Genomic DNA, 68204 nt, shown 5'->3' with positions numbered 1-68204 from the left:
TCCTTCCCTGAGGTTCTGGGGTTCAGAGAAGTAAGCCATCCCCTCTGCCCCCCGCCTCCCCAGACCACAGAACCAGTGCTTGGAGAACTGAAATTCCAAGGCTACTAAAAGTTTTGCTGAGAACGTCCCTCAAAAGCCACAAAACACCTGGCCATCCCTGGGGAACCCCAGTACATTCTGGCTCCCAGGCAGTGAGGCAGGGGACTGAGTGGCTCGGGACCCAGGCTGGGCCTCCTGCCAGCCCTCAGGCCCGGTGCTGCCTCCTCTGTACAGCAGAGGGCGCTGTTCCTCCAACCTCAGCAGACTGTGGCACCGGCCCACCTCCCAAGTCCCCCAAGACCCCTCCACACTTGGTGAACCCCGGTAGAATGATTGCACAGTGTTCCTGGCCTTGAAGCTTGCCTTCCCCACAGCCTCTGGAATGGGAAAGGTGCCAGCTCTGAGTCACCCTGGAGATGGATCCACCAGGGGTCAGGATCTTGACTTCCCTGTCTAGGACTCTGGCTCTACTCTTACTTAAAGCTTTCTGAGCTTCTCATCATTGATCTCATGGGTCTTCAAACCACCCTGTCCCTAGTGAGCAGAGACAGAGCAAAGAATCAGAGATTTGGTGGCCTGCTCAGTGTCACCCAGCACTGATAGGTACCCATCTCCAAGGCTGGGACCTTACCTCAAGGTTCTGGTATATAAGCCTTCCCGGGGCTCCTTAACCAGCCCCAGTGTCATCCTGCCTAAATGGCAGCTGAGTCCTTAGGTCTAGCTGCACTTTGGGGTTCTGGTGATTTGTTGTTGGTGGTGGTGGTGGTGTGTGCGCACATATACACACACACGTGTATATACACAGTATTGGGGTGTGATCTCAGGGTCTAAGAGCTGTTCCTTAGCTTTTTAAAAAAAATAAGTTTTTTATTGTGTACAGAGGGGTTAGTTACATGGGCAAGGTAATGAGTACATTTCTTATCAAGCATTGTTGCCTCCTCCTTTGTTTTTCTCTCCCATCCCTTCCCTCCCATCTCCACAGCTACACCCCCCACCCCACCCCCTCATCCTTAGCTTTTTTTGCTCAAGGTTGGCTGGCTGGTATTCTACCATTTGAGCCACACACCTCCACTTTGACTTTTTGCTGGTTAATTGGAGATCAAAGTCTCAGGGACTTTCCTGTTTGAGCTGGTTTCAAATCTTCATCCTCAGATCTCAGTCTCCTGAGTAGCTAGGATTACAGGTGTGAGCCTTGGTGCCCAGCTGGGCTGAGCCCTGTTTCTTGAGATATTTTAGCCTCTCCACTTTAGTCTCAGCCTAGGAACCTTAGGAACAGCTGAGCCTTTGCCCTGTAACCTGGTAGAATGGGCAGCAGGACCTGACCCCCCTCACCAGATCCACTCCCATGGGCCTCATTCCCCCACAGATGGAATAATTTTCCTAATAATGAGGCAGATAATCATGTTTCCTGCTCATCCCCAACCTTGATCATTGCTTGACTCCACCAGCCCTCAGATGAGGGAATTTAAGGCCGGGTGTCCAATAAAGATGAAGAACAGGGGCTGGGAAGGTAGCTCAGTTGTAGAGCACTTGCTTTGCATGCATGAGGCCCTGGGTTTGACTCCTCAGCACCACATAAGCAGAAAAAGCTGGAAGTGGTGCTGTGGCTCAAGTGGTAGAGCACTTGCCTTGAGCTGAAGAGCTCAGGGACAGCGCCCAGGCCCAGAGTTCAGGCCCCATGACCGATAAAAAAAAAAAAAAAAAAGATGAAGAACAAATGGAGTCTCACAGGGAGGCTGGTTTTTTGTCCTAGACAACTCAAAATAAATTCATTACCCAGGTAGGTGCTGGTGGCTCACGCCTGTCATCCTAGCTACTCAGGAGGCTGAGATCTGAGGATCACAGTTCAAAGCCAGCCCGGGGAAGGAAAGTCCATGAGACTCTTATTTCCAGTCAAACGAGCCAAAAAGGCAAAAGCAGAGGCATGGTTCAATGGTGGAACATCCATCTGGAACAGAAAAAGTCAAGCAAGCGCAGGAAGCCCTGAATTTAAGTCTCAGTACTGGTATGAAAAGCAAAATACATAAATGTATCTTCCCAAACTGTAGAGTGTGGGCTAGTGTCCACGTGGCAAGGCTGGGTGGGGGGAAGGGAGGAAGGAGAGGCCAGCGTGGAGAATAACAATTGTCTTAGGGAAGTCTGTAGAGGGGGCAAACCTCTGGATGCCTGGGCTGGAAAAGAATGAGTGGCTCAGTGTGGCCCAGTTCCCCCCTCGGCCCTGCCCCATGCGGGGGAGGGGAGCGGCCATCAGCCACACACAGCTGGACCTCCAGCAAAATCCCATTCTATATACCTAAGAGCCACAGCTCCGAGAGGCGCCCCCAGAAGGACAAAACCTCATTGTGAGACACCCGGAGGCCTGGCTGCCCCCTCCCCCAAGCCCAGAACTGTCGTGGCATTGACCCTCCTCAGCGGGCCACCACCGGCCTGCTGACCGGACCACATCTGGAGCTCAGGCACTGGCCGCCCCTCCCCCACTGCTGACCACGGAGGAGAAAGGAAGAGGAGAAGAGGGAGCAGCAGCCCCCCCCCCATAAGCCAGCCCCACTCCCCTCTGCAGAGTAGAGAGCTCTAAGCTGGCTAGTTTGGCATCTTGATCCATCCCCAGGGCGCCCCACTTATCTGGGGTCTCAATTTTATCATCTTCCTAGCAGTGGTGGGGTAGCATGAGTGAGTCTTTGCCCCTGAAACGTGCTGTGTGTAAAGGTCCTGGGAAGCTATAGGTTAATTTGCTGGGTCTGGTCTCTGTTGCCAGACTTTTCCCATTCTAGGATTCTTGTAGTTTCCTGACACCATTGTCCGTTCTTGAGCACATGTTTAATGGAGCACGAACTATGTGTCCCGTAGTGTTTCCTTGGTGGTGACCCTACAGAAGAATCCCTTCCCCTCACTGACCTTCCATTCTGGACTGAAAAGGATAAGAAGAACTACTAAAGAAAAATCTGTCTGGGGAGAAAGGCCCAGGTGGGAAGAGGGGCCTGGGAGTGGTGTTTCAGGTAGATTGTTCACACTTGAACTGAGACCTGGTTTTACAAAGAACCCCAGCCATGTAAGGACAAGTATTGTAGATAGAATAGTATGTGCCAAGGCCCTGGGGCAGGTTGAGGACTTGGTATGTTTGGATGATGACTAGGAATCGTCAGTGGTCATGATTTTAGTGAAGAGATGAAAGTAGGAGATGGAGTTAGTGATCCAGGCAGGGGCAGAGCATTCAAAACTTCGAATGTCAGGGTAAGAGGTTTAGGTGTTTGAGGGCAAATGGAAATCAGTGGTTTTTAGCAAAGGAAGGATCTGATCTGACCTAGGCTTTGCAAATGGGAAGACTGTAGACAGCTCAATGAACAGGGGCTATAGCCAGGCTTGATGGGGATGGGGGGCACTGAGGGCCTAGGCTTTATTGGGCTACACTTGTGGGTAAAACCTTCATGTCTCACTTTACCAGGCAAGGGTAGCAAGGAATGAGAGCCCTGACTCCTGAGTCTACCAGGATTTGTTCCTGAACCCTACTGACCTTGAATTCTCAGATCTGCACTGGCCAATACTGTAACCACATGTGGCTATTTAATTAAATTAATTGAAAGTGAACACCGCTGGGTGCCAGTGACTCATGACTGTATGTAATCCTGGCTACTCAGGAGGCTGAGATCTGAGGATCATGGTTCTAAGCTAGCCAGGGTAGGAAAGTCCATGAGACTTTTATCTCCAGTTAACCAGCAAAAAGCCAGAACTGGAGTCAGTTGTGGCTCAAGTGGTACAGCCCCAGCCTTGAGTGGAAAAAGCCAAGGGAGAGCACCCAGGCCTACATTTCAGTTGCCACGCGTGACAGGTGATGATCCTGCTAGACAGAAAAAATGAGCACCTCAGAAAGTTCTATCAGACAGTGATTCCTCAGCTAGGACTTAACCTCATTAAACCTCCGTTTCCCTTTCTGTAAAATGGGGATAATCATAGTACCCTCTTGGCAACCCTCTCTGAGGTTTGGTTCTGAAGCCGCTGAGCCCAGCCTGCGATGCCTGCTGAGCTGGCGCCCTTTCTGTCCCCATCCGGGCACTGGCCCTGGCCCAAGCCGACCCAGAACCCAAACCCAGGCGGAGGATCCGGGCCCGAGCGTCCCCTGGAGGCTGCGCCGCGTCCTGCCGCGCGGAACTGCCGGCAGGGGTCGCTGTGCGCGGCGAGCGGGGGTAGGGGGGAGAGGAAGCACCGGTAAGAGGCGTGGTCAGGATAACGGGGCGTGACTAGATCAGCAGCGCGAGGCGGCGAATGGTCGTGTCAAGGCAGCGGGGCGGGGCTAGGGCAGCGGGGCGGGGCTACGGGGCGTGACCAGGGTAGCGGCACGGGGCGGGGCTAGGGCAGCGAGGCGGGGCCGAGACCGCTGGGGGCGAGCGCACCGCGCGCCGTGCGGGACGCCAGCAGCCGGGAGCCGAGCCGGGACGAGCGCGCGGGCTGCGCCGGCGATGCCGCGCCCCCGGGCCGGGCTGTAGCTGGGGGCCGCGGCCGGAGCGCACGCCCGGAAAGCCGGACATGGAGGTGGTGGACGAGACGGAGGCGCTCCAGCGCTTCTTCGAAGGTGAGAGCCGGCGGGCTAGCGGACACCGTCGTGCGGGAGGGGACTCCGGGTGGTTCCCGCCACGCCGGCAGCGCGCGTGGCCCCCATCGCGGGGGTCTGCAAAGGCGTGAGTCCCCTCTGCTGCCTCCCCTGACACGCAGCTTCCTTGGGGCTGCGTCGTCTTCCCGGCTCGGTCTCCCTCCGGCCGTCCCGTTGGGACCTTCAGTGCTGACACCGCACCCCCCCCCCCCGCCCCGGCACACTTCCCATCCGTGGTCTGGAGCCTACCTTCTGGGACCTTCCATCTCTCAAGGCTGGTTGCCCGATGCCCAGCCTGCCCCCTAGAAACCAAGACCCCCTTGCATGCCTTTTAGGTAGTGGCCTCCCCTCCGCCCATCTCCATGGCCTCCCAGCGGGGCTTCCCCCGGGACGGGGCTTGGGACCCCCTTGGAGATTGTCATGGCCATGCGCAGTGCTCTTTCTCCCCAAGTCTAAAATTACGGTTTTGGGGCCGGGAGCGGAGACTAGTACTGGGGTTTGAAGTCAGGAAGTCTGGTACTCTACCACTTGAATCTCGATGACACTTCTGGACCTTCCCCCCACCCCCACCTTTGGTGTATAATTGGAGTTAAGAGTCTCCCAGACTTTCCAGTCCATGCTGGCTTTGAACCTCTTTCCTCACACTTCAGCCACCTGAGTAGCTAAAATTACAGGCGTGAGCCACAGTGCCCAGCTGAAATTTCACTTTGAAGCAATTGTTCCTCCCCTACCTGAGGCAGGACCTCTCTCCAGCATGCTTCCTAGGCATAAAATTTTCTCTGTGTGTGTGTGTGTGTGTGTACGTGTGTGTGTGTGTGTGTACGCATGTGCCTTCTCTAGAACTTGAACTCTGGGTCTGGGTGCTGTCCCTAAGCTTTCTTATTCAAGGCTAGAGCTCTGCCACTTCAACACTTCAACCACAGCTCCATTTCCAGCTTAATGGGGGCTGGCTTTGAACTGCGATCCTTAGATCTCAGACTCCTGAGTAGCTAGGATTCCAGGCATGAGCCACCGGTGCTGGCTTGGGATAGAACTTTCTTGAAGCTGGTATCCCCTACACCAGCTACCTATGCTCTTGGAGACACCCCCAATACTGAGAACTGCATCCCACCAGCCCCGTGAGACTCCTTAGGCTGCTCTCCCAAGCTGTCCTGAGAGCTACGCCTCTTCCCCACAAGAAGCGACCCCAGCCTGCTCTCACCTTGACCTGAAAGGACCCTCCCTCCCTCACAGTGGCATCTGTGCTTACCCCATTATGTTTTCTTCACCCCACCCCCCACATCGGTTTTAGAAGTGTGTTCCTGTGTCTTACCATCTCCCCCACTCTTCCTGAGCAGCCCCTGCCTCTCCTCTAGGGCTGCCCCTCCTCTGTGAGTACTCTGGAGGGAGGGGAGAAAGTGTGGGAGGGGAGGAGGGGAGGAGGGAGGTGCAAGGTGATGTCTCCCAGCCTATTATGTGTCTCAGATGCCCACTGGGATGGTGATCCAGGACTGCTGGCCCCTTTGGCCTCCCTCTCTAGTATCTTGGGGATCCTAGCTCCTACCTCATCCTCTCCCCTGGTCCCTAAATTCCTATTCTGCTCCTTAGTGGGTGAAGAGCCTTCCTTGGGGGAGAATCTCTCCTGGTCCCCGCTATACTGGGACAACAGGGTACAGGATGAAATTGGGGCCAACGTTTCATGTCCAGTCCCCAGTTTTCTGGGGAGTCCCTTGGGTAGGAGAGGAAGGCCTTCCTCTGCCTTAGTCTCTCTGTGAACTTGGTAGCGGGGAGGGCTTGGTAGGAACCTTTGTTCCTGCTAGTGGAGCAGCCAGGCCAGAGCACCCCCAAGCCTCAGCTGTCCTGCTCCGGGACTGTCACATGGTGGATCCTGAGGCACCGGGGCTAATTGAGGGGTGCTAAGTAGCTCTCCCTCAGTCCCAGGGACTCTTACTCTCCACAGACATCATTTGTCCTCCAGCAACCTTTTAGGCAGAACCCTTGGGAAAGGGGATGGGGTCCCCAGGTAGAAGGCAAAGACTCTGGTCCTTGATGGGCATAGAGAACTGACTTGGGGTGCCTGATACCTGCAAAATACCCAGATGGCCTCTGGGCCATATCCCCTCGATTCCTAAAGATACCCTTACACTGCTTGCCCCGGACCTGGGCCTCAGGCAGAGGGGTGAGCCTGGCTGGTCTGGCTCCCTGCTCCTAAGCCAAACCTTCTCTCCTGCCCGGGAAGGAGGGGGGTCGCGGGGGCTGACGCCACGGCTCAACCATGCGGCTGCCTGGTGGGGAGGCTGCCCTGCTCCCTCCAGAGAGATAAGAGGAGACTCAAGAATGTCTGTGGGGAGCAGGGTGGGGTGTGGGGCTGGCTGCCCAGGAGGGCTGGGCTAGGGAAGGCTACAGCATCTGAGATGGAGGCAGGGTGGTAGACACCAAGGGCTGGTCTCTCAGGCCCTTTGGAATGGGAAGGCCCAGCAGAGAATGGGGGCGGGGGGAAGGGATGGTGGGGTCCCAATAGGGGCATGGCATCCCTGAGGCTGAACTCAAAAGCCTGAGAAAGAACTAGAAGAGGGACCAGGAAGCTGTGTTTTGTGCATGTGGCACATTTCTGAGCACATTTCTGAGCTCATCGGGGGACCCCGTATATTCTCATACTCAGGGCTGGGGACCCCTGGGTCCTGACCTCGTCCCCTCGTGAGCTCAGTGGCTCCAACTTAGACTGTGAACAGAGGGCCTCAGGCTTTTGGCTCTGGGACGGGAGACAGGAAGGGGTGATCATGTCAAAGACCCCACACACACGCACACACTGGATCTGCTGTCTGTGCCTCCTCATGGGCCTGGGCCTGCTGGGTGGGTAATGGGAGACTGGGGGACTAAGGCGCTTTGGGCCTCTTGCGGGAGGCTGGGACAGGGCAGCCCCCTCGAGGCTGGTACAGCCGGGCCCTTGTGACCATCCAGCTAATCCCCTCCAGAGAAGCCAGGGCAGCCCAGACCGGCGGGCACAGGGCTGTCAGAGGGAACCCTCCTGGCAGGATGCACTGGCTCTCAGCAGGTAACCGGGGTGTAGGAATAGGTGTGTTTCTCGTCACCTAACTGGCAAGGCCATGAGGGCTGTGTGACTCTGGGCAAAACCTGTGCCTTCTATGGACTCTGTTCCTCACCTGTAAAAGCAGAGGTGGTCATGGTGCCTTCAGCCCTGGTGAGCCCCCTCTCTCAGTATTGAGAAGAGGGGGAACAGTGTAGGGATGGCTGAGCCTGAAGGGGGTGGGCCGGCCTCTGATTTGAGGCTGGGATGAGCAGTGGTACCCCCAGAACACAGGTGGGTATGGAGGGGCCTCAGCAACTGCTGGGAATCTGGCGTGCAGCCAGGGTGTAACAGCTACTGAGTTCTGGGGCTGCCTCCCAGCCTCTAGATGGGAAGGCTGGGTCTCCACTAACGGTTTGGGGCCCTCCATCCAATCTCTGGAGTCCCCAAGGCTGGATGGGGTGGCCTGGGTCTCACCCATAGTGAGTCTGAAGGGCGGCCTGGCCGACCTCCTTCTCTGGCATCAGTTCCCCGCAAGTGTAGGAAGTGGATGGGATCCGAGGAGGGTTTCCAGTGTGATCATTTTCAGACATCCAACAAATAGCCTGTGATTGGACACACAAGGCAGACAATTGGGGGCTGGCTCTCCAGAGCCCCACAAACAGGGTCTGAGAGACACCTCTGGCTCGGCACTGCTCAGGGTGAGGTACAGAGTCAGCCTTTTTCCAAGGGGCCAAGAGTGAGGCTCATAGAGGAAGGGTGACTTAGCCAGTCAGCCCAAGTTGACCGGGCCCCAGCTCTCTCTTCTGCCACCTGGGCCCAGGGGAGGGGCTACTTGTTGGGGACAGCATCTTTGCCTCCAAGCCTCAAGTGGAAGCTACCTGATGGTTTGAGAGGCTCCCACCTTACAGCAGTGTGGGCTGAGGCGGGCTGTGTGAACCCTCTCTATCTGTCTGTCTGTGGTATACCCAGGAGGAAGTGAGTGGAGTGGGGAACAGGGTTGGGATGAGACAAGGGGGGCTCCTGTCCCAGCTCCCATCCCTGAGCTGATTTGCCAGACCCAGCCCTCGGGCCCTGGGCCAGGCGAGGGGGAGATGCCTGAGGGGTCTGACTCGTCCCCAAGTCCCCACACCCAGCTGTGGGCCAGAGGGTGTGCAGGAAATGGCCCCAACCAATGGAGGCCACACTGGAACCAAAGTGTTAGGGTAGAGGGTATGCTGTGGGACGCAGCTGTGGGACGCACCTGTGGAGATCAGTGTTAGCTAGGGTCAGGGAGTAGTGTCACCAGCTCCTGTCCTTGGGCCTAACCTGACTCTTGGGAGGGTCTCAATAGAGTATCCTTGGGGAGAGGCCTTTGGCAGAAGCAAAAGGGGACAGACAAGCCACTCTAGGCAGAATGGCCTCTTCCTGGGAACACCTCCCTCAGCTCCTAAGGAGTTACAGCACTGGGTGGTGGGGGGAGGAGGCTGGCAGCAGAGGCTGCTGGGTAACAGCCCAGTGGGGGCTGCTGATTGGTTGCTCCCCTTGGACTTTGCCCTCCCCGATAAGGCTGGGGCAGAAATCATTAACTGAATCATTAACTTGGGGTGGCCCTGCCTGGCCCAGTTAGGCTGCCTCCCTTGATTTTCCTCTTTCCTCCTTCCCAGAGCCTAGCCATTCCTCTGGGCCTCAGTTTCCCTCCGTGAGGGGCTCCTCTCCCATCTCCAGATTTCCAGTCCCCGCGATTGCTGGGTGTGGGTGATCTGTGGGTTGGACGCAGGAAAGACAGCAGATTGGATTTGTCCCTGTGCTGGGTGGTCAGCGGGAGCCGCTGCTAGCTCAGCCTCTTCCCCTCCTCCTCTCATCTGTAAAATGGGAGCTCACTTGTAATCCTCCTCAGTGGTCACCTCTGGAGGTTTCTGTGAGATTGGATAAGGCAGCCTGCAGCGCCCAGCCTGGCTATGCCTCTGATGCCTGAACCAGAGGCAGGTGCTCTGTGCTATGTGCCCTGCCTCAAGAGGTGTTGTGTCCCACAGGGCAGGATGGTGCCCTCCCAGACTCAGGCTTGGGCCCTGTTAGTTGGCACTGTGTGTTTCAAGGGACCCCCCATTTCTGATCTCCTTTTTCTGGGGGGTGTGAGGAACACGTTCCACCTTTGGGGTACATTCCACATGCACTGTGACAAGTCTGGCCCTGGTGCCTGTTTCTGGTCCCCTCCATGTCATCCTCCATCCCAGAGATGCAGAACTTGTTCCAGTGGGACAGGAGACCTAGGTGGATGCATCCAGAGCCCCACATTGGCCCCTGATGCCCTGCCCCCGCCCCCTTTGGTTGGAGGCAGGGAAGAGCTGGAGAGGGGGGAGTGTAGCTTGGATAGCTACACCTAAAACCCATTTGCTCATTTGGATCTGTTAGCAGCTGGAGTGGAGAGGGCCTGCCCACAGCCAGTGGAGAGGGGAGTGGAAGGGAAAAAGAAGGGGCAATCCTTCTGGGGGGCCTGGTCCATACTATGAAGCTCTGTCTTGGGGAGGGGGTGGCTGGGCCAGGCTCACCTGGGCTCTCCTCACCTGTCTTGTCATCTGATCTGTCCTCTAGCGTGTCAGCTCCCTGGGGCCTCATGTCTGGCCTGGTTCATTTACTGCTGAGTCCCAAGCCCAGCTCTCTGCCTGACACATAAGGCAAACCTCCTGGGTGGGTGGAGGTCCTGGTGCGTGTGGAGGTGTGCGCTGTGGTGGGCAGGGCCTACACAGCGTGTGTGTGGCCTTCCCGTTCTGGGCCTTGTGACAGAGGGTCAGAGGCATTGTGGGGGGGATATAAGTTGGCCCCTTGGGCAATTTGGGTAGGGGTTTCCAGAGGTAAGTGAAGGTTCTGGGAAAGTGTAGGTTCCCTAAGAACCAGCCACAGGTGATGACCTCGGTTGATCTAAGCTGAGACATGGGAGCGTCTTGGAGCTGTGAGGTCAGTTTGTGTCATCCTGAGGACAGGGGACCCGGGACATGAAGGCAGCCTGGACTCTCTGCAGGCCGGCTGGATATTTTGTTGAGAAGTCGGGAGGAAATGGAGACAGGTGTGACTTGGGTTTGAAGATCTGAGGGGACAATGAGTGGAGAGCCATGTCTTCTCTCAAGCATGGCTTTTGGGCCCAAGAGGAGAATTTGGTGCAGAGACGCAAAGTCTTGCTGGCATGATCGCATCAATAAAGATAGAAAGTCCCGATCAGGGGAGGCCAGAGCCCTTCTGAGCCCTGCTGTAGAGGAGCCTGTGAATGTGAGGAGACAACCCACAGCAGTGGGGGGCTGTCTGTGACTGGGGTAATTGCGGAGGGACTGCAGGCATCTGCTAACCCACTGGGCAGGGGACAATATCTGGAGTCATGGCCTAGAGACTAGAAGAAGATCAGCATAGTATAGTCATGCCTTGGACAAACTGGAGGGGCTTTGAGAGACTCAGAAACAGATAGAGCCCAGGCAGAGGCAGCCTTTGGGCTCAGGACCCCCAACCCACCCACGATGTACTCCATTTGACCAAAGGAAGCCGAGGCTCAGGGTGGTCAGGTCCCTTTCTGAGGGCCGCACAGCAGTGCCAGGTGGGCAGCGTGTGATCCCAGCGGCTGCTTGGAGCTAGGGCACCTCTGTGATTCAGACGCCTTGAGGGGACACTCAAGGACCAGGCTTGGGCCCCCATGCCCTGTTCATCCTGAGTGCAAACTTACCCAGCAGGCCTGTGGCCCCTACATGCTCAGGTCTTTGCCCACCCTGCCCACGGCCACGTGGCAGAGGGGATTTCCGCCATGTTTGGGCATGAATTGACAAGTGCCCCATTGACGGGGCAGGGGAGGGGGTGGGCAGGGCACAAGCCTCCCACTGTGCCGGGTCCCCACCCTCCCCCCGTCCCCCAGGACAATGGCCGGGCCTCAGCCAGCAGCCACAGCTGGTGCTGGGGGGGGGTATGAGCACGAGGAGGGGAGGAAAGGAGGGGTCTAGTGTGCAGGGACCACCTGGGGTCCTGCTGCTCATGTCCTGCACCTGGCTTAGGTCCCCTCCGTACCCCTCCTGCTCAGCTGGGTGGCCTTAAAGGGAGGAGGAGAGAAAGGGAGGGCTCTACTTCCCCCCAACGCAGACCCCAGCCTGCCTGGAAAGGGGCAGTGTCTGTTTCCTGTTCCAGGCAGGTAATAAACAGCCTCAGGAAGGAGCGGGATGGGAGGAGCTCTGTTTAGTCCCAGACCCTCCGCCCAGCATGGTCTGCCATGTTCCCCAGCTTGCCCACTTGGGCACACTCATTCCAGGTGTACTTTGGGCATACCTACTGTGTGCTAAGATCCTTACACCCCAAAGGAGGGAGCACATAGCCAAGCTCTTAGACTTGGAAGCCATTCACAAGGTGTCAACCCTCGGCCTCAGTTTCCTCATCTGTAAAATGCAGAAGCCACCCACCTGCTAGGAGAGCTGGTTAGGAAAATTAACCATGAGCCACAAAAAGGGTATGGTCCCAACTGGGCACACTGGCCACGCTCTGCACACTCACCCTCCCAGGGAATATGACCTGGGAAGAAGAGTGGACAATCTGATGGGAAAGTAGAATCGAGGCGCAGGGGACAGGCAGAGCATCTTCCCCGGGGGGCACTGGAAATGGAAGGAAATGAGAGTCTGCCTTTTGCAGCGGAGAGAGTTACAAGTGCAAAGGCCCAGTGGTGGAGCTTGTATTTGGCCTAGCCTGGGAAGGGTCTGGACTCCTGAGAGTTGTGCAGAAGGAAAGCTAGCAGGAAGTGTTTGTGCTCAAGGAGTGAGCCAACCATGCCAGGCCTTGGACAGGGAAGGTCTCTGGGTTTGTCCCAAGTGGTGGGAAGTTGTTGGAGGGTCTGAAGCAGGGAGGATGTGGAGATGCTGGTGGTTGGCTGCCTTATGGTGCCCCTTTCTGTTTGTGGGACCTTGGGCCATCTTCAGCAGCCTGCTTCTTGTGGGGGTGTCCTGAGGATTGGGGTAAACCTGTGCCTCTACTGAGCCTCCTGCCTGCAGTGCCCTCATGAGATCCAGTGACATTCTCGGGACTTTGGCCCTGGTGGGGAGGGGCATCCTGAGAGTGTCCCCTAGGGACTATACCTCCCTCCCACCTCTGAATCCTGGTCTCCAGCAAGCCCCTGTTTACGACAGACCCCCAGTGTGGATTGTGGGGTGGGCTGCCCCCCCCCCGCCCAGTGGCTAACTACACAGCATGGGTCAAAGACAAGACAGACCTCCAAGGCAGGCTTCTAGAGAGAAGAAGGCGGGGGTCAGCATGCCTTGGGAGGCCCTTCAGCATCTCCCCCAGTCCTGGGCCCACCCCCACCCTGCCATCAGCCCCCTGCTCCCCCCTCGGTCCTCCCGGCCCCTGGCACGGAGGGTCCCTCCTCCCCCCAGCCACATCTGGTTCTTGTTAGGGTCTCCCAGGATGCCTCTGCCTGTGCCCCCACCTCCGCCCCCCACCCGTGGGGGAGATTAGGGGTGATTAGGAGTGCTCCTGGCCAGCAGAGGAAGAGGAGGAGGAGGAGGAGGAGGAGGAGAAGGAGGAACCGGAGACTGAGGGCTGGGCCTGTTATAAATAGCAGCATCCTGACGGCAACAGCCCATCATTCATTCACTCTCCATTCCAAGTTCAGTCTCAAGAACCTGCAGCTTGGGTGGTGGGGGTGGGGGCGAGGTGGGGAGGAGCTCCTGTCCCTCTTCCTGACTCTTAGATCTTGGGCTTTTGATCTTCCCTCCTAGCCACTAGGTGGGACAGACCACGTGGGCAGGGCAGAGGTTGGGGGGGGGCCCTCACCTTGCCACACCTTCTTCCCTAGAGTCTGGCCCTGTATCTGGAGTTGATTTCTCTTTGCTGTGCTGTCTTGGGCAAGACTTGAGCTCTCTGAACAGTGATCAAGTGCATGGAGGTGTCTGGGAAGTCAGCTGCGTATTGCATTTAGAATAGTGCCCTGTCAGTCACTAGGACCCGCCCCCACATCCCTGTCACCCCCCATCACGGTCATGGTCACTACTGAAAAACAACTCTGTGACATGGGACATGAAGAGCTTGCAGGTACTGTGCAGGCACAGTGAACTCCCGTGCCTCAAAAAGCAAGCAGCACACAGTAGGTGCTCAAGAAACAGGCATGCGGTTGCCAGGGAGGATGGTGTGGGGCACTGGAAGGTAGGTCTACCCAATGGTCCTTCCCAGCTCCACGGGGTGCGGCCATGGGTCATGCATGGTGGGTGACCTCGGCTACCAGCTGGGTGAGCGGGTGGGGGTCAGTAGGAGGGCCTGGCCTGTGCGAGCAGCTCGTGACTCTTGGGAGGGCTTAACTGCTCATTAATCACCTAAGCGGGGCTCAGCATTCTTGAAATGCCAGCTGGGGCCAAGGGAGGGGACAGGGGTGGGGGGCTTGGGGTCCCCAGAGCTCTGGAGGCAGGGAAGCAAGGACAGCCATTCCATTTGCAGAGCTCCTAGTGGGTGCTAGAAATCACCTAGATCTCTCCTGCCCAAGGAAGTGCTAGCTGCCCATGCCCCCATTTTCCCAATGAGAAGACTGAGGCTCACCATGGCTCCACCCGCCCTGCCCCCCTCCCCCCCTGCCAGGGTCACATGACAGGGAGTGGCTGAGCTGGGATTTGTTCCTGAACTGTCTGAGCTCTGTTCCCAGGGGAGCCAGCCTGGGGTTGCCCACCCCGGACTCCAGATCCCAGGAGAGCATGGGCGGGCCTTTGCCTGGGTGAAGCTGGCCAGCCCAGGTCAGCGGCGTGGGTGGGGCCGCCTTCCATTATCAAGGTTGACGCATCTCCCCACGTCAGCCCCCTTATCACCTCACCCTCCAGCTCCCCCACACACAAGGTGACCCTGGGAGAGAAAAAGGCCAGCACCACCCCCTCTCCTCCCTCATGATGCCCCGCAGTCCTGGGCCACCTTTTCTGAGTCCCTCCCCACCATGGGCCCAGGGCCAGCAGGGAAGGCCCAGGAGGGAGAGCCTCCATGCCAGGCCTGGCTAGGTGATCGGGACTTCTGCCTCCCCGATGTGGGGTATTTGGGCTGTGGGCCTGCCTACCGAGGGTGGGTTGGGATCAGGCATTCCTGATTCTGGAGTCAAGGGTGCAGTGGCTCCTCTAGTCTCTGGGCCTCCAAGGTATGTGCTCCCCCCAGACTAGGCCTCGTGCCTCCACGTACCCACAGCTGGGCCACCTGTAACCCATCACAGGGGACAGGGCTTGGCGAGTACTGGGTCTGAGCGCCCAGGGTGGCAGACCTTCCACGGCCCCTTATAAGAAGACCTAGGGCAGAAGGGCTTGGGATACTGCTGGGACTTGCTTCTGAGGGAGTGGAGGGACTTCCTCCTGGAAGGAAGTAGGCTGGGGCCCAAGGCTTCGGGGTCCATGGGGAGCCACCTCAGCCCAGCCCATTCCTCACCCTGCAGGCCATGACATCAGCGGTGCCCTGGAGCCCTCCAACATCGACACCAGCATCCTAGAAGAATACATCGGCAAGGAGGATGCTGCCGACCTGTGAGTCACCCTGGCTCTGCCCTGACCCCATGGTGCAGGCCCTGAGGCCGACTGGGTCCTCATCCTTTCCCGGTGCTCCCCCCTGGGTTCTCTGGGGACTGAGCCTCCTCTCTTCCCCACAGCTGCTTCCCTGACATGGCGGCTCCGGCCAGTGCGGCCTCCTTCCCCCACGGGCAGCCTGCCATCCCCAGCTCCAGCGGGCTCCACCACCTGAGCCCCCCAGGAAGCGGACCCTCCCCCGGGCGCCATGGCCCCCTCCCGCCCCCAAGCTACAGCACCCCACTCAACTGCAACAACAACAATGGCATGGGGGCTGCTCCTAAGCCCTTCCTGGGGGGCTCTGGGCCCCCCATCAAGGCTGAGCCAAAGGCTCCCTATGCCCCAGGGTGAGTGCGGGCAGAAAGTGGGTGGGAACAGGATTCAGGGGTTCAGCATCTGTGATGGAAAGAGCCTAGGGGATAAGGCTGTCCTGTACGGAGTTGGGGCATGGGGGGACCCCCGGCTGAGGCAGGGGATACCATGGGCTTTGTTCTGAGGCAGTCAGCAGACACAAGTGTTCAGAGCAGGGCAGGGATGTGGGCTGAAAGAAATGCTAGAAAAACAATCTCTGAGGGGCTGGGAAGGTGGCTCAGTGGTAGAGTGCTTGCCTAGCATGCATGCAGCTCTGGGTTTGATTCCTCAGCACCACATAAGCAGAAAAAGCTGGAAGTGGCGCTGTGGCTCAAGGGGTAGAACGCTTCAGCCTTGAGCTGAAGAGCTCAGGGACAGCGCCCAGGGCCAGAGTTCAAGACCCATCACCTAAAAAAAAAAGTCTCTGAAAGTAGTGTGCAGAGGGGAGCAAGAGGGTGAGTCTGGCCACAGGACCTTTTACACACGCGTGCACAACCATGGGACACCAGGCACAGGCCACTGGTCTACTCGCCCATACAGTTAGCTGACATTTCCTGTGACCCAGAGAATGTGGGCCGTGGCTCAGACAGTTCCCCTGCCCCAAAAAAGGCTTGTGGAGCCAGGGCTCTGTCCTGAGAAAACCAGGTCCTGCCCATCCTCCCCTAGCTCTCCAAGGAATCCAAGCCAGATCTCTGACCCAGCCCTGCCTGACTCCAGGGCAGCCGCCAGGTTCATGCTCAATGGTTCAAGGACCTTAGGAAAGTTCTGGTTTTCCTGGATCAGAGTCAGGGACCTGGCTTGGTGGAAGAAGCCTAGATTGCTGGTGCCAGCCCTAGCCCTAGCCTTGGCTCTGGCTCCATTTGCCAGTGTCCTGTCCTGGTGACCTATGACCTTTGACCTATGTCAGGTCATAGGGGAGCCCCCTATGTTTTCTCCACAAGGTCATGATGGAAATTAAGTTAAGTCTTAAGTGGGGAGAGGGTGGATTGAGACCCTGGCTTATGGGGGACAGAAATGGAGGGCAGGCTTGGTTGGGGCTGCAGCAGAAGGTAGACTGGCTGTGGGAGGCCAGGATGCAGTCCCTAAGCCCGAATCCTAGTGTTTACTAAGCATTTTCTAGGTGCTAAATACCTCCCGTGGTGTGGGCTCATCTGCCTTCCCCAGGAGCTAGCTCTGGAGGTCCTGACTACCCCTGGTGGCAGGATTCCAGTGGCTCCTGGAGAAGGGGGGTTTGTCCAAAGCCTTCTGGAGATCCTGAAGCCAAGCCTGCTCCAGGGAGGTACTTGTTGTAGGTGGTGGTGGAGAAAGAGGGATCCCAGGGCTGGGGATGGTAAAGCGATGGCCCTGCGTGCTATGCTCATCCCCCAGCCTTGAAATATCAAACCAAACACCACCAAATAGAGGCATAAGGAGAAGTTACAGCTTTTGTTGTTGTTGTTGTTGTTATATTTTCTGTATGTGTGTGTGTGTTGGTTTGAACTCAGGTCCTAGGTGCTGTCCCTTAGCTTTATGCTCAAGGCTGGCAATTCAAGCCACAGCTCCCCTTCTGGATTTTTGCTAATTAATTGGAAAGAAAAGTCACAGACCATGCTGCCTCAGTTGGCTTTGAACCAAGATCCCAGATCTCAGCCTCCTGAGTAGCTCGGATTACAGGCATGAGCCACCTGTACCCTGTTCAATGGCAGGGTTTTATGAGGACAAAATACAAGGTCCTACAGACTTGGGGTATTGATCATCCAGGGACTGGAGGCGTGGCATGTTAGAGAAGGCCAAAGCCATGATTACCAAGTGCAGGGACAGATGGGAGATGGCCTTGGAGCTGAACAGCCCTGGGGTAAGCCTGCAGGACTCGAAGCTGTGGTGAGGGGGTGTGACACTTTCCTCTGTCACCCTCACGGAACTCAGTGTAAATGAGGCCACCCAGGCGGTGTTGAGGGCTTGTCCAGGAATGAGCTGGGCCTGTGATGGAGCAGGGCTGTGTCTGTGACAGCTCACTGGCCTTTCTGCTGGTTCCCTGGGCACTGCCGTGACGGGAAGGCTCTCCAGACCTGTGAGCCAGGGATGGCCAAATTGCTGGAGAACCCCAGGTGGCCACAGTCTCTCCCTGGGCAAGCATAGGATTTGTGCAGGACGTGTTGACCTCTGGGGCTGCTCGAGTTTGTTGTTTTTCCTGAACCACTGATAAAACAAAACTTACAAGAAAAAAAAAAAAGAATCCCAGGCCTGGCAGAGCTGGCTCCCTGCCCAGTCCACACCGCCTCTGGCAGGGCAGCCCCTGGTGACCCAGTGAACCCCACCCCAGGTCCAGTTCCAAGGGCCTCATGTCTCCAGGCAGCTGAAGGGCCTTGGTGGGTACAAGAAGGGAAGGTAGGCCTGGCCCCTCGGCCAGGACCCGTGACTTTGAATCTCCAGATCGTCTTCTGGGACCTGGTAACTAACAGGCCTACAGTGGCCATTTGGTCTGAGGGGATTCTGGGTAGGACTCTGAAGCCCCTTACCTACAGTTGAGCCCCGGGCCAGAGGTAGGTGTGAGGAAACCTCAGTACTGCAGCTATGGAAGGTCTGGGACACCCCCCCCCATACACACACCAGAGCTTAAAGCCTAGGGGGGCTCTGCTGCTAGCCCAACTGCCTTTCTCTCTGGCCCCCCCTGCAGCACACTGCCAGACTCACCCCCAGACTCTGGCTCTGAGGCCTACTCCCCCCAGCAGGTGAATGGTGAGTCCAGCCAGAGGCACCGCCTCCCCCTCTGGGTTTGGCAAAGTGGTTGGGGCTGGTTGGGGCGGCCTTATCGAGGGAGGGAGGGAGAAGGGCAGGAGGGGGCCAGCAGCTGCCCAATGGGCCCAGATTATCGTTGGTCAAATACTCCCCGGCGCTGGGCTATTGTTTCCCCATGGGCGGGTGGGGAGCCGGGCCCTGCTTCTGCTGGTGATGCCACCGCCTGGCCGCCTGCGCCATGATGGACGCGCCCTTCGGGGGTAAGTGGACAGCTGGGGAAGGCTGCGGGTGCAGACTGATCATGGACCTGCCCTCCGCTGGGCCCCCTCACCTTACCGGGTGCTGGGGGGGGTGTGCAGCAGCCCCCAGGCGGTCAAGAGCAGAATGACCGTGGGCAGCTGACTCCCTGCAGCCTGAAGAGGGGTCAAGAGTTCTGTTTATCTTACCAAAACATCCCTGGAATGCCTCCTGGGGAACAAAGGGAGCTGCAGGCCCCCCTTGGGCTGGGGGCCCAGGCCCCCCACCCCCAGCCAGGGTCCAGGCTGCTGCAGGAAGGAGTCTTGACTGAGGACAGCACTGGGGTCCCAGGAGAGTCCTTTCGGGGACTATGGCAAGAGGATCTGGTCTGAGAGGACTTGGGGCTGGAGGAACGCTGAGCCTGATCAGCCCTGGGGGGGGGGAAGCTGACTAGGATGGGGAGAAGGGCAGACACCCCCCCTGCCCAGGAAATTGCTTCTCTCCCCAGACTGTAGCAACCCAGCCTCCAGGTATGGCTTAGGAGGGGGGCAGAAGCATGAGATCTTGCCTAGGGAGGAAAGTGTCCCCAAACCAGTTGAGTTCAGTCTCTGATGTCCACCCCCCCATCTCTCCCGCAGACCCCCATCTCCTGCGCACCATAACCCCTGAGACCCTGTGCCACGTGGGAGTGGCTTCCCGCTTGGAGCACCCGCCCCCACCTCCAGCCCACCTGCCCGGCCCGCCCCCACCCCCACCTCACTACCCTGTCCTGCAGCGGGACCTGTACATGAAGGCTGAGCCTCCCGTCCCTCCCTACGCTGCCATGGGGCAGGGTCTGGTGCCCACCGATCTCCACCATGCCCAGCAGTCCCAGGTGCTGCACCAACTGCTGCAGCAGCACGGAGCAGAGTAAGACTTGGGCAGCGGTGCCCTGGGAAGGTGGGGGTGGGGGTCAGTGGAAGGGTGAGGGTCTGGGTTCATCAGGGTGGAAGGACAAGGGGTAGGCAGGGCAGAGGCTCTGCCGATAAGGTGGAGGCTGGTATAGTTATTCCCACTGCCCAGCAGTGCCTCTGAGGACCTATAGCCACCACAAATTGCCAATGGTTGCCTTGTTTCACAGATAGATAAACTGAGGTTCTGAGAGGGGGAAATGGCTTGCTCAGATCGTGGAACAGGGGAAGGGCAGAGCCAGGACCTGAACCTGGGGGCTGAACACTCAGTCCAGACACTAGGGGCTCTTCTACCTGCCTGCTGCAGTCCTTTGTCAATGATTGAAATTTTATCAAGGAAAGATCCTGCAGGCTGTGAACGTTTTTCCCCAGGCTCCCTCTACCTGGATCCAAAGAAGGTCTTCCTCCCTGGCTTTTGCGGTCTGGCCCTCTGGCCTCTTTCTAACCCTGGAGATGCTCCCGCCCCACCCCCCCACACAATTAAGAATGACACCAAGAGTGGCCCCTAACACCAGCCATGTGGGGAGCATAGCTTAAGGAATTAGGGTTCCTCAGGTTGAGGTGTGGGTACTTCCTAGTGGGAAAGAAGTTCAGGGAGAGGTAGTCACCATGTTGCACACCTCTGTCCCCCAGGCTCCCCACACACCCTTCCAAGAAGAGGAAACACTCCGAATCCCCCCCCAGCACCCTCAATGCTCAGATGTTGAATGGAATGATCAAGCAAGAGCCGGGCACTATGACAGCCCTGCCCCCGCACCCCGCCCGGGCCCCGTCCCCACCCTGGCCACCCCAGGGCCCACTCTCACCAGGCCCTGGTTCCTTGCCCCTCAGCATCGCCCGGGTCCAGACACCGCCTTGGCACCCACCAGGTGCACCCTCCCCAGGTACGTGGTTGGCCAACCTTCGCATTGGGGGAGGGGGGGTGGGGACCTGGTCACCTGGGCCCATGTGGGTGTTTGTTCCTGCTGTCTAGGTCTCCTGCAGGACAATGATAGCCTCAGCGGCTCCTACCTGGACCCTAACTACCAGTCCATCAAGTGGCAGCCACATCAGCAGAACAAGTGGGCGACATTGTACGATGCCAACTACAAGGAGTTGTGAGTGACCGCTCCGCCCCCCACTACCTCAGCCCTCATTTTGGGGCATCCCAGGGCCCCACTGAGTTTCTCAATCAGAGACTGGGAGCCCCTGGGTACAGGGTGGGCAGAAAGAGCTTTCCTCTAGGAGGAACCAGGATTGGTGCTCAGCCTGCCTGACCCCTAGCTAGGCCCAGCCTCCTGAAGGAGAGGTTATCTATCTGCCAGGGCGGGTTGTGGGAGCCAAGTCAGGAGGAGGTGGGCGGGGTTGTGTTGGGTCTGGCTCCTCCCTCCCTTCCTTCTCCACCCTCTGCTCCTGCATTCCAGAAAGGTAACAGGAAGTGGAGTGGGAGTGGGGAGGGCCCCTCCAGCAGCCCCCTCCCTATGGAGGGAGGACATGGGGGAAGACTGGGTCAGAGGCTGCCTGGGCATCCCTGGCCTACCATCAAGTCCCAATGGTTCCCAATTCCCAGCCCCATTGGGCCCCACTGCCCACTCCCCTCGCTTCCCCAGGCCAGAGGCATAACAAGGTGACCCTCTCACCACCACAGTGGCCTTGGCCACTCCAGCCTCCAGGAGCTGGGCGCCCAGGCTGTGGGATTCTTCCGGGGCTGGGAAGGGGGTATCTGCTTCCTATGGTGGCTGAATTGACTTAGGAGGTCTGGGGAGCGGTTTGCACAGTGCCCTGCCCACGCCCGGGGAAGAATCCCCTCCTGTCACCTCCACATTTCTTGGGCCAACCCCTGAGACCCGGAATGGGTCAGGTGGGGGTGGGGGGGGGAGAGATGAGGTGGGGAGGGGCGGTGTGACCTGGGCACTTTTTGAACACTTTGCTAGCTGAGCCAGGTGCTGAGCCTGTGGGAAGCGGTACGGGCCCCAGGCCTTCCTGTAGACCCTGGCCAGGCCCCTAGCCCTCCTCCCCTAGCTGGGCACCTTCTTCCTGCCCAGCTTCCTCCAGGCACTCCTGGAAACTGTCTGGGGCACCTGGGGGAAGATGCGCTGAGCCAGCAGTCACCCTCTCTGCTGCCACCTGGGGGTTCCCTGAGGAGGGTCAGACTCGGAACACTGGCAGCAACAGATGGCAAGCTTCAGCCTGTGGGGGAGTCCCGAAGTGGCCCCTCTCCTTACAAGGCAGAGCAGAGGGAGTCGGAATGAGGGTGTCTGGGGGCTTGAGCAAGCTGGTGGGCTGGGGCTGGTGTATGGCGGAGCCGGCGCCTGGTTCCACCGTTCCCATGGCAACCAGCTGTCAGGTTCAGTGAGGTTCTGCAGACGCAGCCCCTCTCACCCCATCGCCCATGAGGGAGGGGGTTACAGGCGGAAACAGCCAAGTATGATGTCCCCAAGGGGCTTCAGGGGCCTTCTGATGAGTGCCCTCACTGGCCGCCACCCCCGCAGGCCTATGCTCACTTACCGCGTGGATGCTGACAAGGGCTTCAACTTTTCGGTGGGTGACGACGCTTTCGTGTGCCAGAAGAAGAACCACTTCCAGGTGACAGTGTACATCGGCATGCTGGGCGAGCCCAAGTACGTCAAGACGCCGGAAGGCCTCAAGCCCCTCGACTGCTTCTACCTGAAGCTGCATGGAGTGAAGGCAGGTTTGGGGTTTGGAAGGAGATGAGGGTCAGGATGCGCACGCACTGAGAGGTTCCAGGATATGGGGAGCACATGGGGTGCCTGTGCCTATATACCACCCTACCTTAGTCTTCCCCACCCCGCCTCTTGCTGGGCCTGGGGTTTGAACTCAGGGCCTGAGCTCTGTCCCTGAGCCTCTCTGTGCTCTACCCCTTGAGCCACAGCACGACTCCCAGCTTTTTCTGTGTATGTGGTACTGAGGAATTGAACCCAGGGTTTCATGCATGCTAGGCAAGCACTCTACCACTAAGCCATATTCCCAGTCCTCCACTGTGTGTGTGAGTGTGTGTGTGTGTGTGTGTGTGTGTGTATCTGTCTGTCTGTCTGTCTGTCTGTCTGTCTGTCTGTACTAGAGCTTAAACTCCAGGCCTAGGCACTGTTCCTGAGCTCTATTTTCCTCTCAAGGCTAGCACTCTACCACTTGAGCCACGGCTCCACTTCCAACTTTTTGTTGGTTAATTGGAGATAAAAGTCTTACAGACTTTCCTGTCCAGATGAGCTTCAAACTGTGATCCTCAGATTCCAGCCTCTTGAGTAGTTGGGATTACAGGTGTGAGCCATGGCGCCTGGCTCCACTTCTTCCTTGTACTGACAAGATGCCGGGCTTCCTAGCCCTCTCCCTCTTACACCTGCTTCCTTTCTATCCTGGGAGTCCCAAATCTGCATCCCCAGCCAGCAGCCATCTGTGCTCATCTACCGTGTGCCTTCATTCCAGCTGTGCCCTGCCCTTCATGCCCACAGCTGCTACCTTCTTTCATGCCTCTCCCTTTCCCTGGGATATCTTCCCAGCACCCCATCCCATTGCTCCTGGCAGGCTCCACACTGGCCTGCCTGAGGACATGACTAGCTCTTTCATGGTGTCTCCAGATGGGCCTGGTATATATATTGGCATGGCTCGGTGGGTGCCCATGGAAAGGTGGTGGGGCTATGGTTGTGGGGAAAAGGTTTCAGAGGCAGGGGTCTGGGGTGTGAGATGGGGGGGTACAGCTGTGGAGGGGATGGAGGAGGAAGCAAGCTTGAAGAAGCGTAGGAAATTAAATGGGTGTGTCTGTAAGAGGTATCATTGCCATGGGGACGTCTGTGTTGTTGTGCAGATGTGGGCGCAGTAGTGTGCTGTGGGTGGGGGGTACAGAGGCTGTGTGTGCACTCTAAGTGGGGGAGTAGGGAGGGTGGAGAGGGGTGTGGCTAAGTTTGGTGAAGCGAGGCTGTTCCCTCATGGGTTCCAGCTAGGCCTGGGCTGAGAAGGTAACCAGGGCAGGGCTAAGCCCCGGGCCTTAGCCGTGATGTCTTTGGGCTCCGTCTTCCACAGCTGGAAGCCCTAAACCAGTCCATCAATATTGAGCAGTCTCAGTCTGACCGGAGCAAGCGGCCTTTCAACCCTGTCACGTGAGTGACCCTCCCCTCCCATCCCCATGGTGCCCACAGGGCCTGCCCTAGAGCTTAAGAACTAGAGGGTTCGTCACAGGGGAACACTGCTTGCTCCCAGCCTGGGTCCCCCTCCACTGCCCAGCTCTTGGCTGCTTCCCTTCTGGTCCCCCAGCCCTTCTGATCATGCTGTCTCTTCTCTTCAGGGTCAATCTGCCCCCTGAGCAGGTCACCAAGGTGACCGTGGGGCGGCTGCACTTCAGCGAGACCACCGCCAACAACATGCGCAAGAAGGGCAAGCCCAACCCTGACCAGAGGTGAGCAGCTGGCTCTGACTCGGAGCCCCCAGACCCCAGGATGCAACCAGAGCTATTTCACCTAGGAGCATGCCAGGCCCAGGGCTTCCAGACTGCCCTGTGTCACCCTTTACAGAGCTCGCCCCTGACCTAGGGTTGGGACCACAGAGGCCTGGCAGCTCCACTCAGGAGCTGCTCTGTGGGTTCCAGACTGTGCATCCTTGGGGGATTTCTGCCCTCTACTGGAAGCTCAGGTTTCTCCTCCTGCAGGGCGCCAGGTTAATGTCTACACCTTTTGGGGGGGGAGGAGGGGTAAGCGGACGAGAACGGGGATCCATGTCTACTTCACACCTGGCCCTGGAAGGGTGGCGGGGGTAGATGGGTAGAACACCGACTGTCTCTATCCTCCCTCCACCGCCCCCCCCCGCCCCCCGCACGTCCCAGGTACTTCATGCTGGTGGTAGCTCTCCAGGCACATGCGCAGAACCAGAACTACACGCTGGCCGCTCAGATCTCAGAGCGCATCATTGTGCGGGTAAGGGCAGAAGCCTCTCCAGAGGGAACTAAGACAGTATTTGAATGTCACTGGCTGTGACCTGACTGTGTCATCCTCTGTGGGTAGCAATGTTTCCCCCACAGGAGAGCGTGTTGGTGGCTCAGTCCTGGTCACTTCCTGGGTGCTGGACAGCTTAAGTTGGGCATGGTGGAGCCAGGAGACCTGGGCGGGAGTAGGAGGGGTGGTGGTGGGTGGGGTTCTTCCTCTGAGGCTCTGCAGGCTCCGGATCCCCCAGGACTGAATCAGCCCCAACTTGTCTTAGGCCTCTAATCCGGGCCAGTTTGAGAGCGACAGTGATGTGCTGTGGCAGCGGGCACAGGTGCCCGACACCGTCTTCCACCACGGCCGAGTGGGCATCAACACCGATCGACCGGACGAGGCATTGGTTGTGCATGGCAACGTCAAGGTCATGGGCTCACTCATGCACCCCTCAGACCTGCGGGCCAAGGAGCACGTGCAGGAGGTGGGGGCGGGGCTCCAGAAGGGGCGGGGCGGGGTGGAAGGACAGCTGCCGGGGTAGGGGTAGGGGAGGCTGCCCTTGGGGCTCATCCTGTGATCCCAGCAGCAGGATCTCCCCTGCACAGTATAGTCCCCCACTTACCTCCCTTCGGGGCCCCGCTCAGGATGACCTCGAGAGGGAGGGTTCGATCTGGGCCTGGTTTCCTGGCAGGTGGACACCACAGAGCAGCTGAAGAGGATCTCCCGCATGCGGCTGGTACACTACAGATATAAGCCCGAGTTTGCCGCCAGCGCAGGCATTGAGGCCACCACACCAGAGACTGGTAGGGACCTGCTGGGTGTGGGTTGGGGACTGGAAACCCAGTGAGCTTGGGCCTCTGCCCACAGGCTCTAGCCCTTCTGTCCCCTGAAACCCTGCTTCCAGAAACCCTGTCCCTTGACCCCTGGAATTCTGCCTCTAGAAGTCCCTAGGAAACTACGTCCACCAGGTCCTGGAACCTCACCTCTTGACCAGCACAGAGGACCATGGCCCCAGATCGTTGCCCTGCTTGCCCTACTTCCCAGAATCCTGCCTCCATCCTCCCAGAACCCTGTCCCTTCTCCTAGGACCCCTACTTCCAGGATCCTACCTGACCCAGGAGCCCCAAGCCTGGCCCTGTGGGTGCTGGGCTGTCTGAGGGAGCCCCACAGCTCCAGGGTTCCAAGACCCAACCCTCCAGACCAACCACCCCATTCTTACTCTGGAGAGCTGTGGACAGCCCCTACCCAACCCCTGGTGGGTCTCTCCCCAGGTGTCATCGCCCAGGAGGTGAAGGAGATCCTGCCGGAGGCGGTGAAGGACACAGGAGACGTGGTCTTTGCCAATGGGAAAACCATAGAGAACTTCCTGGTAGTGAACAAGGTGGGCTGGATGGGGAACAGAAGGGGCCCAAGGGCACTGTGGTGGAGGAGGACCCCTCTCCTTGCCCCCACAGAAGAAGAGGCAAACATTCAAGGTTGAGAACAATAGGGATCGAGCTAAAGGTCATTCACCCCCTCCCCGCCCCACGTGTCAATAAGACATTGACACTTTGGTCTCAAGGCCTGAATGTAGGGTGTATTTATCTTCTGGCATGTTGGGGATCAAACCTCACACGTGCCAGGCAAGTGCACCGCCACTGAATTCACCCCCCCCCCGACTACACCCCTTATGTGGCACAAAACTGTGCACCCAGGAGACATAGGACTTGTTTTACCCCCCTCTCCACCCTCCCAAATAGTCAAGTGCCCAAAAAGGTGGCCCAGAGGTGGTCGGTTGCAGGGCCAAGGCTCTGAAGGGCAGCGCTCTGGCTCTGAAGAGTGGGAGGGGGGTGGGGGGGGAGGAAGGTGGTTCCATGGTAGAGTGCTTGCCTTAGCATGAGTGAGGTCCTGGGTTCAATTCCTCAGCACCACATTAGCAGAAAAGGCCGGAAGTGATGCTGTGGCTCAAGTGGTAGAGCACTAGCTTTGAGCTGAAGAGCTAAGGGACAGTGCCCAGGCCCAGAGTTCAGGCCCCAAGACTGACAAAAGAAGTGTGGGGTTCTTCAGGCAGTCAGGACGGCCTGGGCAGGAGGGATTCTGTAGGGCCGGGATGGAGAGGCCCATGCCCAGATCAGGTTTCTGTGGCTGTGGGACAGTCTGCAGCCGATGGCTCCCAGGCTGCGAGCCCTGACAGCCCATCATCCCGGCAGGAGCGCATCTTCATGGAGAACGTGGGGGCTGTGAAGGAGCTCTGCAAGCTCACAGACAACCTAGAGACGCGCATCGACGAGCTGGAGCGCTGGAGCCACAGGCTGGCCAAACTGCGGCGCCTAGACAGCCTCAAGTCCACAGGCAGCTCCAGCGCCTTCAGGTGGGGGCCTGGCTTGGAGTGGGAAGGGGGGAGACCCCCCCTTTTCAGAGGCACCTTTGACCTTGGTTTTCTTGCTGCAGTCACGCAGGGAGCCAATTTAGCCGAGCAGGCAGCGTTCCCCACAAGAAGAGGCCCCCCAAAGTGGCCAGCAAGGTAAAGGGGGGTGGGCAGAGAGGACTGGTGTTTCCCCATTTCCCTTTCCAGCTGGTACCTCTGCAGCCTCACCAATGCCCTCTAGCCTCTTTCTGCCTCCTCCTCTCTGCCTCACCTCGGGGAACATGACACTAGGCTTGGGTGGAGCAGCAGGCACCCTAAATCTGTCTCTTCTGCTTTTCTTCTCCTCTGGGTCCTCAGGCATCCTCAGTAGTCCCCGACCAGGCTTGCATCAGTCAGCGCTTCCTGCAGGGAACCATTATCGCCCTGGTGGTGGTCATGGCCTTCAGGTGACTTAGCTCCCCAGAAGCACTGCCCAGTGGGGTCAGCCGCAGTCAGGCCCTGGGGGGGGGCGGGTAGGGGTGGTTTGGGGAGGGCTGGGGAAGGTAGACTGCCCCTCTCGTGTCTCCCCTTCTCGGGATGGGGAGATCCACTCACAGCTGAGAGCCCAGCGCCTGGGGCTCAGGACCACAGGGGCCCTAGGAGCTGGAGGGCCACTCCAGCTCTGACTGTGACCCTGTTCTGTGGCTCCCAGCGTGGTGTCCATGTCCACACTGTATGTGCTGAGCCTGCGTGCTGAGGAGGACTTGGTGGATGCAGATGGGTATGTCTCTGGAGGCCAGGTGGGGCTTTGGGGGGGCAGTCTAGGGCCGGCCACGGGCACCATGATGCTATCTGAAGAGGTTTCACACCACTCATAGCCCACTATAGATCTGGTGAGGTGGGAGGGAGGATCTCCCTGGAGGTTGGGCAGCCAATCCCAGTCCCCCTGTGGCCTGCTCCTCCAGGCAGGCCATCTTGGAGGGCTCTCATAGACACAAGAGGTACAGGGAAGGTGGCCCTGGGCAGGACCTTAGGCTCTGTCTACCATTGTTTACTCCCAGCTGCAGGGACCATTTCTGATTGCATCTTCTCTCTCTCCTCCCTGGCCTGTCACCCTCTTGGTCTCTCTGTTGCCCCTTAGCTCTTTTGCCGTGTCTACTTCCTGTCTTCTGGCCCTGCTCCGGCCCCAGCACCCTGGGGGGAGTGAGGCCATGTGCCCATGGTATGTGTCTGACCCACTACCCATCCTCCTCTGACTCCTGGGCCCTTCTTCCTGCCTCCTTTCCACCTGCCCTCTACCTCCTCCTCCATCCCTGGGACTCCAGGCCTGCCCCCAGCCTCTCTGAGCTCAGCCCACCCTTCCCCAGCAGGTCCAGCCAGAGCCTTGGAGCCACTCAGCTCCGACAGTCTCCTGTGACCACCGGGCTCCCAGGCGTACAGCCGTCCTTGCTGTTGGGTGTGTGCCTGGACAGGGCTGAGGGCTGAAGATGGGGTGGGATGGGCGGCTCTGTTGTTGGTGGGCACAGTGCTGCTCCCCTCCAGCTCATATAGCCGCTGGCTTCCTCAGTTACCACCAGCCCAACCAGCTCAGCCCCAAGTCCGCCTCTCCGCACCTTGGACCTGTGCTCCAGCCACCCCTGCCCTATTGTCTGCTGCTCTGCACCCACCCCCAGCCCTGCCTCGGAACCGAGCCTCGGCCCCAGCTTTAACCTGCTTCCCAGCGTCAGCCCCAGCCCTGCCACCAACCACTCAGGTATGGCTACCTCGGGTCACCTGCAACCAGAGAAAGGCCCCAAAGACTCGTTGATGGGAAGATCTCCTAAAGACCAGAATGTGGGCTGGAAAAAAGCTGGAGGAGTCTCCCTAAGAAGACCAAGAGACACATGGGGTTCACAAAGACAGCTGGACAGAAGGCAGCTGCACCCCTTCTTCTCAGCCTGTCTCTGGTTCTGTTCACAGGCTCCAGCCAGATGGCCCCACTGCCCGTCACCAACATCAAAGCCAAGTCCTGGGGGATTTCAGCCAATGGCATTGGCCATTTCAAGCATCCCAAGAGCCTGGAGCCTGTGGCGAGCCCTGCAGTCCCTTTCCCCGGGGGACCAGGCAAGGCCAAGAACAGCCCCAGCCTGGGTCTCCATGGTCGGGCCCGCCGAGGAGCCCCCCAGCCGAGCGCTGGCTCTGCTCTGCCCACTCAGACCCAGGCCCAGCCAGGTACACACTGCACCCCAACACTTCCCAGCCCAGCCTAGCAGGGCTCAGTGGCCAGGGCCCCATTTCAGCCCAGTCACCAGGCTGCCTGAGCACAGAACTGGCAGTCAGCATACCTTTACTGAGCGTGTACTAAACGCCAGGAATCAGGCAGGAGCCTAATGTTGCTCTATTCAGCCACTTTGAGAAAGGAATTGTCATTGTCCAGGTGAGGACACAGACAGAGACCCATGGGGTGGATTTGTCCAAGCAGCAGCCAAGCACCTGGCCCTGGCTCATTTGTCACTGTGCCAGAGAGGAAAGTGCTGTCCCAGGTCCTCCCAGCTTTTCCAGCCTCTCTCTCTCTCTCTCTGTGTGTGTGTGTGTGTGTGTGTGTGTGTGTGTGTGTGTGTGTGTGTGTGTGTACTAGGGCTTGAACTCTGCACTCTCACTTGTTTTTTTTTATTCTCAAAGCTGGCACTCTACTATTTAAAGCCAAGGCTCCACTTTCAGCCTTTTGCTTAAGAGTCTCAAGGACTTTTCTATTTCCTCAGATCTCAGCCTCTTGAGGAACTAGGATTGCAGGCCTGAGCCACCAGCGCTTGGCTCCAACCTTTGGTTGTAGAAGACTTGGTTGTAGAAGTGTTCAGACTGGCCTCCTGAGGCACGGAGGTTGCCTGGGCTGCAGAGGGACCAGCCCCTTAGCCAGCAGCACTGAGCTAGGATTCAAGTCTTAACGCCATCATTTGGTGGCTTTTGTGGCTTAAAAACCAAAGCTTGGAACTCGTGGCTTGCAGAGGAAGTTCAAAGTGCTGGGGAAGCCGCAGGGGGTAGAGGCTGCAGAGGCAGAGGTTTCTGGGAGCCCAGCACTGCTGGCAGCAGTCAACGGAGATGTGGCCCTGCCCCAGAGAGCTCGCACAGATGGAGATATGACTCCATGGCAGGACAAGGCTATGTGCAGGGACTGGCTTGGGAGTGGGGAGAGCATGTCATCTAGACCACGGAGGGAGGGGACCAGGGAAGGCTGCCTTACAGGAGGTGCCGCTGGAGCTCTTTGAAGGACACTGGAGGTTTGCCCCAAAGTGGGACAGGCACCTTCCATCTCATCTGTGTCTGCTACCTGCCCTTAGCTGCTCAGCTCAGGCACTCTGGGTCCTGCTTGGGGTCCTTGGGTTGGGCCTCAGTGAGCTGAAAATGTGCTGAATCCAGCAATTATTCAGAGGCCAGCAGTCCTACCTTCCCAGCTAGAAGTCAGGTGGCAGCAAATCCAGGGGTGAAGTGAGATGGACAAGAAACCCCCGCCTCCCCGCCTCACCTCACACTGCATGCTTCAGTCTGACATCAGCCAGCCAAGCTGGGGGGTTTGCTCGGTGAAGGACACTAGCAGGGGTGGGCTGGTAGATGTTCCAGGGGGCTGTGTGGCAGGGAACAGCCTGATTTGTCTGCAGTGCTCCTTCCTGGCTGAGTCCCTCAGACTCCCAAGGTACCACCATTGAACCTAGAGTTGGAGAGTGAGCACAGGCAGGAACAGAGAGAGGTCTATGAACTGACTTCCACCTACCACAGTCCAGGGACGTAAAGCTCTCTTCCTGATTCCCAGCCTTCTGGTTCTGAGGAGGAGGCATACCTCTAGCTCATGGCAACTACCTGCTTCTAGGGCTGTTGAAAAAGGGACATGCAGTGACCCCAGACATTGTGGTGGTCTAGAAAGAACCTGGTGCTTATTCACACTAAGGTGTAAGTGTCTGATCCAAGTCTTGTGAGAAAACACCTGACATTTTGTGTGTGTGTCCCGTTTTGTCCCCTTCCTGGCTGTTGCAGCCCTAGTGCCCTCCCTGACCTCCATCCAGTTGCTGGAGAATTCCATGCCCATCACCTCCCAGTACTGCACAGCAGAGGATCACTGCAGGTAGGCTTGGCTCCTTCCTGTCCCTCCAGAGAGGCCTCAGGTGACACAAGCCTGTGCCCTCAGGGGAGTCCCCCCACAAGGCAGGGCAGCCCCTTTCTGGTCATCTGAAAGGCTCCAGTGCAGATGGAGGCTGAGGCCCCCATCTTTGCCCCTTCAGGCCGGGAAACTTCACCTACCACATCCCTGTCAGCAGCAGCACCCCACTGCACCTCACCTTGACCCTGCAGATGAAGTAAGTGAAGAGGGGATGGAGGGAGGAGAATGGGAAGAGGCCCCGCCCAGAGCCACAGAAAGGCCTATCAGAGTCCAGCCTGTTGCTACATGGTGGGCCTGGCCTGTGATGCTGCCTTGTGGTTCCATGGCTGTGGGTGGGGAGGGCAGGGCTGTGTCCCGCCCCAGGCCTCATGTTCCGTGTGATTTACCGGCTGGGTGGTACTCATTCCAGGGATGGGGTTGGGGTGACTCAGGAGCCCCACTCCCTGATATCTGGGCCTTTCCCCAGCGCCTCTTCCCCCGTGTCCGTGGTGCTGTGCAGTCTGACGGCAAAGGAGGAGCCATGTGAGGAGGGGGGCTTTCTGCAGACTCTGCACCCCCACCAGGACACCCAGGTAGGGGCGGCTGGGGAACAGGCCGGCCAGGCCTCTTCCTGAACGATGTCTTCAGGGCCTGAGGAGAGGGAGCTGGGTGTCCGCCAGGGGCCCTTGAGGCCTGGGCCTTGGCCTAAGGAAGGGAGGTGTAGACACATGTTGGTGGCACAGGAGCATCTCTATCACGGCAGATCCCCAGGGAGGAAGGCAGTTCGCGAGGGCTAGTGTGATGAGTGCAAGGATGGAGATAGAGCTGCTGCTGGTATCCCAGGCGGTGGGTGCCAGGGAAGGCGGGCAGAGGTGCAGTGTTCGCAGAGCCCTCAGGCCGCAGCAGAGGGCTGCCTCCTGGAAGGCTGGACCAGCACTGTCCAGGCTCCCCACTGGCCACACTTACAACCTGGACACTCTGGCTTCTCCTTAGCCCAAAAGGCCATCGGATTAATTACAGGAGGTAAAGGATTTGGTGAGTCAGTATTCATTGAGGCCTGACTCAGGCCCTGTGCTTCCAGCTCAGATACAGAGGTGAAACAAACACATCTGGGTATTGGCCTCTAGGAATGTGTTTTCTAGTGAGGGACAAAAATCTTGGTAAAAAAACAAGTTACAATGGAGTGCAGGACAGAGGCAGGGAGAACAAAGAGTAGAGGGGCTGCCAGCTGGCCCCTTGCTAGACATGGAGCTTGGATCTGAACCCACATAGCAGAGCCAAGCCGAAGTCTCAGGTCGGGGGCAGGCCAGCCACTTTACCAGGAAGAGACAGACAGGCTTGGGGTTGAACTCTAGCCCTACATCTCCCCAGACAAGTGACTCAGTTTCCTTATCTGTAAAGACAGGCTTCATGAGGTACTTCCAGGAGTACAGGGGTGAGGGAACAGTGGAAGGTGACAGTGGACTTGGCGGTACGAGGTGTATGCGCAGAATGTGGCTGCTGCTGCTCCACAAAGCAGAACATCATCCTGTCCTCTTTGTAGCACTTTGTTCTTCACATAAACACACTGCACATCCCAGTGAGCAGGATGCTGGTTGGGATGGGACCAGGAGTGCTCTGACCGCCCCCCCGCCCCCCGCCTTTTTCTCCAGGGCACCTGCCATCAGTGGCCAGTAACCATCCTGTCCTTCCGTGAATTCACCTACCACTTCCGAGTGGCACTGCTGGTGAGCATGGCCACCTTGCCCCAAGGTCTCTGGGTGCAGGGTGGGGCTTAGGGGAAAGGTACGGGGGCTCTGCAGAGTCTAGGGCAAGGCTTATCAACAGAAGGGTCACCTACCTGTACCCCTAGAGCTACCTCACCTGTCCCACTGCCCTTCCACCCAGGGCCAGGCCAACTGCAGCTCAGAAGCCCTCACACAGCCAGCCACAGACTACTACTTCCACTTCTACCGCCTTTGTGACTAGCTGCGCATGCGTACTGGGCCAGGTCTCTGCCCTCCACACTGGATGTCATGGTGTAACACTGGAGCCTGCGGCTGCCCAGCTCTCGGCCGCTCGCCCTCACAGACCTCCCTGACTGGGGAAACTGGAAGTCTTCACACTGGAGCAGCTGTGCCTGCTGGTGGCCCTCGATGAGAGGGAGTGGGAGAGACAAATAATCCATGTCCTGAGCCTGCCTGCCACCACCTCTACCCAGGAGGTCTAGACCCACTGGCTGGCAGGGGGCAGGGGGCAGCTGTGGCCCTGACTTACTAGGATCCACCCTCCCTGCCTCCGCTTCTGAGGTGGGAGGAAAGACCCGCCAGGAACTTGGGCCCACCCCTACAAGACCTGGCTGGACCCCAGAGTCCATCTTGAACAGACAGCCCTTGGTGCTGTTCCCCAGGGGATGGCTGGGTAGTGGACCTTTTGGGTTTGACTGTTACTCTAGACTTGGCATTCTAAGCTTTAAGAGCTTGGTCCCAGGCATTCCCAGGGCAGCCAAGATCAGCCCCACAGGGCTGGAGACGACTGTGCCTGATGAAACCACCCCCAGTCCTGTGCAGGCCTCAGGGGAGGGAGGCAGTAAGCCAGGTAAACCCTGCACCCTGAACTTGGCATGTCCTCAAAGGGGACAACCTGCATTCCTGGGGGCTCCTAGAGCGCACTGTGGCCCGTCATTCTCTCTGAGCAGAGGAGCAGGAATCCCTGCAAGCAGTCAGCCGGGCCTGGGCTGGTGGGTGGATGCAAATAACTGTCATTAATGAGGTCATCACTAAATGCACTTAAACCAGGGCCAGAAGGGGCGGAAGGCTGGAGCTTTGGGGCGACACCCACCACGACAGGGCTGCAGCACTGGTCCCTGCGAGGAACCTTGGCCACCCATTGCATCCCAGTGCAAGGCTGGCTTCTCCCTCCACTCTGGCCTGCCAGTGACCTTGTCTCCGAAATCTAGAGGCACCTTTTGCTAGGCTTGGAGTCAGGCTGGAAAGGCTCAACAGTGCCCACCTCTGCCAGGAGCAGAGTGGTGGGTTTCGGCTTAGGAAGACGTTTCTTATCAAGTGCCAACTTCATTCACCATTTCCTTACCAGGGCCCCAGAACATTCTGAGGCCACAGGCAGGCTCATAGGAGAGCGTGGCAGTCACTTAGCCACCTCTGCGTTGGGGTCAGAAGCGGGCCAGGGAGTGGCCGTCCTTGCCCTGTGGATGTCTTGCCATCTCTTTGGGAACGAGGCCTTGCTGCTCTCCGACTTCTCGTTCTCTGCTCTGAGTGGGAGCTGGGGGCCCTCTTCTGCCACAGATCTCAAAGCACTTATCTTCAGGACAGGGAAACTCCCGAGGGGCTCAAGGACAGCAGGGTTCCCTTGCAGCCTTGTACCCCCCACGTGGCGCCACCTCCTTCTGCCATAGGAACTGTACGACTCCCGTGCCTCCTGCCAACAGTGCCTTCAACTGCTTAACCCCATGTCCACGAACCGGATGATGGGGTTTCCTCACTAGAGGGGTGTTCTTGGATTGCAGCCCCTCAGTCCTTAACTGGAAAGTGACCCTCCGCTGCCCCCTGGAGTCCATCTGGACACAGAGAGCCCGGGTCCCATGGCAGCTGGCTGTTCAGCCATGCCTGAGGAAGGGTCCTCAGTGCAAGAATTGGGGTCAAGTCCGGGCTCCAAGCTGCTTGAGGGGGTCAACCCTGGACCAAAGTTGCCTTAAGCCCAAGGTATAAAAGGGCTTCAGGGAAGGTGAGGGGCCACCGGCTGGAGGCGATCTGCCGGGCCAGCCCTCCGGAGGTCCCCCTGGCCACCCTCCCTTCCTCTCTCCTCTCTGGCATGTACTCCTGCAGGCCCTGGGCTAATTCCCTCCTAGCTTCAAGCTGTACATAAGGCTTCCCAGCAGAGCCCCTGCCCACACATCCCCTTAGTGATGCGTGCATGCACAGAGCGCCCCTAACTCCCAGGCTTCTCCCTGAGCCAGCGCTGACTCATATTTATCACGTACCCAGTCTGACTCTGAGGTGGGCAGAGGAAAGCCGAGGCCTGCTTGCTCCCTGTCTCCCTGGATTGTCCTTTTCTGAAGGAATATACATATATAAATAAATGTATAAATACTGCTTTGTATCTGAGCTCGCGTCCTCTCTTCTTGCAATTGCTTTGGTGCGAGAGGGCATCACCTGAGGGGCTGGAGAGCTTCATTACAGGACTGGATTCAGAGACCCGTGCCCCAGCCACCTCTCCTTGGCATACCTTTCCTGCCATGGACCACCTGTCTGCCCATGGAAAAGCAGCCTCAGGACTGAGCCTAGTAAAGTCATTCAACCCGAAGCAGGATGGTGGGGCTCTAAGGAGATTAGCCCAGCACAAACTGACAGATGTTCACAGAAACAACTGAAGAGGGTAGGTAGGCCCAGATCTTTCCTATCAACAAGTAAGCCTTAAAGTCCAGTGACCAGATATCCCAGCCACGCAGCCCTTGCCCCGAGACAGACCCACACGTGTAAGGTGGGTCTGGGACAGTCTTGTGGGCCCGACCAACCCACCGACACCCAGAAAGGACAGGAGATAGGACTGTCCCACATCTGCTTTTATTGGAGTCAGCAGGTGGGACCCTTCCAGCAACAGTAAAAAAATTAAATTACAAAAGCAGGGATTCAGTGAAGCCATCTGGTGGGTACCTGTAAAAAGGCAGGAGTATCCAGATGAGCCCAAAGACCCCCTTCTTCCCACTTCTTTATCTGAGATCCTATGCTCCTTGGACAAGGCTGACAGGTGCATGCGGGGCAGGGAAAGAGCACATGTGCCCAGGGTCACCATCCATGCCAGTGAGTCTGGACCATGAACTATGAAGTCTTGCAGGTGAGAGCCTGCTTGAGTTGTGGCTCGGGGAGGCTTCTCAGGGCTGTACCCCAGGGTCCAGCGTGTACCACCTTGTCACCACTCACCGTGGGGGCTCATACGTAGATGCCAACCCAGAGGAGGAGGAAGAGGACTCCAAAGCCCATGAAGAGTGAGGCCACCAAGGAGATGAGGAGCTCTTTGTAGATATCCCGAGTGTACTTGGTGGAGGTAACCTCATAACTGGGCAGGGCTGCTAAGGAAAAGCACTGATGGACTGCGGATGCAGGAGGTTGTCTGCTAACACCTCTATAAAATAGAGGCTGAAGGCTTTCTGAGAGGTTTGTCTGGTTTGGTATAGCCAAGAGATAACCTGAGAGCTGGTACTCCATACTATCATCATCTGTGAGATCAGACCCCCAAAGGCAAGGTCACTGGTCCCAGGTCATACAGCTCATGGGTGGTGGAGCCAGGACAAGCTTTCAGACATGCGGACAGCTGAGCATATTGTTGTTTTTTTTTGTGGGGGGCAGTCCTGGGGCTTGAACTCAGGGTCTGGGCACTGACCCTGAGTTTCTTTTGTTCAAGGCTAGCACTCTACCACTTGAGCCACAGTGCCACTTCCGGCTTTGGAATCGAACCCAGGGCTTCATGCATGCGAGACAAGTACTCTAAGCCACATTCCCAGCCCTGAGCACACTCTTCCTTATTCCAGCCTCAGCTCCTCTAGGCCAGCCTTCAGCTCACTGAAGTCTGAAGAGCAAACTGAGCTCATTCGAACTTGACAAGTAAGAGCATGACCCATCTGTTTCTCTTCTCCCATCTCCACCCCAATGTACCAAACTAGCAGGGCCCATGGACTTCACATGGTTTCTTCCTTAGCTTCCCACATCACTGATTCTGGCCCACTGACTACTCAATAAAAGGATACACGAAGAACCAGGCAGTGAAGAACATGCCAATGGCCAGAAGCACCACGGTCAGATGGGGGAAGACAGCTGGGTTGACGGGGCTGGTGTATCTGCTCATGGCCTCGAGCTCCTAGGAGAGGGCAGATCAGAGCTGTCACAGAATCCCATGGTTTCGATCCGAGGACACTGGAGCACTCTTGTGCCGCTGGGACGGCCAGAAGCTCATTTCAGTTTGGGAAATGTGGGATTCCTTTAAGAACAGACATCGAGCAATTCATTGTTGGAATGACAAAGACAATGGTATCTTGAAGCAGAGGTGGCACCTTCTCTGTGGTATAAGACAAGAGACAGCTGGGAATCACAGGCTTTGACACAAGTGGTTAGCTGCAGATCAATGGTCCTTAGCAATTTTGGAGCCCAATGTCCACTATGAAAAGGTGATAGATGGTATGGACTCTGGTATGGACTCTGCCTGGGGCAAAAACAACACACACACACACACACACACCGTACCTACCATTTCCAGAGCTTTATGCATCCATGTCTACAAACTCCACGCTACTATCCTTGCTGTAAAGCAGAGCCTAGACCAACACCCAGATGACCACTTCTAATTCAATTGCACAATGCTCACTACACAGTTATGGAATCTTAGGATCTACTAGCAAAAGCCATCAGTTAAAATTCTTACTCTAGATGTGGCACACTCCACAATTCTTTTTTTTTTTTTGGGTCCGGTCGTGGGGCCTGAACTCTGGGCCTGGGCACTGTCCCTCAGCTCTTCAGTTCAAGGCTTGCGCTCTACCACTTGAGCCACAGCACCACTTCCAGCTTTTTTCTTTTTGCTTATGTGGTGCTGAGGAATCGAACCCAGGGCCTCAGGCATGCAAGGCAAGCACTCTACCACTGAGCCACCTTCCCAGCCCTACTCCACAATTCTTGCCATGTGATGATGCATTGCACCATCCAAGATTCTACCATCAAGGCCAACTGCAGATGTTCTTCCACTGTTTGGATCTCTGGAACTGGGAGCTAAAATAAACCTCTTCTTAAAAAAAAAATAATTCTGTGTCTACTGAATCATCTGAGTCTGAGTAAAGTGGTTATAATAAAGTCTGTTTCACAGGACTGCTGTATGATTTAAGAAAGATGATGAATAATGACGCATCGAGTTCAATGCTTGGTATAGAGTAGTTTGCTCAATAGGGGTTTGTTTTTGTTTCCTTCCTAAGGTTGCCAAATCGATTATGAGATAATGCCTGTGAAAGAGGGCTATAAACGTAAAGTTCTGTACAAATGTTAGCTTTCATTGTCACCCATCAGCCAATGCTGTGAAAATCCAGAACATAACAACTCTACAAGAAGTAAATGGACCCCATTGTTCTAAGAGACACAAGAATTCAATTCAGTAAACAATTATGTCCCCCTGACCCCCCTCAAAGCGATAAAGACAATTGCTGTCCTTTATTGAGCTCCCAGTTGCAGGCCCTGTGTTTGGCACTGAGAATACAAAGATGAATAGACATCATCCCAGAGCTACAGGCACGTCGGACGGTAGTCACTAGGAGGCGTGGCAGATCACAAAGAAGTCCATGAAACGTGGCACTAAGTCTGCAGACTGGGCGATCCTAGGAGACCGGGGCCAAGTGCCTCACCGAAAAAAATGACATTTGCCCGGGACCTTGTAGGATGAGTACGAGTTCAACAGGGGAATCTTTCCAGACAGAGATCACAGATCACAGGAACCAGAAATACAAACTCAAAGGGACTTACAGAGCTTCGCACACCCCTCACCCTAACAGTCCCGAAGACGGTAAACTCAGGGCGATGTAAATTTCAGCCCGAGGAGTCCCAGGCCTTTCCCGCCCCACACCCCAGCTCAAGCCGGGGGGTTCCAGCAGCATCCCGCCCTCCGAAGCCGTCTGGGGCCTCCGCGAAACAACGCGCTGTGGGTGGGACGCTCAGTAGTCGCGGACCACAGCCCCGTCGGGAACTCCCTCAGCCCTCTCACCATTTTGCCCTGCTCAGTGGAAGCTGCGTCTCTGCCACCGGAAGAACACGTCGGCAGGAGCAGGCGCCTAGCCTAGCTGGAAGCGGAAGTGTCTCGCGCGAGTGGCATTGTGGGAATTGTAGTCCTGAGTTTCTAGGTGTGGTTGGAGCTGGGGCTGTGGAGGCCTACCTGGTGTAGACGGAGCGGGGATTAGGCGGTGGGAAACGGTAGGACAGGATCGCCGAGAGAATCAGCTGTCTCCGAAGTAAATGCCGTGAACACGGACTCCGAAAGGGCGGGCAGTGTACTACCCTCCCCAGAAGGCTGTGCGTGGCGTGCAGGTCACGTGACGGCAGCGCGGGCTTTGGAAGACTGTGGAGTGTGAGCGGCGACCGGCGGCCCTGCGGTAGAACGGGGCTTCAGACCGTGCCGGACGTCGCCGAGCCCAGCGCTACCTGCCGAGGTCTCGCGCCCCAGAAGCCAGGTGAGACCCCACGAGGGGCGCCTCCGACCGAGCCGGGGGCCGCCGGGCGCCGGGCACCACGGGAGCCGGGCTCCGGCGCGCGCGGGATTCGAAGTCGGGAGGCCCCGCCACCTGTTGCAGACTTCCGAACCTCTCTTTTCTTCCACTTGGAAGAGGCTAATGGCTTCCACCCGACGGGGTCGTAGTGTAGTTTTCCGTGTGCTTGGAACTTCTGAAACTTGGCTTCCTTCCTATGCCAGTGAGGCGTAAACCGACAGACCATTGTTTTCTTTGTACACACTGAAGAGAGAAGCCAGGGTGAGGTATCCGTGAGCCGAAGGATCCTCCCCCACCCCGCCTTTCTTTTCTTTTTTCTTTTCTTGATATTGGGGAAACTTTCGAATTTTCCCAACAGCATCAGCAAGGCTTAAGCTCGGGGGTTGGGGTGCGGGTGGGGGGGTGTCCTCGTGGATCACACATCCTTTCATAAGATGTGATTAACACCACAATGAAAAAATTATGGACCAGTGTGTTCCCATTGTACCCACTTCACAGACGAACAGGTGAACGTTATTATGTAGAAGGCATGACCTGGAAAAAGTGTGTGTGCCCGTACTGAGACTTGAATTCAGGGCCTAGGTGCTGCTCCTTAGCTTTAAGGTAAAGGCTGGTACTCTCCTTGAACCACAGCTCCATTGTCTGCTTTTTGTTGGTTAGTTGGAGCTGAGTCTCTGTTAGACTGGCCTTGAACTTCCATCCTTAGATCTCAGCCTCCTGAGTAATTAGGATTAAAGATGGGAGCCACCAGTGTCCAGCTGCAAAACATTTATTTTTGGGATCCTAAAGTCAGGTGTAATGACCAAGAGACAGAACTTTCCGCAGTCTTTGTCCTCATTCAGTAAGGGAGAGCCCTGTGGAGGACTGGTGGTAGTGTGCTTGAAAATGGTAAGAGCACTTGCAACTGAAGTAGTTCAATCCTCAGAAGCAAAAAAGTTTTAAGAAAATTAAAGCTGAGAGAGAAGAGTGGAAACAATTGATATATTGGCACGTGCCATTAGAGTACAAAATGACTTTAAGTTGCACACTGGAAAATCCTTTTTACTAGGTTACATACTTAACAATGTGGATTTTTAAAACTTATTTTCATTTTTTAAAAAAAGTTGTGTTTTCAGGACACCACTGGCTCAAGTCTGAAGCCTAGCTACTCAGGAGGCTGAGATATGAGGATCTCTGTTCAAAACCAGCCTAGGCAGACAAATCCAAGAAACTCATCTCCAATTAACCATCAAGAAGTTGGAAGTAGAGTCATGGCTCTAGTGGTAGGGTGCCAACCTTGAACAAAAGCCAAGCAAAAGTGTAGTGCTCTGAGTTCAAGCTCCAAATACCAGTGTGCACACACACAAAGTTGTTCATTTAAAGAAAATGTATAGTGAATAAAAATTCACATTTTGGTTGTAATTGGCAAAAATTGTGAGTGTGCTTTGGAAAGTTCTTTTTTAAAAAAAAAATCTGTGTGGTACTGAGGAATCTAATCCAGAGCTTCATGCATGCTAGCCAAGCACTCTACCACTAAGCCACCTTCCCAGCCCAGGAAAGGACTTCTCAAAGAAAGATTTGGTAGAGGGCCTGCGCCACGGAAATGCTGAATGACCACAGCATACTAGCCCCTAAATCAGAGCCTTGGGTGGGGTAGTGTAATTACCATGATACCATATTTGCACTGTGGTGGGGAGAAAATACAAAGGGAATTCCCAGGAACATCCTAATAAAAGTCAGGACTCTAATAAACAAAAGGGGATGTTGAGGATAATAAAAGCAGTGTATGAGACAACCCCTCCCCTCCCCATTCAGATATGTTGTTCTTGCTAATCCCTTGAGGATGCTTTATCAGTCAGAGCTTCCTAGGGAAACAATTTCCATACACATTGAATTTGCTTAACTGATACTAATGCTGTTCTTTAGGGCTGAGCTCTACCATTAAGGTCCCTGGACTGCTAATGCTGAACCATGAACTCTTCCTGTCCTTGGTGCATACTTACGTAGCAGTATGCTGGTGTATGCCATCGCCTTGTCTACAAAACCTTTGAAGTTTTTTATTTTTATTTATTTATTTTGCCAGTTTGGGCGCTGAACTCTGGGCCCGGGCACTGTCCCTCAGCTCTTCAGCTCAAGGCTAGTGCCCTACTACTTGAGCCACAGCACTACTTCTGGCTTTTTTCTGCTTATGTGGTGCTGAGGAATCGAACCCAGGGCCTCATTCATGCAAGGCAAGCGCTCTTACCACTGAGCCACCTTCCCAGCCCATGGATTTAGATTTCTCATTAGAGTTTTTTGTTTTGTTTTGTTTTGTGTTGGTCTTGAACTCTGGGCCTAGGTGCTGTCCCTCAGCTCTTCAGCTCAAGGCTAGTGCTCTACCACTTGAGCCACAGTGCCACTTCCGGCTTTTTTCTGCTTATGTGGTGCTGAGGAATCGAACCCAGGGCCTCATTCATGCAAGGCAAGTGCTCTACCACTGAGCCACCTTCCCAGCCCGAAACCTTTGGAGTTTTTTAAAGAATGAACTTGAAAACAGTATCTCATTCCTCTAAGCACCCAAATCAGTTTCTGTTCTTAGTAAGCCTTAGTACTGAGTGACTGCTAAAGTGTAAGTATCTTGAGCATAAGGGGTCTGGTCTTGTTCATCCTCTCATCTGCTTTGTTGGCTTGGTGCCTTTTTTGGGGGGGCAGAGAGGGAGTGATAAATTTGATTAGACGTGAAGTTGATGGGATAGCACCATTTATAGCCCTTGCTCCTTTTGTATCCTTAAAGTTCTCTTGCTCATCTGTTTTGTAGCGACCCCTCTGTGTTGCCATGGGAATTCAAGGTCTGGCCAAACTAATTGCCGATGTGGCCCCCAGTGCCATCCGGGAGAATGACATCAAGAGCTACTTTGGCCGCAAAGTGGCCATTGATGCCTCCATGAGCATTTATCAGTTCCTGATCGCTGTTCGTCAGGGTGGGGATGTACTCCAGAACGAGGAGGGGGAGACCACGAGCCACCTGATGGGCATGTTCTACCGTACCATCCGCATGATGGAGAACGGCATCAAGCCGGTGTACGTCTTTGACGGCAAACCACCGCAGCTCAAGTCAGGCGAGCTGGCCAAACGCGGTGAGCGGCGAGCTGAGGCAGAGAGGCAGCTGCAGGAGGCTCAGGCGGCCGGGGCCGAGGAAGAGGTAGAGAAATTCACCAAACGGCTAGTGAAGGTCACTAAGCAGCACAACGATGAGTGCAAGCATCTGCTGAGCCTCATGGGAATCCCATATCTGGATGCCCCCAGCGAGGCAGAGGCCAGCTGTGCTGCCCTGGTGAAAGCCGGCAAGGTCTACGCTGCGGCCACTGAAGACATGGACTGCCTCACGTTCGGCAGCCCTGTGCTGATGCGACACCTGACAGCCAGCGAGGCCAAGAAGCTGCCCATCCAGGAATTCCACCTGAACCGGATTCTGCAGGAGCTGGGTCTGAACCAGGAGCAGTTTGTGGATCTGTGCATCCTGCTGGGCAGCGACTACTGTGAGAGCATCCGGGGCATCGGGCCCAAGCGGGCTGTAGACCTCATCCAGAAGCACAAGAGCATCGAGGAGATCGTGCGGCGGCTTGACCCCAACAAATACCCTGTGCCGGAAAACTGGCTCCACAAGGAGGCCCAGCAGCTCTTCCTGGAACCTGAGGTCCTGGATGCAGAGTCTGTGGAGCTGAAGTGGAGTGAGCCAAATGAAGAAGAGCTGGTCAAGTTCATGTGTGGTGAAAAGCAGTTCTCTGAGGATCGAATCCGCAGTGGGGTCAAGCGGCTGAGCAAGAGCCGCCAAGGTAGCACCCAGGGCCGCCTGGACGATTTCTTCAAGGTCACCGGCTCTCTCTCCTCAGCTAAGCGTAAGCAGCCAGAACCCAAGGGGGCTGCGAAGAAGAAGGCCAAGACTGGGGCAGCGGGGAAGTTTAAAAGGGGAAAATAAATGTATCTCCCACATCGTCCCTCTTTAACCCCAGAATGTCTGCCTTAGACCCTCCCAAGAGCTAGAGCTAGCACCTTCCATGGGGCGGGGAGGGGATCCCATTGCTTTGCCAGTGCTACCCTTCTCAAATGCATTTTTCCCCCCTTTTCACTTGATTTTATGGCAGGAAGGCCACGGAGTGCTTTTTATTTTATTTTCTTGGTTTAGCTCAGGAAAGTGTGTTAGGCTCAAGCCACTTCTCAGGCAGCTTAATGGACACTGGACCCGTTGTTACATGAAAAGTTTTAAAGAAAAAAGACAGCTAAACAGGCATGAGTATATGGAGAGGCCTTCCTGGTTGGCCAGCTGTGGCTGATGGGAAGGGATGGCAGAACGTGCCTGCTTCTTTCTCATCTACAACCTGCCTTCAAAGAGCCCTCAAGAAGGTCCTAGTCTAGCAGATCGCAGAAAACAAGAGACAAGCAGAGCACAGTAGTCTGTCATGGGTAATAAAGGTTGGCTTACAGTGGCTGAGTTGAGCAGAAACTTGAACTTGCTATTCAGAGGAGTAAATGTTCTGTGGCCTCTTTGAGGCATCTGCTGAGTTGAAACCTCGGGATAAGACGTTGGTTTGCATGTGCTGTTTTTGTTTTGAAGATAGGAAGAGAAAAATAAATAAAATTGCATTAGTTGTCAGATGTCCTATTCTTTGAGGACTTTTATATTGCCCTTCTAAAATAAGATAGGTTGGGATTCATAGGCAGTTTGAGAGTGACCACGAGGTGGCGCTGTGCCCCACACAATTGCTGTGGCAGTTGTGCGTCCTTTAGAGGATGCCTAGTTTATTTTGCTGAGCGGAATTTGAATAAGTTGATTTCTAATGTCCCACCTACTTGGTGAGGTAAAGAAGCTCCTTTGGGAAAGCTTTGTAATTTACATCAACCAGCTCCTAACAGCATTTATTTTGCCAGTTTCTAAGTTAGACTCCCATTCAGAAACCAGTCTGTGATATGTGAATTCAGGTCAGTTTCCTAGAAATGAATGTTTTGAAAATTTTAGTCCTCAGAGTTTGGTGGGGAGCTAGCTTCTAGTTGTTTTTGTTTTCGAACATAGTATCATTGCTGTTTGAAGGGAATTAACAGTCCAAAATGTGTGTCGACATCCAGTGCACAAAAAACTAACACCATTGGTTCCTGATCTTGGTGGTGGTTTTTATCAATTGTGGGCTTGAACTTGGGGCCTTGGCACTCTCTCTGTGCTCTTTTGCTTAAGGCTAGCACATTTATTTTGAGCCACAGCCACTTCAGTCTTCTGGTGGTTAATTGGAGCTAAGAGTCTCACAGACTTTACTGCTTGGACTGGCTTTGAACCACGATCCTGAGATCTCAGCCCTCTGAATAGCTAGGATTACAGGTGTGAGCCACCGGCACCTGGCTTGGTTTCTAACCTTTTAGTGAAGGAAACAATTGTCCAAGTGAAACCTTAGGTAAAACCTCAGGATGAACTTTAGCTAACGCAGGATAGTTTCTCAACAATGGCCCTGTAACAAGATTGAAGTCCTCCAAGAGATACATTCTACCCAGGGCAGGAACTTGGGTCACTTGTACTTCAGAATTTTTTTTCTGCCAGTCCTGCGGCTTGAACTCAGGGCCTGGACACTGTCTACACTTCTTTTGCTCAAGGCTAGCACTCTACCACTTGAGCCACAGCACTACTTCTGGCTTTTTTCTGTGTATGTGGTACTTAGGAATTGAACCCAGGGGTTCGTGCATGCTAGGCAAGTACTCTGCCACTAAGCCACAGTCCCAGCTCTGTACTTAGAATTTTTAATTAATTTTTGGTGAGAGTACTGGAGCTTGAACTCCAGACCCGGATTCTTGTAGGTTTTTCATTCAAGGCCAGTGCTATACCACTTGAGCCACTGCTTCCTTTCCTATTTTTTAAATAGTGGTTAACTGGAGATTAGCCTCATGGACTTTCCTGCCCCAGCTGGCTTCGAACCATGATCCCTAGATCTCAGCCTCCTGAGCAGCTAGGTGTGAGCCACTGATAGCCAGCTTAAGCTCCATTTTCTGACTCAGGTTATTTGGGTATAAACCTGTAGTAATGGTGGTGGGCACTAAGGGGAGATCAGACATCACCCCCTCAGCACAGCAGTGCCAACTGGCAGTACTTTTTCTTAAACTGGAACTGCTTGGTCTTCTAAAAGTCTGTTCACCTATAGCTCTGCACAGGTTCCCTGCAGGATCACACCTGCCTAGAAAGGTTCCATTGTTTTTGCTCAAAGCTATTTTAGTAGGCACTGCTGTGGAGTCATTGTGTTTGCAAAGATTAAGGCAAGTAGGACGTAGGGAAACCAACCACACAAACTGGAAACGTTGACAGGGTGAGCATGTGGAGGAGGCAGTGATGCCCATGAAAGCTGGCAAGGGGGTCTAAGCAGTCCAGTTCCTACAGATATTAGGAGAAGGACATGTCTTTGCTTCTGACCTATGTGTTGGCATGGAGAGTCCTGGTCCTCACTCTACCCATAATAAGGCTTCCAGAAGGGGCTTTGGGGTGATGATGGTTGTTTGGAAAGAAACACACAGGTGAACACAAGAAATCTAGGGAACATGGCAACAAGCAGCATGGATTTTTAAACAAATAGTTTTTATTTGGTCAAAATTAACTAATTTTTTTTAGCTTCATCAGGATAAGTGGTAACACTAACACAGAGAAGACACTGACATTGGATCCAATTTAAAGAAAACACCTCAAGATAGCAAAAAGGGTAAAGTCATTAAAAATAGTTTCAGAAATCAGAGTTCTAAAACTGAGGTGAGTGCAATGTCCCGTCACCATCTATGACCCAGGGTCAGCTTTTTCTCTTGAATCCTATTCTCCTCTGCAGTCCATCTGAGATTGCCCACTTCACCATTCTTAGTCTTTCGTTATTCCATGGCCCTTGTGGCCATCTGAGGCCACGCAGGTGAAGGCCGCCGGGAAGGCCTCAGTGGTTTAGGTGCTTTGAAGACCTGGTCTTGGCACAGTAGAGCAGGTGCACTAGTGTTTGCTCTGACTGGTGGCTTGCGCCAGAGCTAGCTGGCATGGCAGGCTGGTGGCCCCACTGACACCCCAGGTGGCAGGGAACAGGAATGTGGAGGGATGAGCACCTGTTCTGGAGGGAAATATCCAATGAAAGCACAATTGTTCAGTTTTGCTTCTAATTTTTCTACCCAGCCTATTGCAAACCAATTGCAGGGCCAACTTTCAGCAAAGACGAACTCTTCTGCCACCCGCTGTCCCATGCCCGGTTCTGTCAGATGTCTAACTCCGGCAGCCTCGTGCCCAATGCTGACTCTGTCACTTCCATCCCAACTGCCTGCCCGTTACCTACAAAACTCAAGATGGCTCTGCTTTTGTCTTCTAGCCTGTTCTTTTCTACTTTTCTCATAGTTAACAAGCTTAGATTGTTTGAACAGGCAAAGAAATATCTTCACCTGGACTGTAAGGCTGTGGAATTTGGGGTGCAGGGGAGAGTGGTTGCTGATACTGGGCCCCTGGGAGTTAGGTCAGACTCGAGGCACATTCCTATGTGTGCTCTTTGGGGAGAGACGTTCCTTATCTTTCTGGACTGGAAGATTAGGCAGACTATTTTAGTGTTAGACAGATATGCTTTGGAAAAGGCTATCCTAAATTCCTATCTGGTCTCCAGAATAAGATACTGAGCGAGAGTGGACAGAGACCTCTGACTACAGCGACAGTCACAAACCAGTGTTTAAACTTAGTACAACTAGGAAGTAGTTTGCTTAACCCAACACTCCTAGTAACGCTATAATTTAGGAGATAAAAACTGTTTCTGCTTACCGCCCTTACACTTGGACTTTATGACAAAAAGTCATAAACTTTTCTTACTTGTGCTTACTGTTATTTTATTAAACTTGGAATTACAGGTTGGGCAGCAAATGGAAACAAGGGGAGCCCCATTTGTTTCTGGGGAGGAAGAAAACTCTTCCCCTCTCCTTGCTAGGAGCATTCTCCCAGTCTTGACAGATGTCTGTTCTAAGCAAAGGTTAGAAGTGGATCAAGGGGATTTTTCATTCCCAGTGACTCTACCATCTGCTTGGCAAAAGAACATGCCTGCCATTCCCTCTGGAACCAGATGCAACACGAGAGCAAAACCAGTAGTGCCAGGATCATCAGCTGAATGACTCCCAAACCACACTCCTGGTCTTTGCCCCACCTGCTTCTAAGGCTGGAAAATGGCTTCTGGCAACCCCAGCCAGATGTGGGTGACACCTGCCCAGGGTAGTGACTGAGTTCCCAGACAGGGAAGTTGGGTCAAGACTCAAAATTCTACACATGAATGCTTCAAAGCCTTTCTAGATCTTGCTATAAACATTCAGCTGCTCAGTCTCAGGTTAGCAAGTTAGGGGGGAGGGAGGAGAGGGAGACATGCCCCCTTTACATGAGTTCTGGGGTACATCTGCCTGACACTGGGCTCAGGAATTTCTGAACCCCTTCCCCTTTTACCCTTTGCTCACGAACTGCATATTACCAAAGTGGAGAAAAACAATCCTGGGCTTTGCTCAGGTGGTAGAGTGCCTGCCTTGCAAGCACGAGACCCTGAGTTACAACCCCAATACCACCACCAAAAGAAGAAAAGAAACAATTCAACAGACTTACACTCCTCCGGGGAGTTGTTGCAAGTGTCCCCACACCCCGCTAGTCATAGATCTGTGCCTCGCAGGCAAAGGGGTGAGGTCTGAGCACAGACCTTTCTGTCCCCGAACCCACCACCCCCCTCTGAACATAAGAACCAGTGGCTGAGTCCCTCGAGTCTCCCTCTGCTTTGGCTTCAGTCTCTTCCACACCAAGGGGTCTGTTACTGGTGAAGGTAGGCGTCCAGCCAGAGCTGCCCCGACTCCTTCAATGAGCTGCAGGCACACAGGGGTGGACAGTGAGTCAGCAGGTGGAACAGAGCCCACCAGCAGTGGAGAAGCCCTGTGACGTGGGCCATGCCACTCGACAGCCCCAGACAGCAGGCCCTGACCTGCCTTTGTCACCTTCCTGTCACCTCCCCCCACAGGCAACATCTCCCCCCCACCCCTGGCCCCCTCTGGCCAGCCAGTACTCACTGCACGATGTCGGCAAAGGCTGAGAGCAGAGGCTTGGACTGGTACTCGATGCCATACTTGGCACACAGGGACTGCACCAGGGGTGCCACTTTGTGGTAATTGTGTCGGGGCATTGTGGGGAAGAGGCTTCAGGAGGGCGGGAGAGGGAAGTCAGTGGCTGGTGTCCATCCCTCCCCCCTCACCCCCCCCCCCAGACCACGCTTGCTTCCCCTCCCCACTCACTGGTGCTCAATCTGGAAGTTGAGATGCCCGCTGAACCAGTCGTTGAAGGCGGACTGGTGGACATTGCATGTGGCCTGGAGCTGGAGGAGGTTGGGGAGAGTATGATGTGGTGTGAGAGGGAAAGAAGGGTTCCTTTCCACCCGGCAGCAGGATAGTGCCCATGACCCACAGGTTATTTTGCTGTTGTTTTGTCACCCATGGGGCTGAAACTCTGGGTGTGGGCGCTGTCCTTCAGCTCTTCAGCTCAAGGAGAGCGCTCAACCACAAGAGCCACAGCGCCTCTTCTGGTTTTCTGGTGGTTAATTGGAGATAAGAGTCTCACAGACTTTCCTGCCCAGGCTGGCTTTGAACCACGATCCTCAGATCCCAGCCTCTTAAGTAGCTAGGATTACAGGTGTGAGCCACAGGTGTCTGGCCCATGTTTTTATTAGTTCTACCCAGGTGTTCAGAGTAACTGTCCCTTACCTGTGTGGAGACCCAGTCCTTGTTCCGGTCATGATCAATGTGCATGGGAATGTGGTTCATCTGTGTCACCCACACGAACCAATTGCTCTCCAGGAACCTGGCAGGTAGACACCAAGAGTACAAGCAGAGCCCAAGGTTCCTACCCCTCCTCGGGTAGCTGACCCGGCCCTGTCTGCCTGTGCGAGCCAACTCCACAATCACCTCTGGCTAGGCCCAGCACCAGTACCTGTGCCTTCCCGTGCCAGCCCCTCCTGCCTTTCACACGCTACCTGACAATGAAGAATAGGCCCAGGAAGCCTTTCAGCCCCAACAACGGCATATACGTGAGGAAGACTCGGACATAGAAGGTGACCATCCAGGCTAAGTCCTGCGGTGAGAACATCAGAATGATTCTTCCCACCTCCCACCCCCCAGCCATCCCCCAGCCCCAGGCCAGCACCCTGCCACATTACATCTAGTGCCGATATACCTTTCTCCTGGTGGCACTGCAGCCCCTTGCCCACCACCTTCTCTAGGGCACATAGGGTCTCCCTGCCTCCAGCCCCTAACCTGTCTAACTGCTCACAGAAGGAGCATCCAGGACAAGGTACCATTTAAGCCAATCTGGCAAAGCCCCAACTCCTGTTCTGCACCATCAACCAAGTGCCAGTCTTCCCCCGACCCATTATACCCAGCAGGCCAGTGGCTCAGCTTCTCCCTCCCCTCCCAGCTTCTCTGCTCGGAGCCAACAGTTGGACTATCTCCAGCTCATCCTCCCCATCACTCCCTGAGGGCTCCAATATTCTGCCCAGCCCAGGAACATCGCAAGACAATGACTGCAGCGTTGGGGAGTCAGGTGATCTGCTGAGCCCAGGTCACACGGTCCTGCCTACAGAGGAGTACCTCACACCTACTTCTCCGATCTTGCTCTCAACTGGACCTGGAGCTGGGCAGTGCCACCTGCAGAGGCCCGGTCCCCTGGGGCACTGGAGAAGATAGAGGCCCACGGGCCCTGGATACTCACCACCCACTTCTTCCTCTGGACAACAAAGTAGAAAATATACCACTGGAAGTAGAGAGGCAGCAAGGCTGGAGGCCCGACTGGGGGGGAAAGGAGACAGGGAGGAGCTGTGAGCAGTGGCAGGGTCACACAAGGGCTGCCGTGCAAAGATGGTCCTCAGCACGGCTGCCCCGTCGCCCCTCCAGCAGCTCCAAGCCAACAGGCACCGAGGATGGGCACAGATACAAGCTCTCCAGATGGTGTCAGGAGTCAAGTGGGGGAGGAGTTCCCTTTTCCCAGTGGATGCTAGAGTTTGACATTTGGGCTTTACAAGTTTCTGCATTGGAAGCTTGGTCACTGTGGAACTAAAGGTCCACCTTTACAGGTGGACACTAGTGGGAGGGAATTAGATCACTGGGACCAATGAAACTCCTCCCATGTAAGCCCCTAGTCGATTGTCTTGGAGTAGGTTATTACAAACTCAAGGCCCAGGCTTAGTACATGGTCTTCTCCCACACCTTTGAAAGGACACTGTTAATACCTTCGGCACTGCCTGGGCCACAGCCTTACTGAGTCACCTGCCTTTATCCTGACTCCTCCACCAACCTCCATCATGCAGGTTAAGGGGCAGCAAAGTGTGTGTGTGTGTGTTTTGGGATGGACCTTGCTGACCCTTCCCAGCCCTAGAGATGCACCTGATGCTATCTTTAACCCTTCATTGCAATGTCCACTCACAGCTCCTATATCTTTTTTTTTTGGTTCTGGTCCTAGGGCTTGAACTCAGGGCCTGGCTGCTGTCCCTGAACTTTTGTATTCAAGATTCACATTCTACCATGTGAGCCACAGCTCCATTCTAGCTTTCTGGTGGTTAACTGGAGTTAAGAGTGTCACAGAGTTTCCTGCCTAGGCTGGCTTCGAACTGTAATTCTCAGATCTCAGCCTCTTGGATATCTAGGATTTCAGGTATGAGCCATCAGTGCCCAGTGACTCCTGCATCTTGATGTGCTCTGGATTCTAATATTCTTTCTTATAGAAGCCTCTATTCTACCCTCTTCCCTACCCACCTTTCTTAGTAGGAACCGTTGATGATAGTTTGGATAAATGCCTTCAAACTTATTTATTTATTTTGCCAGCCCTAGGCCTTAGGCTCTGTTCCCTGAGCTTCTTTTGTTCAAAGCTAGTGCTCTACCATTTGAGCCACAGCACCACTTCCAGCTTTTTCTGAGTAGTGTACTGGGGATAAAAGAGTCTCACTGACTCTCCTGCCCAGGCTAGCTTCCAACCATGATCCTCAGATCTCACCTCCTGAGTAGCTAGGGTTACAGGCATGAGCCACTTGAATCCAGCTGCCTTCAAACTTTTACTGGAGTTTTAAAGTCAAATTTCGTGGCATTATAGAGCAGACTTTCAAAGCAGGAACTACATGGCAGATTCTCGAAAGAGCTTAAGTGACAGCACAAAAGTCTTTTGCCCCATAGCCACAACAATTAGAACTACACCCTATCCGTTTACCCTGATATGACCTCTAATCTCTGCTGGACAAGGCTGAGCGCTTTAGCAGAAAGCCAGGTGTTGGCTGTTCACATGGATAATCCTAATGACTAAGGAGTATGAGATCTGATCATTGCACTTCAAAGCCAACCCAGGCAGAAACATCTGACATTCTTGTTTCGAAATAGCCAGCAAAAAGCCAGAAGTAGAGGTGTGGGAAAGCACCAAGTGGCAGAATGCCAGCAGTAAGTGACAAAGCCTAATTGAGAGCCCAAGGCCCTGAGTTCAAACCCCAGTATTGGTGCTTGTACATGCACGCACACACAGACAGGCACGGAGCTTCAATAGGAGGTCCCTACAGACTACTCAAGTTTCTCATGGGAGCAAGATTGAGACAAAAAGAACCCATTTGCCCCCAACACAATTGAGTACTAAAACTCTAGCCTGTTGCCTTTGCTCAGTGGAGAAGACATCTGCTCCCAAGTAGTTGAGGAGCCATGTCCTCCATATTCCTTAGCACCAGCTCCCAAAGGCCAACCCCCAGGTGACTGCAGCTACTCACTGAGGAAGAAGTACTTGTGCTGGTGGTTGTAGGGCATGTACTTTTTCTTTTGTTTCCCAAGCTGTGAAGCAAAGCAAACACAAGGTTAGCAGTTATCATTCATGGACCAGTCACTCTCTTCCCTCCTCATAACCTAGGCTTTTCCCTACTCAGAAGGTGAGGCCGATTGGAAGGTATCCACAGACCCAGCCTTAGGCCCATCACCTGGAGCAGGAGGCCTGGGCTGCCCTCAGTGAGGGTCATGTAGAGTACATTCGCAATGCTGTCTACAGGTCTTCTGGACTTGTCACATTTCTCTAAAGACTCTCTGTCCTGAGGTTCCCAGGCCCCCTCCCCCACACTTGCTATCTCCCATCTTGTAGTTATAGGACACCAGAGTCCGTAAGGAAAGCTGTCTTACCCTTGTGTGGGTATTTGATCTATGCCTAATCTCATCAAAATCTTTTGATCTCAAAGTAACCTACATAAAAAAAAAAATCCCTTGAAAGCTAAGCAAAGTAGAGCAAATACTTATGCAAAGGTTACTGAGCATAAGGAGTCACCTGAAAGTTCTGGCAAAGTGTTCCCCAGTGGGTAGTAGTTATTTTGTAAGCTGGGCCACAGAAGGGACAGGCTGAGGCTAGCAGACCAAATGGTCAGTGCAGAGCCCCTTTAGTGGGTTCCCATGTCTGCCTTTCTCCGTGGCTCCCACATTTCTTGTTCCAAGTAGTTTTGGTGACCAGGCAGAGTTCTGGCTTGTCCTCTCACATACAGAAAGCATTCTCAGGTCATTCACTAAAAACCTATGCTGTACAGGATACTTGAGCTAGACGGAGCATTCTTTGTGGGTGGTCAGATTCATTCGAACATTGGAGGCCTACTCTGCCAACTACTGTTCTTCACGCTGAGGGTACAGAGCTGAATGGTACCATGCCTGCCTATACAATGCTTGTAAATTAAGGGATGCAAGTTGCTTAAAAAAAAAACACTTGTAGACAGAGTTCAAAGCAACAGGAAACTGCAGACAGGAAACATGGACAGAGAAGCAGCAATTTGGAAAAGGTCCACAGATCTGACACCCATACCCCGACATGAATGTTATCAAGGGCCACCAATGTAAATGCTTAAGAAAGAGCATTTAAAAACAGAAGGAACTGGCTGGGAAGGTAGTACAGAGGTAGAGTGCTTGCTTTGCATGCATGAGGCCCTGGGTTCCTCAGCACCACATAAACAGAAAAAGGCAGAAGGGGCACTGTGGCTGAAGTGGTAGAGCGCTAGCCTTGAGCTGGAGTTGAGGGATAGCGCCCAGGCCCAGAGTTCAGGCCCCACAACTAACTAAAAAACAGAAAGAAAACAAAAAACAGAAGGAACAGCCAGAATGAAGGCTCTTGGGTTGTCCAAGACCAGAAAACTCAGGAGAAGCCAGGCCACACAGCACCTCACAGAAGCCTTGGAAATCAAGTCCAGAAGTGTTGCATGACCTGCTTTATGCTTTAAGAGGGTCTTCTGGCCAGATGTGTGGAAATGAATCACGGGGCAGATGTAGTTACAAAGCTCATCCTCACCGAGATACATTAGACTAGAGACTAGAGTTTAACATGGTTCATGTTCTACAAGTTCGTGTGTTGGAAGCTTGGTCAATGTGAAGCTATTGCGAAGTAATGAGACCTTAGAGGTGGATACTAGTGGGAGGGAATTAGATCTCCGGGGACCAATGAAATTATTTCCATGTAAGTCCCTAGTTGATTGCCTTGGAATGGGTTGTTACAAGAGCAAGCCTGCCCTGCCTTCCTTATCTCCTCGGGTGACTGTTCCTTACAGGTCCTTACTCTGCCACTGTCATGGCACCTGCATGACTTATAGAAACCAAATGGCTAGGGCCACCTCTCCTGAACTTTCAGGAGCTGTGAGCTAAATAAACCTCTTTTCTATAGAAAGTACCCAACCCTGGGACATTTTATTACAGCAATGGAAGATGGGCTAATACACCAGGGAAGAGGAGGTAGTAGAGATGCAGGTTTGATGGAGCTGCATCATATTCTGGAGGCAGGTAGGTAAGAGAAGGGAATGACGTCATCCCATCCTGAGCAACATAAACTGAGGGGAGACCCCACAGAGAAGTGCCCTCTTGGCATGAGCAGGGAAACGACTGTGTGAAGGGGCCTCCTCCACCACTGCTTCCTGAGATGGTCAGATGCCCTCACTGGATTTAGATCCCCAGAGGTCAGAAGGGTTCTGTTAAGGGCAGGGCCCTTCCACCTCCTTGTCATCCAGGAGAGGTAGGAGGTGTTGGGCAGATGCCAAGTTTGTTCCCCAGAGGGACCAGACCAAGCCCAAGCAACTTAGAGCAAAGACATGCTCTAAGAGGTAGGCTAGGAGGAAAAAAAAACGTGAGGAGATACTTTGGCTCCCCAATCATTCTGATTTTTCATGGTTGCAGACAGATATTCTCTGAAAACCCAGCACCAGCAAGCAGTGCAGGCAGTGGTAGGAGATTCCTTCCACTTGGCCCCTCTCCTTAGGAACCCCAGCTGATGTTGCTTTAAATAAGTAACCCATGCTTCCCTCAAAGCAGCTCTAGGATCCAGGAAGGGGGGGAGGTGGGGCTGGTAGGTAGCCCGTGCAGGGCTGACCCGCACACAGCACAGGACAGGAAACAAACTATAAAGAAGTTAATGCTTAGGAAAAAGAAGAGAAAATGAGATCCCGAGGGACAGGTAAGGCAGAAACCTCAAGCACTGAGTGCCTGGTGCCAGGACAGCCAGTGCTGCCAAAGCCTTTCTCCAGAGCTGTGCCTCAGGCCAGAGGGGAGAGTTGGGTCAGACTACCTTGAACTCATGCCTGAAACCCAAACATATCCCACAACCGATTAATTCCTGGCAAGCTGAAATGTCATTAGGTTGGGGGAAGGGATCTGGCAGAACTCTTGACGGCAGCATGGAACCTGGGGACAAAGGGTTTTTAATTAACTTTCTAAGGAACTCTACTGGCCTTTGGAACTTTTAACTGCTTATGCTTACTGAAAACTCATTAGGTCTCCTAATCATTTTTCCTTTGCTTGCTGCATTCTGGGATTTGAACTCAGGGCCTTGTGCTTGCTAGGCAGGCACCGTACCTGCATTCTGATTTTCACTCATAACCTCAGATAGTAAGTCATCTGGAAGTCAGGCTGAGCTCAGGAAGGTGGGAAGAAGCAGACTTCTCCCTTGGTACCATGGGATTGGTACCAGGATCCCCTGTAGGTGTTCCAATCTCTTCTACAAAGTGGCATCTTATTTGGAAATAACAGAAGTACAGCCTCCCAGGATACTTTACATTGAGTCCCATGAGGCTGGTGAGATAAGGCTTTGATTGGTTACTTTTTGTTTTTTTTTGTTTTGTGATGCCAGGGGTTGAACCCAGGACCTCACTCATGCTAGGCAAGCCAGACCACTCCCAATATACTATAAATCCTCTCTTGATTACTTACAATACCTAACACAATGTAAATGCTATGTAAATAGTTCTGTGTTAACAAATAATGACTAAAACATATCTGCACGTTTGATGAGATCCATGGTTACTTAAATGCACAGATGCTGACCCAAAACATATGGCTAGCCAGCTGTGCTCAGTGAAGGAATGTTCCAGGAACTGGGCATCATGGCAGAGTGAGACAGGTCAGGACTGACACAGCAGGAAATCTGGTGTAAGAGAAAGAAGCACCAAGCACTGGAGGGCGGGATGGGTGACACCTGCTCTGCAGCAGGGCGTCAGTCCCCTGGGAGGTGTCACACATCACCTTCAAGGATGAGCAGGGGCCTGCCCAGAAGTCTCTTGTTACTCTCTGGATCTTATGCAGCAAGTGGTTAACTATTTGCCAATGGAATTCACAGAGAAGGTTGGGTGATTCTCTCCTGGATGACCCTGGTCACTTCCCAAGGGCAAGGGTCTCAGCCAGCACAGCCCATTGTCATTATACACGACCAACAATGTTTTCCCCCAAAGCCCTCCATGCTGGCTCTCTCCCTTCCCCAAGATATTTGCATTGACACCTCCACTCACCTCCACAGACAGGACTTTCCCCAGGGCGAAGAAAAGGGGATGCATGTTAATGTCTGGATCTTTGCGGAAGCAGTTGGGCTTGGCATGATGCTGGAAGTGCATGTGGTTCCACCAACTGGCTGGGGCTCCCTACAGATGATGGAAGGAGAGGAGGAAAACCTGGCGTCACCACCTCCCAACTCTACCCCTTCACTGACGGGAGTTTCAGAGAACTCCTGTCCTCACCACTGACCTTCAAGTGGCCAATCACAAAATGATGCAGCAGGTGGTTCCAGGTAGAAGTACCAAACACTGACAGATGCCCAAAGTCATGCTGCAGCCACCCAGCCTGGGCCTAGGAGAGAAAAGTTAACACTGAGAGCAGCTCACCCACCCACAAAGCCTTGCGCTGACCTCAGCAGTCCCTTCAGCCTCACCCTCTATCCATGCAGTCTGATGGCCACTCTCCCCCAAGGGAGCACTTCAGGAAGAGTGAGAAAACCCCAGTCTTAATTCTGCCTCTGTCACCGACTCACATGTGAGTGGAAGCAAATCAGTTTGCCTGCTCTGAAGTGCGATCGACATCCACAATACAGTAAGGACTCAGAAGTAGGGAGATGGCTTGCAAAAGGGGTTCTGACAGCCAAGTATGGGGGCCCAACCATGATTAGCAGGTGGAATAAAGTCAGGGTAGGGAGAGGGTCAAATACAGGTGCAAAGTCAGGATCTTGGTTCTTGGCATACTTGGGCTGTGGCAGAACCTGAACAAGAAGTTTCAGAAAACAAATTCTATATGAAGAAGGGAAACACGTGAAGAGCAACTAGAAAGGGAGAGAGAGAAAATGAATATGGCCATGTGGTCTATGAACAGGTAAGAATCATAGCTGGTCAGCCAAGGTGGCTTACACTTGTAATTCTAGCAACTGAGAAGATGAGATGAGAAAGATCACAGTTTGAAGGCTCCTTGTGCAAGAAGTACATGAGATCCCATACAACCAATTGAAAGCTAGGCATGATGCTACACTCCTGTCATTTCAGCTACTAACTAGAAGGATAACAGTCCTGGCTAGACTGGGGGGGGGGGGGAGTGAGACCCTATTAAAAAAACAAAACAAAATGAAACAAAAAACCCACAAAGGCAAAAAGGGCTGGGAGTCTGGTGGCTCCAATGGTAGAGTACCTGCCTGGCAAGTACATGGCTCTGAGTTCAAACCCAAAGACAAGACAATAGAATATGCATTTACTTTCTGCATCAACTCCCCTGAATATCTTCAAATCTTCAGGCAGGATTCTTGGCCTTCGGAAAGCTTTCGCCACAATGCCAAGCACAACTCTGCCTCTGATCAGCCAAAGGCTCTCACCTGAACTGTGCTGAGAAGTACCGCACAGAGGAGGAAGGGCACCAAAGATGTCCCAAAGACCCACAGAGTAAGCCAGGCAGCGACGTCCAGCAGCAAGATATGCAGCAGGTAAAAGAGGAAGAAGAAGTGGTTGGCCTTCATGAGCCCCATTCGCTCTACGGTAGCCCGCAGTTCCCGGAACTCATTAGTCAGTTCTTTCTGTGGAAAAATGGGGGCTGTTAATTCTTCCCGGCCATGACCCTATAAACCCACACGTGCTGGACACAAGGGCCCTTTCAGGCTCAAGTACCTGTAGAAGCTGTGGGGAGTCTACAGTCTGAGGCAAAAATACCTTGACAACAAGGAAGTCTGACAAAGAGGTACTAATCAGAATGGACTCAGGCCCAACAGCTGGGTACACTTGACTCTGGTTCTTGCTTTGCCACTTACTGTGTGAGATTCTCCCCTGGCTGTGTCACTTAACTTTGAGCCTCCATTTTCTCATATGTAAATGCATGAGAATTGTGTAAGTCTATGCTTGATAAATATTCAACAGGAAGGTCTCCATGATGATGATGGTGGTGGTGGTAGTACTAGTAGTGGGAGCCTTGAGAGAAGCAGGGGTTTCAAAGCCCTGCTTTGTATGGCCTGTGAGGCAGAGACCAAAAGACTCCTGTGAATGGCTATCTAGGCTTTTGTCCCTCTCCCTCCTCCCCAAGAGCAAACAGGGTCTCACATGCTTGGTGGGCTCAAAGCTGGGCTGCTCCGGAGACAGTTCTCCAATCAGGAGAGAGTTCATATACTTCTTCACAAGGCCCTTGTTGATGTGGAATGCCACAAAGGGATCCTGTAAGTGTGGGGAGAAGGCAGCAAGGTGAGGGGGTCAGTCCCAGGCTCCTGGGGTTCACATCAGAGGCCATCTCTTGCTGGCAAGTTGAAGAAGAGACCACCTCCTCCTGCTAGCTTTCCTTCCAAGGTGATTGGGCATCCCTACAGCCACAGCTCAAGATCTCCCAGTGTTTAGGTTCCCATCACTGGGCTGCTACACAGAGGAATCAGTAGCCTCCCCTGAGGGCCGTCCAGAAAGACCTGACTGGGCTGATCTCTGGGTCTGAAGGCAGTTTTTACCCAGGGATTTAGCATCCACTAGAAAAGCCAGAGCGGGGAACTGTGGATTTCTTTTCCCGCAGGACTTTCAACAAGTTCTTTCCTTTCTTAGCCAGTTTCTCCATAAAGGGCCATGAGGAAGACCCAGATCTGTCTTCCTTCCACAGCTGTTCTGGGCAAGATTTCCTATTTTTCTCCCGGCACCCTGACCACTCCTTGTCCCCATAATAATTAAATTTCGGTTATGTAAGGTGGGGTCCTCCAAGATAAGATTCATGTCTGTGGATGAGGGGACCCCAAGCCCAATAAACCACAGAAGGGGCAGTGGGGGAGGAGCACCCCTCTCCCACAATGACACTGGCCACTTCAAATCACACTTGGGTAGGAAGGCCAACTGCTAAGCTCCCTCTGCACACGCGCCAGCCTAGGTAGGCCAGCAAAGCTATCCAGGTTCCAGAGGTCACTGGAATGACCAGCTTGTGGCCTGGCTCTGAGGCTACTTCAAAGGGAGACGTGTGTTCTCTTTCTCCGCCCCCCCCCCAGATTCTAAGTCCAGGGGCAAAGAAAAGGAACAGTACTCTTGTTGCTAAGGGGGAGGGGAGCGGGGGAGACTTCACCCCAAGACACTACAAGTCATAGGATAACAGAGGAATCCAACAAGAAAGGATCCTGAGGAGATAATGAGCGGAAGCAACCGCCCCACCTTTTGGATCCCTAGGGGATCCCAGCGCTCTGGTCTAGGGGACGGCTCTGAGGATGGAAAGACAAAAAGCAGCAGGACCGAGCCAGGGGTACGCGTTGCGCCTACTGAAGCATGGGGGAGGAGGAACCCTCATCTCTTTCGTCACGCCGCGCAGGGGATCCCAGGACAGTCGGCTCTCTGCGGCTCCCTCCCGGCTTCGGCTGGCCGAGTGGGCACACCCGCGCACCCCCCCCCCCGCACATGAATCCCACGCGGCTGCGCGCTCCCCTCCCAGCCCTCGAGACCAGCCGAGGCTCCCTCTCCCTCCGCTCCGCTCCCAACCCCGTCCTGGGCAGCACCGATCGCCATCCGTCCCCGGCGCCATCCCAGCCTCCTCTCCCTGACGCCTTCCCCTTCCCAACCCAGCTCCGGATCCGGCCCAATCCTGCAGACGGAGGACCGGGACCACAGAGGAAACGCACGGCCGCAGCCAGCCGTTTCTTTGTGCGTGCACGCTGCCGGCCTCCATGCCACCCCACCTCCTCGGAGCCTCTCTCCCCTCCTTCCGAACATCAGATCGGTCCGCGGGGTGGCTTTCGTCCGGAATCGGCGGGGTGTTCCGCCACGGGTTACACTTCCCGTTTCGGACCGGGGCCGCCGGGTCCCGCGTCCCCTCCGGCGCCTCCCCCTGCCCGCAGCCGCTCACCGTGGCATCCTGCCCGGCGTAGTGGCTGATGACCCGGGAGCCGCCCGGGTGCCGGCGGGTGAACTCGCTGATGTTGTACACCTTCCGATCGATCACGAGCCACCGCTCCCGCTCGCGCCCGGAGCGCTGCGCCACCTCCTCCCAAGTGAAGTAACGCGGGCTGGGCCGCTGGGCCTCGCCGCCGGCGGTCACCGGGCCGGGAGTCATGGCTGGCTGGCTGGCCAGGTCTGGAAAGCCAGTCAGTCCGTCCTTCCGTCCGTCAGTCGCTGACGCGTCTGGCGCGCGCTCGGGCCGCCAAAGGAGCGCCCGCCGCCCGCCGCCCGCCGGGAACAGCAGGAGAAGGCTGGTCCGCTAGCGCGCGCCCGGCCCCCTCCGCCCGCGCCTTTGGGTTTTCAGCACCCGCGGCGCGGACCGCCGAGCGGAGCAGCGCGCACTCCCATTGGCCGAGCCGCGTGGCGTGGGGAGTTGGCCACGCCCACTCGGCCAGCCTGAAAGGGCGGGAGGGCGGGCATCCTTCCACCCACCCACCCTCTACCGCCGCCGCCACCTCCACCGAGCGCCTCAGCCGACGTGTGGTCCTCGGGAGAGCGCCTCCTAGCGGACGCCAGGCAGCGACCGCCACCTGATGCCGCTTCCCGACTCCGCGTGCTCCGGGATGCCCTTCGTCCCCCTGCCTCCCCCCGTCGCAGACGGACGGAATAACGGTTCCTGGGAGCCCTTGGGTGCGCTCCAGCTCGACGACCCAGGCCGAGGCCCAGAGCACCGATGGGCCCAGCTGGGCCTGCAGGAATCCTGGCTTCGTCCCTGTAAGTATGATGAGTGGAAAACGCTTGGGACAGAATTAAATTTAGCCGTTTAAGTGAGGGAGGAAACACCACCCCGATCAAGTGGAGATGAGGTGAAGAAGAATTTATACACCTAAAAGGCGGGGGGTGGGGAAAGAGAGAGGAAGGAACATAGGAAAGCCATCTGATTGGTTATGGTCCTCAGTGGGTTGCTGTATTTGGGCATGAGTGAGGAGCTCGCGGCCTGTGATTGGCTGAAAGCTAGGTTGTCTAAGCTAGGCCCTGACTTCCCCCAACAAAATAATTGCTGCTTGCAATTTACCTATTAAGTACATAGGCTTTGTGGGATGGTTAAACCTAATTAACAAGACGCATTACCTCACATAGCTTTATAGCGTTTGTAATGAGAGTACTTAATATCCACTCTACATATTAGGGGAATGCAGGATATTACAACACACAAGGATATGTCGTTGATGTAGACATACTGTATAGCTGAACTCTTAAATATATTCCTCTTCTATATCATTTGATAGATAGCTTCACATTAACTCCCCCCCACCTTCCCAGATTCTGGTAACAATTCTATTCTCACTTTTTTTTTTAAATTTCACAAATTTATTGAGAGCAAGTACCATTTCACTTAACGTAACGTCCTTCCGTTTTCTCCAGTGGTTGCAAATGATTGGATTTTGTTCCTTTTCTTGTGACTGAAGAGTAGTCTGGTGTGTATATATAACACGTTTTCTTTATCCATTTATCCATTGATGGACACTTAAGTGGAACCCATATCTTGGCTATTGTTAATAATGTTGCAATACAAATAAGAATGCAGGTCTACCCCCCACCCCCCATCACTTAAGATTCTGGCTTTTTGTTGGTTAATGGAGAAGTCTCATAGATTTGTCTGCCTGAGCTGGCTTCAAATCCTACCCTTGTGAATAGCACCTGGGCAGATATCTCTTCAACATACAGATTACTTTCCTTGGAATGTATTCTCAATAGTGGGGGCTGGATCATAGAGTAACTATTAAAAATATTTTGAGGAACCTCCAAATAGTCGCTGTACTAGTGATTTACAATTCCACCAACAGTCAACAAGAATTCCCTGATGGTGATCATTATTCTCACTAGTGGGAAATGCTATCTCATGTTATAATTAGCTCTTCCTTGATGATTATTGATGTTGAACATTTGAAGAATATACCTGTCGGCCATTTTTATGTCTTCTTTTAAGAAATTCTGAACAAGTGCGTTCTCTCTCTCTCCTCTCTCTGCTTTAAGATAGCGTCTTGCTTTGTAAGGCTTACCTCAAACTCACAATTCTCCCACTTCTACTCATAAGTGCTGAAATTACAGATATATGCTACCACATCTGGTTTATTTGACCACTGTTAATTAATTATGTTTCTCATTTTATTGCCTTTGAGTTGAATTCCTAATATATTTTCTTGGATATTAACTCCATAATAGGTTTGTGATTTGCAAGTATGTCTCCCATTCCCTGTTGTTGATTGTTTCCTGGTTGGGCAGAAGGCTCTGGTTTCACGTTTTCACATTTGACTATTTTTACTTTGGTTCCTTGTGCTCCTTCCCCCGACCCCCCCTCCTCTCATGTACCTGCCAATCCTGGGGCTTAAACTCAGAGCCCAAACTGTTCCTGAACTTTTTTGTTTTTGTTGTTGGTCACGAGGCTTGAACTCTGGGCCTGGGCGTTGTCCCTCAGCTCTTCAGCTCAAGGCAAGTGCTCTACCACTTGAGCCACAGTGCCACTTCTGGTTTTCTGGTAGTTTATTGGAGATAAGAGTTTCACAGCTTTTCCTGCCTGGGCTGGCTTTGAACCATGATCCTCAGATCTCAGCCTCCTGAGTAGCTAGGATTACAAGCGTGAGCTGCCAGCGCCTGGCTCTGTTCCTGAACTTTTTGCTCAAGGCTAGCACTCTACCACTTGAGCCACAATTCCACTTCTGGCTATGTTTCTTGTGCTTTTGAGAATACATCCAAAAATTCATCACCCAGTTCAAGGTCATCAGGCCATTCTGCTTACAGGTGCTGGCTGGGGAATTCTAGGGTGCACAGGGAGAGAACCAAGGGAAGGGGTTATTTCTCCCTTAGTATTTAGATGGGAGACAGTCTGGAAATACAGGGTGCTATAGACTTTTTAAAAAGATAGGGAGGGCTGGGAAGGTAGCTCAGTGGTAGAGTGCTTGCCTTGCATGCATGAGGCCCTGGGTTCAATTCCTCAGCACCACATAAGCAGAAAATCCAGAAGTGGTGCTGTGGCTCAAGTGGTAGAGCACTCACCTTCAGCTGAAGAGCTGATGGTTCTTAGCTACAATTAACTACCAGAAAACTGGAAGCCGTGCTGTGGCTTAAGTAGTAGAACGCTCACCTTGAGCTGAAGAGCTGAGGGACAGCGCCCAGGCCCAGAGTTCAAGCCCCACAACTGACAAAAAAAAAAAAAAGGAAATTCAGTTGGAGGCTAGCTGCTTAAAGTTTTGTTTTTATTTTTTTATTGTGAAAATACTGTACAGAGGGTTTACAATTACATGGGCAAGATAATGAATACTTTTTTTTGGGTCTGGTCGTGGTGCCTGAACTCTGGGTCTGGGCGCTATCCCTCAGCTCTTCAGCTCAAGGCTAGCACTCTACCACTTGAGCTACAGCGCCACTTCTGGGTTTTTTCTTTTTGGTTATGTGGTGCTGAGGAATTGAATCCAGGGCCTCAGGCATGCAAGGCAAGTGCCACATTCCCTCCAGCTTCTATTATTGTTAGTTTTCTAGATAATGGCCCTTCTAACTGGGGTGGGGTGAAATCTCAATGGTGTTTAGATTTGCATTTCTTTTATGGCCAGAGATGTTGAACATTTCTTCATGTTTCTATTGGCCATTCTTACTTGTCTTCCGAGGAGAAGTCTCTCTTTAAGTCTTCGGCCCATTTATTAATTGGATTGTTGTTTCTTGGAAGGATTTTTGTGGGGGGAGGTGTTAATTTTTTTATCTCTAGTATATTGTAGATATGAGGCCCTTGTCTGTTGCATAACTAGTAAAAATCTCCCATTCTGTGGGCTTTCTATTTATCTTGCTAGTCCTTTGCCATACAGAAACTCTTCTGTTTGACGCAATCCCAGATATCCAGTCTTTCTTTGATTTGTTTTTATTCTGAACCTTTACTTAGAAAGTTTTGGCCCATGCCTAGGAGCGCTAGTTTTTCCCCTTCCTATTCCTATAATATTTTTATGGTATCTAGCCTTATATTAAGGTCTTTGATCCATTTAGAATTGATTCTGGTGTAGGGTAATATATAAGGAGCTAGCTTCAATTTTCTGCATGTGAATAGCCAATTCTGCCAGCGCCATTTGTTGAAGAGACTGTTTTTCTTCCATTCTGTGTTTTTGACTCCCTTATCAAATATTAGGTGGCTTTAGGTCTGTGAGTTCATTTCTGGATCTTCTATTCTGTTCCATTGGTCCTCAGGCCTATTCTTGTACCTGTTCCTAGTTGTTTTTTTATTACTATGGCTTTGTAATAGAGTTTGAAGTTTGATATCAATTGATTTTTCTAATTTAGAGTCTTTTATTATTCCATATGAAATTTTGGATGAGCAATCCAATTCATTGAAGAAAGTTGTTGTGATTTTAATGGGTATTGTATTGAATTGTAAATAGCTTTGGGCAGTATTGCCATTTTCCTGATGTTAATCCTTCTAATCAAAGAGCATGGAAAGTTTTTCCATTTCCTTAGATCTGCTTTAATTTCTTTTTTTCAGATTTTAAAAGTTTTCATAATAGAGGTCCTTCACATCTTTGGTTAAATTAATTCCTAGGTATTTTGGGGGGAAGATATCACAAATGGAGTTGCTGCCCTGATTTCAGTCTTGATCTTCATATTGTTGGCTACTGAATTTTGTGAGTTAATTTTATACCCTGCTACTTTGCCAAAGTTTTGGATCAGCTCAAGTAACTTGGAAATGAATCTAAAGGGTTCATGTCATTTGCAAAGAGGGATAGTTTTACTTCTTCTTTCCCTATATGGATCCCCTTTATGTTTTTCTCTTGCCTTATGTTCTTGCTAGATTTCCACTACTGCTTTGAAGAGGAGTAGAGAGAGTGGAAATCCTTGCTTGTTCCTGATTTGATCAGAAATGGGTTTAACTTTTCACCATTATAATGTTGGTTGTAGGTTTGTCATATGCAACCTTTATGAATTGAAGAACATTCCATGGATTCCTAGCTTCTCCAGAGCTTTTATCATAAAGGATGTTGAATCTTGTCAAATGCTTTTTCTGCCTCTATTGAGATGATCCTGTAGTTCTTGTCCTTGCTTCTGTGTTGAATTTACATTAATTGACTTGCATTTATTGAACCAGCTTGGCATCCTTGAAATGAATCCTGTTTGATCATAGTGTATGATTTTTTTTTTGGTTACTTATTGAATTCGGTTGGCCAGAATTTTTTTTGGGGGGGGAGGTCCGGTCGTGGGGCCTGAACTCTGGGCCTGGGTGCTGTCCCTCAGCTCTTCAGCTCAAAGCTAGCGCTCTACCACTTGAGCCACAGCGCCACTTCGGCTTTTTTCTTTTTGCTTATGTGGTGCTGAGGAATCAAACCCAGGGCCTCAGGCATGCAAGGCAAGCGCTCTACCACTGAGCCACCTTCCCAGCCTTGGTTGGCCAGAATTTTATTGAGAAGTTTTGCATTGATGTTCATCAAAGAAGTGGGTCTAAGGTTGGCTTTCTTTGATGAGTCCCTATCTGGTTTTATGCTGGCTTCATAGTGATCTTTCCCTTTTCTATTTCATTGAAGAGTCTGAGGAGTATTGGAGTGAGTTCTCATTGAAGCCCTTATAGAATTTGGCTGTGAATCCATCATATCCTGGGCTTTTCTTGGATAGGAGGTCTTTTATTTGCATTTCTATTTCATTACTTGTTATGGGTCTATTTAGTTGACCTAAATTTTCTTGGTTCAGTTTGGGCATGTCAGTATTCTCTACGAATTCTTCCATTTCTTTCCAGATTAGTTAGTATAAAGGTTTGCAAAGTATTACCTTATAATTTTCTGAATCTTGCTTGTTTCTTTTGTGATGTTCCCATCCTAGTCTCTAATTTTATTAGCTATATATTTTTAAGCTAAGATTATTTCATTATTATGTCATTATTATTTCTACAGCAAATCTTTTAAAGGGCCATCTGTTATTCATTTGGTCATTTAGATGCCTCTGAATATAAACTTCAAAAACATGTCCCATTAATTTTTTTCTTTTCTAATGAAATACAGAATTTTATCTATGCTAAAAGTTCCTTAATATGGCCACTGCAATTTTAAGTTGTACTTAAAAAAAAGATTATCCCATTTGCCTAAAAACACATGAATTTGTTTGCTGGTACCAGGGCTTGAACTCAGGGCCTCAAGGTCTCACACGGCTTTTTCACTCATGGTTGGTACACTGCCATTTGAGCCCAGCCTCCTGTTCCAGATTTTTGCTGGGCAAGAGACAAGAGTCTCTTGGATGTGTCAACCTGGATTGGCTTTAAACTGTGATACTAAGATCTTTGCTTCTTGAGTAGGTAGAATTACAGATGTGAACCTAATAGTGCCCAGTTGGCCCATAATTTTTTAGCGTAAAGTTAGCCAATATCCTAGAAAGGGAATTCCAGATCCCAAGAATCTCAGACTTCTCAAATTTTGGGATATTTTCTCTCAAAAGATGTATATCTGAGGGCATGGAATGTGGCTAAGTGGTAGAGTGTTTGCCTAGCATGCAAAAACAAACAAAAATGTTCCTAGTAATTCTGTGTTTAGGGATATAGCCTATGATATTTTTTTTGAAGAATAGTATTTACAAACAATTTAAGGGAATACCTTAAATACTCATAAACCCACTCAGTACCACATAAACAGAAAAAGCCAGAAGTGGTGCTGTGGCTCAAGTGATAGAGTGCTAGTCTTAAAAGAAGCTCAGGGACAGTGCCCAGGCCTTGAGTTCAGGCCCCAGTACTGGCAAAAACATAAAGAAAGAACAAAAAGAAAAATATATGTATCTGAGGCCTCTAACTGGGAACAATCTAGTAAATTATCTGATCCAATGCAATCATGGGCCCAAACCAGTCAAAAATTAGTCAGAAAAAGTCAGAGACCTCAAAATACATATCTATGGAGCTTATATATAAGCTCATGGCTCATGGCTCTAATTAATGTAGGAAGTCCATAGGCTCTGGCAGAGATCTTCATTTCATCACCTGATCGGGAGGAAAGTCAATGGAGATACCATTTCTGGCACCAATCTGCTCAAAGCAAGCAATAAAAGCAAATTATGTATCAGTGTATTTCAGCCAAGAAATAATTCATGAATTGGACAGCTCTCTGAATCAGTAAAGGTTCAAAGTGCTCCATCCAGCAAGATGGTAGGAAGTTTGCTAGTTAAAGCTCCAGCTCCAGCTCAAGTCATGTGGACCCTGATCTGTATTTCTAACAAGTGCCCGAGTTAGTTTTCTTCTCTTTCTTTTTTGTCTTCCTTCCTTCCTTTCTTTTCTTTCCATTTTCTTCTTTGCCCATGCTCCTTCCTCCTTACTTATCCCCTCCCTTCCTTTCTTGATTACAATCCCAGGAATTGAACCTAGCACTTTATAAAGTGCCTACTCTCTGCTAAATACTATTGTTAGTGTTTTACACACATTAGCTCATTTTATTCTCATAATACTAGAAGGAAGGCCCTATTAGTAGCATCCTTCCAGATGGAGAAATTGAGCCCAAGAGAGGTTAATTGTTTTGTCAGACAGCTAGTAAGTAGTAGGGCCCCAGTTTTATATATGGCCTGTGGTCTGACCCACTTAGCTCTGCTCTCTGTCCTCTGATTTCATTGCTTTGGGATACTTCAATGGGACTCTGTATCTGAGGAGAGGGAAGTCCAGTTCACTCAAACACCAAGCTAGAGTCTGAGCTTCTACTGAAGGTCAAGGAGGGTGATACAGAACAGACTAAGAGAACTTTGCTTGGCTATCTGGTAGAGAAATACCCTAATCTGTTTAATAGATAGAAAACCAAGATTCAGAATGAGGAAGGGACTTCCCACACTCCTTCCCATGGGGAAACTCAGAAGTCTTGGCTTCCAATAAAGATGCAAAGGGCCGCCTTGCTGGAAAGATCCAGCTGATATGATAGCCCTTTCTACAAATCCCACACCAGTGTCTTGGCAGCGTATACCAAGAACCATAAAATGGCCTGAACTCCTTTGATCAAGTAATTTCACTTTCAGGAAAGTAAAGGGTGAGAGACAAAGCCAAGTCACTAATATAGCAAGCTGAATCTCAGAAGTTGAAATCAACCCCTAGTTCTGACCATAAAAAAAATTCTCAACCTCAATGGACTATTCTCAGCACAGTGAGAATTAAAGAGTGAGTACAAATGACCAGCATGTGAACTATACTGATGGTTAGAAAGTACTTTCCAATGAGAAAATAACCCTCAGGATTATGGGTGTCCTGATTCCAGTTTTGTGGGAAACCCACATTGCTTCAATGGTTTCTCATGCACTGAGAATGCCCTGGGAGAGAACAGCTCCTATAGCTGCTGGTGAGAATGGGGTCTGTGTGTGTGCACACACTTGCCCATGTATGCTGCTAGAGATTAAACCTAGTCCTTTGCATGTACTAGGCACTGTGCTATAGCTCTTCTGTTGAAAAAGAGTTTAACAACTTTACCTAGAATCTAAAAAATGTTGCCTGTGGGTGGGACCAGTGGCTCACGCTGATAATCCTAGCTATTCAGGAGGCTGAGACTGAAGATTGCCATTTGAAGGCAGCCCAGGCAGACAAATCCATGAGACTGTTATCTCCAATTAACCA

At 53.4% G+C, this 68204-nt stretch overlaps 4 protein-coding genes across 4 annotated transcripts; 2 read left to right on the top strand and 2 right to left on the bottom strand.

The window, feature by feature from the left end:
• Positions 1 to 7639: 7639 nt before the first annotated feature.
• Positions 7640 to 34142, top strand: Myrf (myelin regulatory factor). The gene is made up of 26 exons (XM_013029087.1): positions 7640 to 7658; positions 15031 to 15118; positions 15241 to 15504; positions 18165 to 18226; positions 19102 to 19372; positions 20047 to 20297; positions 20387 to 20510; positions 21885 to 22080; positions 23431 to 23507; positions 23693 to 23803; positions 24227 to 24317; positions 24601 to 24801; positions 25009 to 25120; positions 25589 to 25698; positions 26507 to 26667; positions 26748 to 26820; positions 27022 to 27110; positions 27356 to 27424; positions 28011 to 28099; positions 28211 to 28396; positions 28603 to 28854; positions 30658 to 30739; positions 30897 to 30971; positions 31242 to 31347; positions 32407 to 32481; positions 32642 to 34142. The coding sequence occupies exons 1-26, from the start codon at positions 7640 to 7642 to the stop codon at positions 32720 to 32722; spliced, it is 3315 nt and encodes a 1104-aa protein (XP_012884541.1). The 3' UTR covers positions 32723 to 34142.
• A 1160-nt stretch (positions 34143 to 35302) lies between these two features.
• Tmem258 (transmembrane protein 258) lies at positions 35303 to 38542 on the bottom strand. Its single transcript, XM_013029127.1, has 4 exons — positions 38489 to 38542; positions 36498 to 36607; positions 35674 to 35809; positions 35303 to 35406 (listed from the first exon to the last, which is right to left on the bottom strand). The coding sequence occupies exons 1-3, from the start codon at positions 38489 to 38491 to the stop codon at positions 35683 to 35685; spliced, it is 240 nt and encodes a 79-aa protein (XP_012884581.1). The 5' UTR covers positions 38492 to 38542; the 3' UTR covers positions 35303 to 35406; positions 35674 to 35682.
• A 288-nt stretch (positions 38543 to 38830) lies between these two features.
• Fen1 (flap structure-specific endonuclease 1) lies at positions 38831 to 43599 on the top strand. The gene is made up of 2 exons (XM_013029309.1): positions 38831 to 38951; positions 41764 to 43599. Exon 2 carries the CDS (start codon positions 41782 to 41784, stop codon positions 42922 to 42924), a length of 1143 nt encoding a protein of 380 aa, XP_012884763.1. The 5' UTR covers positions 38831 to 38951; positions 41764 to 41781; the 3' UTR covers positions 42925 to 43599.
• Positions 43600 to 45536: 1937 nt separating this feature from the next.
• On the bottom strand, positions 45537 to 59881 carry Fads1 (fatty acid desaturase 1). The gene is made up of 12 exons (XM_013029243.1): positions 59580 to 59881; positions 57821 to 57931; positions 57106 to 57303; positions 55998 to 56099; positions 55766 to 55894; positions 51743 to 51803; positions 49714 to 49790; positions 48980 to 49077; positions 48711 to 48807; positions 48246 to 48325; positions 48024 to 48149; positions 45537 to 47822 (listed from the first exon to the last, which is right to left on the bottom strand). The coding sequence occupies exons 1-12, from the start codon at positions 59784 to 59786 to the stop codon at positions 47771 to 47773; spliced, it is 1338 nt and encodes a 445-aa protein (XP_012884697.1). The 5' UTR covers positions 59787 to 59881; the 3' UTR covers positions 45537 to 47770.
• Between the last annotated feature and the right edge of the window lie 8323 nt (positions 59882 to 68204).

This window comes from Dipodomys ordii, unplaced genomic scaffold (genome assembly GCF_000151885.1).
Source record: "Dipodomys ordii isolate 6190 unplaced genomic scaffold, Dord_2.0 Scaffold117, whole genome shotgun sequence".
NCBI classification, from domain to species: domain Eukaryota; kingdom Metazoa; phylum Chordata; class Mammalia; order Rodentia; family Heteromyidae; genus Dipodomys; species Dipodomys ordii.
The sequence above is the reverse complement of the archived record's forward strand: the minus strand, read 5'-3'. Positions and strand labels throughout refer to the sequence as shown.

Coding starts and splice junctions, on each gene's coding strand:
- Myrf (XM_013029087.1), top strand. Junction 20,511..21,884: donor GATGCCAACTACAAGGAGTT/GTGAGTGACCGC, acceptor CCACCCCCGCAG/GCCTATGCTCACTTACCGCG. Junction 25,121..25,588: donor GGCCACCACACCAGAGACTG/GTAGGGACCTGC, acceptor GTCTCTCCCCAG/GTGTCATCGCCCAGGAGGTG.
- Tmem258 (XM_013029127.1), bottom strand. Junction 35,810..36,497: donor TTCACTGCCTGGTTCTTCGT/GTATCCTTTTAT, acceptor AGCCCTGCCCAG/TTATGAGGTTACCTCCACCA.
- Fen1 (XM_013029309.1), top strand. CDS start 41,782: ATGGGAATTCAAGGTCTGGCCAAACTAATTGCCGATGTGGCCCCCAGT.
- Fads1 (XM_013029243.1), bottom strand. CDS start 59,786: ATGACTCCCGGCCCGGTGACCGCCGGCGGCGAGGCCCAGCGGCCCAGC. Junction 48,150..48,245: donor AACTTCCAGATTGAGCACCA/GTGAGTGGGGAG, acceptor GCCCTCCTGAAG/CCTCTTCCCCACAATGCCCC. Junction 47,823..48,023: donor GCCTTTGCCGACATCGTGCA/GTGAGTACTGGC, acceptor GTGTGCCTGCAG/CTCATTGAAGGAGTCGGGGC.